The sequence below is a fragment of the Natator depressus genome, chromosome 10 (assembly GCF_965152275.1).
Source record: "Natator depressus isolate rNatDep1 chromosome 10, rNatDep2.hap1, whole genome shotgun sequence".
Classification (NCBI taxonomy): domain Eukaryota; kingdom Metazoa; phylum Chordata; order Testudines; family Cheloniidae; genus Natator; species Natator depressus.
This window is the reverse complement of record NC_134243.1, coordinates 60,978,950-61,038,803: the sequence shown is the minus strand read 5'-3', so window position 1 is coordinate 61,038,803 and position 59,854 is coordinate 60,978,950. Positions and strand designations below refer to the sequence as shown.

General features: G+C 40.2%; 1 protein-coding gene across 4 annotated transcripts; it reads right to left on the bottom strand.

Annotated features, from left to right (window-relative positions):
• Window positions 1-2,696: 2,696 nt before the first annotated feature.
• Window positions 2,697-56,416, bottom strand: ATOSA (atos homolog A). 4 transcript variants are annotated; one of them, XM_074966318.1, is made up of 12 exons: window positions 55,339-56,416; window positions 25,436-25,620; window positions 24,476-24,678; window positions 23,680-23,805; window positions 21,550-23,383; window positions 20,845-20,961; window positions 20,403-20,482; window positions 17,115-17,223; window positions 15,611-15,769; window positions 12,605-12,673; window positions 10,731-10,930; window positions 2,697-3,668 (listed from the first exon to the last, which is right to left on the bottom strand). In XM_074966318.1, the coding sequence occupies exons 1-12, from the start codon at window positions 55,352-55,354 to the stop codon at window positions 3,515-3,517; spliced, it is 3,252 nt and encodes a 1,083-aa protein (XP_074822419.1). In that variant the 5' UTR covers window positions 55,355-56,416; the 3' UTR covers window positions 2,697-3,514. The 4 variants fall into 4 exon arrangements, with proteins under 4 accessions (XP_074822419.1, XP_074822420.1, XP_074822418.1 ...); XM_074966319.1 differs by lacking the exon at window positions 55,339-56,416 and adding an exon at window positions 55,179-55,297; XM_074966317.1 differs by lacking the exon at window positions 55,339-56,416 and adding an exon at window positions 39,148-39,291.
• Window positions 56,417-59,854: the final 3,438 nt, after the last annotated feature.

The following is a 59,854-nucleotide window of genomic DNA, read 5'->3' as shown; positions in this document are numbered from 1 at the left end:
TTGTGTTTTTACCAAATAGCAGCATTCATATGCTGAGTAAAATGATTCCTTTTTACAGAGCATTAGAGTACCCTCAGGCTGAAAGATGCTATATAAGCATGCAGTGTTTATTGTAAATTATGTAAAAGAGGTTGAAGCAGTAGACAGTTCTTCATTTTTGATAAAGGTCCTACTACCTGTGATCTTTTACTTCCAGAGGGTGACAATGGGAAAAAGACATTTAATGACTGATGCTTTGATTACGTTAGCAAACTTTAAGAGCTATAATTCACCATTTCTGAAAATGCAACGATGGAAGCTAATGTGAGTTGGACTCTGGCATTTTTACTATGCTACTGCTACGTGTAGTGAAGCAAGCATAGTTGGTGAATTTCAGTTCTACACTTTACAGCATAAACAAAAAGTTACACAAGTATAAAAAGAATAAAATATTGTATGCACAAGCAGAATTGTTGGACTCTAAACTCTTCAGGGTAGTGGCTGTCTTACTCTGTACATTTCCCAGCACGCTAGAGCAGAGGTGGTCAAACGATGGCCTGTGAGACACATCCAGCCCGCAGGACCCTCCTGCCTGGCCCCTGAGCTCCTGGACCAGGAGGCTAGACCCCGGCCCTCCCCTGCTGTTCCCCCTCTCTCACAGCCTCAGCGCGCCGCACCATGCTCTGGGCAGCCGGGCAGTGCAGTTGCAGAGCCACGGCCTGATCTGGTGCTCTGGGCGGCGTGACTGTAGCGCCGCCAGCCACCGGTGCTCCAGGCAGCGCAGGCAGGGGAGTTCAGGGGTGTGGATAGGTGTCGGGGGGTCAGAGGGCAGGGAACACTCAGGGTTGGGGGCCTGGGGGTGGTCAGGGGACATGGAGCAGGGGGTGGTGGATGGGCAGGAGTCCCGGGGGACCCATCAGGGGGCGAGAAGTGTGGGGGGGGGGTCGGAAAGGAGGCAGGGGCCGGGCCACACCTGGCTGTTTGGGGAGACACAGCCTCCCCTAACCAGCCCTCCATACAATTTTGAAAACCCAATTTTGGAAACCCAACGTGGCCCTCAGGCAAAAAAGTTCGCCCGCCCCTGGACTAGAGCCTGGATCTAATTAGGTCCTGTTTGCACAGCTGTAATATAAATAAACAGTAGTAAACAAGCATGCCAATCATTTCAATATTAAATGGATACGGTAATGATTTCAGTATTAAATGAAAAATTGCTATATCTACATTTAGAATTCTGTGTGAAATTTAGGTCAATTTAAAGCCTACTCTACACGACTAACTTCACAATTTAACCAGCATGGAACAAAGATCCACATCTCTCTGTTCATCTCAAAAAAACCAAAATTTCTCAGGAAAGTGTAAAAGAAAGACAGAACAAAGCCATTTAAACTACTGTAGCATATCAACACTGAGCTGCAAATAACGTATGATAATTGCTAATGGACAACTAAAGATTAATCGACCATAACTAGATTCTTTGGCCTCTTTTCATTAACAAGAAGAGTTCCATCTACGGTGTCCCTTGTTTCAATGCGGAAATTAGATATGAGAGTTTTTCCATCATCTCATTAGGTATGCACAGAATTATTGTGGTGGAATTTATGCTTCATGACATGTCGTACACTAACTCCTCTGAAACATACTCTATACCTGAATAGCAGATGCAGAGAAAATAGGACACATTCTCATTGCTATTCCAGAAAGTAGTTATGTACACAGTACAGCTCCAGCACCTGAAGTTTTTGCTAACAGGGAACTTTTCCACAACTTCCTTTACAAGATTTGCACATGACTGGAAGCTGTAGCTAGAATGTGATTTTGTACAGCTTTTCTCACATCTCTAGAAAGAAGTTTAGTTTTGATCTTCAAGACACTAATATAACAGAAAAAAAAATCCTGCCAAGGTTATAAATTGGATTCTGCAAGCTATGCAACTACAGTAGTGCTAAGACAGCTGAAAATGTGTGAAATATCAGGAAAGTATAGTCTCGCTTGGTTTTACTGGAGGGCTTCTACAGGGTCTCAGGCAAGGTGTATTGAGTTCTTATCCTAATTGAAGGGGCTGAAAATTTAATAAATACTTCCTTTCTCCCAAGTGTTTATTGTGCGTTGGAACTATACTCCTAACAAACACTAAAATGTCCTTTTTATACCAGTAAGAGATACACTGATGTCAAAGAAGCCGTGTGGTCCAGTGGTGATCAGATTCATTGAGGAATGAACATCTGAAAGCTTTTGCCAAATACTGGAAGAATTAGTATTCAACATTAATAAAAACTAGAACATTTAGTTATACAACTTTAAGGTCAAGGCAAGCAAGAGCTTCTCACTAGCTCAGCTACACATCAGTTTAACTAACATTTAGTGTACTTCTGTTAGGTAAATATTATTTTGAGACATTTCATGAAAATAAGCTTTCAAATAAAATGACTACTGTAATCTGGGAAAGTATTTTGTTTCAGGAATATACATGTACTGGAGAGTATTTCATGTGATTGGTTGACTGTTTACCAGTATTTGCTAATGCAGTACAATATACAACTTTATGTAGCCACCTAGTGGCCTAAATGGAAAAATCTATCAAATATACTTTTACAGGTACATGAAAATCCTCATCTAAAAATAAAACCAAACTACAAGTTTAATAGTTTTTGCATATATTTAAGATATAAGTACTAATTTGTTTTCACAGTACATTTTTAAACAATTGAGCAAATCAGGAATAGGATAATCATTTTGTGTGACATTTTTATACTGATAACTAGAACAGAACCAGAAATGTTCTTAGTAGAGCATCCACTCGGGGAAAAAAAAGAAAATTAAAGGTGCAAAATATGAACTGGGTCAATGATTTGAACTAGCGAGTAGCTAAAGAAACACATTCTGCATTATGGCCGCATGTGCTGTAAGAGGACTTGTGTGTGGGAAGCAATGACAATGGGGTGTCACCAAAATTAGAGAGAGAGAAAACGAGGAAAACCACATGCTTGCATAGTATGATAATGTTATGGAAGTTCAAAATTTCATCCTAATTTTCAATAACTTAAATGAATATCACTTAAAAACACATCACACAGAATTAAAGACTTCTGTATATATTTCAGATTTCAATATTATTAATGCAAAAAATACATATGATTTTACATAGGATTTGTGCTACATTAGAACACTAAAGACAAACATCACTTGAGTATTAAATGAAACATTAAATATTAAATAACTGAAAAATAAAATAAAAGGTGTAAACACTAAACTAACTTGGGAATTTGCTATTGCAACACATCCAATGAAGTGGTTTTAAACAGTACAAAAAGATTAGATTTAAGTATTTGTTTCCAGTCTACTTGGAATACACGAAGCTCATTCCAGAAACCTTTTACAAAAACTGGTCCAGGATCACAGAAGAGTATTGACTCTCACTTGAGCACTATTTCCATTTCTTTACATATTTAATTTTACACTGTATTCCATGTCAAAGTTTTGCTTGTAAACAGTAATCTGGTAATTCAGTTAATACTCTGATTTTCACTGCTTGCTAACATCTTGGTGAAAACTGAGGGTTTGTTGGAGATTCAGTGTAAGATTTGAGTTCATACGCAGCACCACTATCAACTTCCATTGATTTCCGGGAGAACAGGAGTCTTACATCTCTGTGGAGGTAGATCTTTCCAGATTTGGAACTCTGGAACCTACAAAGACAATATATATATAGTAAATAGTTTTTAAAATATTTACTATCTGTAACTTCTAAACATCAAAACAGATACACCTTTACATGATAACTATACACACTTTTTAGAAGTAATTAATCAGGGCCATAGTGTTTGAACACATAAAAGTATGCATTAGCTGAGTAATGTGGCAAAATGAAACAGTGCAGGAAATGAAAGTTTCCAGGCCCCACTCTGCTTCATACAGGAAATGCAGAGTTACAATTCTTACAGCAGCTGAATGTAATGCTATTGCCCATACCATACAAACAAAAAAGGTATTACCCAACACACAATTGCAACTACTGTGGGAGCAATAACTGAACTTCTTGCTGCTTGTGCATGTAAAACCCTTAACTATGTGACCACAAAGAAATAAAAGTACTGTGCCCATTTAAATGAGGAATAAAAGACAAAACATATAGACATGCCTTAACCAAGAAAGTGAAATCCTAGAGGTATCAAAAAAGGCTGAAGGCTCTTATTGTAGCAGAATCATCAGCTTAAGTGCGTGGGGGCAGTCGGGATGTAGAAACAGACTCTATCCAATATTTGCATGAGGGGTAGTAGGCATAATATCATTCATCCACACAATTGTACTTAAGAGAATAAATCTGCTCCCCCATCTGAGGCTGCAGAGGGCCTTAACCACAGTGGAGCAGCAGGACATGGCTCTTGGCTGCTGTGAAGTTATGATCCATTATTATCAATGTTGATTTGAACATACAAACATATTGCCATAAGTACACATGACCCTTTCCATGGTGGGTAAAGAATAAGGTAATGAGATTGTCTCAGTAGTTCACTATGCAGTGCAGTATGTCAGTGCCTAATTTGAATTAGGATTTATATTAAAGAGGGAATTGAAGGATCTTCGCTTGAGATATTGTGGCAATGGTGGGTTGACTACATAGATGCATCAGCTGCAAATTATTTATGTCCTGAAGTGTCCCTATGAAGTATTATCCCTTTCTGTTCATAGAATATCAGGGTTGGAAGGGACCTCAGGAGGTCATCTAGTCCAACCCCCTGCTCAAATCAGGACCAATCTCCAATTTTTGCCCAAGATCCCTAAATGGCCCCCTCAAGGATTGAACTCACAACCCTGGGTTTAGCAAGCTAAAGCTCAAACCACTGAGCTATCCCTCCCCCGTTTTACAGGTGGGGAAATGGAAGCACTTTTTCACTCCTCAAGCTTCTTACTCTCCATTAGTGAGACTCTTATTTCTGCTTTTTCTTTGGAGAACATCTATCATAAAGAATAATTTTGAATAGCCTTATCATTTGAACTTTGCTTCCCAAATAAGCAAAGAAGCTGACTGAAACATTTGGAAGGCAGCATTTACACCCCATGCAGGGATAGAGTGTAATGTCCAGGATGGGGCCTAGCTCACACTATGTCCTTAGGTAAAATTCTTGAAGAGCTGTGGAAGTTCCATTATAAGGAATGTGTCATGATAAGTAACCAAGTTAAAGCCAGCAGAAATTCTGGCAAATGGTATCTTTGCAGAGATATCAATATACAGGAAGCTTAACAGCAAAACAGGTGAACTAGAATGTCTGGCAGCAAAAGAGGACCTTAAATGAAAATCATTACTGGACCACAGAGGAATGATACACAGAGGACACTGTATTACTTGCAAAACTCAAAATACAGAAAGATTAGGTTGCAAAAGGGGGGAATATAATGCTGTATCTGTAAGATTATAAAAAATCTAGTGTGTTAAAATTTCTAAGGATTTTACAGTAGAATATAACCACAACTCCCATATCAGAGAAATACAAATATCCTAGTAGGACTGTACTACCAGCCTCCAGATCTGGAAAAATCCCGATAGTGCAATGCTGAAGAAGATCAACAAGACAACTAAGTGTAATAAAGCAGTAATAATTTGTGACTTCAGCTTCCCACCAATAAACATGTCTTATGTCATATCAGGACAATATTTAGAGAAGCAATTTCTCAACACCTTCAACAATTACTTCTTTGAGCAACTAGTTCTTGGGCACACAAGATGAGAGGCTATTCAACTTAGTTTTAATTAACATACAGTTCCAAGAAATAACTACAGCTTAGCCACTAAGTAATATAGTACTCATAACCTAAAGTACGTTCCATTTGCAAAAGGGGAGGGGTGTTCCAATATATAGGTGAGTCGCATCATACGCACATTTAACTTATGCGAATTCAACTATACGCGCTCAGCAAAAAACAAGAAAAATAACAAGATACTTGTAAATAGTGCGGGCGATTCTGCCCACCATTCCACTCAATGAGTGTATGCCCCGAGTGAGCGTGAGATGGGAGATGTGAATCTACTGTTCCCTCAGTCGGTCTCAGTTCCCGCGTGCCTCTCATAGTGTGAGCATCTCACCACGCTGAGCGTGATTCTAGTGTTTAAAGATATGTATTTTTCATACAACATGGCCCCTAAACACAAGCCAACTACTTCATCTGGTGCTCAACCGAAGAAACAGCGATCTGTTCCAACGCTGGAGGAAAAACTGGCTGTGTTGGGCTTATTGAGAGACAGTATGTCGGTCTCCAACGTGGCGCGTAAATATGGCCGCAATGAATCTAGCATCCGTGCCATCAAGATTCGAGAGAGAGAAATTCGTCAAGCCGGGGCATCAGGTATTTCAACAACTGCTATGGTGATGAGCCAGGTGCATGATAAGACTTTAGTGAAGACTGAAAAGGCATTAAACTTATGGCTGGCAGACATGAACCGTAAACATGTGCCTATCGATGGCAACACGTTGCGAGAAAAGGCTCTTAGCCTCTACACGCTGTTCAAACCTCCCGTGCCCTAAAAGGCAAGAACAAAAGTCTCCTGCCTGTGTTCTGGCAATCAAATAAAAAGGCTTGGGTGATGGCAGCATTATTTTTGGATTGGTTCCACAAGTGTTTCATTCCTGAGGTCAAGCAGTACCTCGAAGAGAAAGGACTTGACTTTAAAGTGTTGCTAATCGTAGACAATGCTCCTGGCCACCGTGCAGCACTCCGGTTTGCGCATAACAACGCTGAAGTCGTCTTTCTCCCCCCCAATACCACCTCCATCCTCTCAACCAAGGCGTGATTTGTTGTTTCAAGGCCACATACACGAGGCTTACGTTCTCACAGATACATAGCACTATGGATGCTGATCCCAATCTTAATGTGATGGAGTGTTGGAAGTCCTTCAACATTGCCGATTGCATCACTTATATTGAACAGGCAATGGATGCAATCAAGCCTGAAACAGTCAATGCATGTTGGCGAAACCTATAGAAAGAATGTGTGAATGATTTTAAGGGTTTTCCGACCATTGACAAAGAAGTGAAACGCATTGTTCAGGTGACCAGGGAAGTGGGTGCTGATGGCTTTGTCGACATCCTTGAGGAAGGAACTGAAGAATTAATTGAGAGTCATAGAGAAACATTGACTAATGAAGAGGTAGAGGAACTGATAAAATCGTCTACAGAAGACGAAGATGACAATGACGAACTGGAAGAGCCTGCAAGTTGGAATCTTCATAAATTTGCTGATGTGTTCCAAGCCGCGAAATACTTGGATGATTTAATTTCTGAATACAATCCCTCAATGGAACGAAGCCTCAAAATCACACGTAGTATTACGGACGATTTGAGACCATATCAAGAAATATTTGAGCAGCTCAAGAGACAACAGCGACAGTTGCCAATCACCATGTTTTTCAAGGAAAAACAACCAGCAGCAGATTAGCCTACGCAATCAACTTCTTGAGCTGAACCACAGCCACTTTGTCTATGACTCACTCTCCATCACCCAAGCTCTCCGTCACCTCCATCTCCTAGACTGACATCAAGCCGTGATGACCCCATGTAATTACCCCCATAATTAAAAATACAGTACTGTAAAATGATATTTTGCATATGTACTCTATTATATAGTGTACATTACTGTATACATTATACATTTATACATATTACTGTACAGGGTTGTATACACAAAACCATGTATAGTATACTGTACTTTGTGGGCAATTTAAGGGATTTTCAAGGGTAATTTTGACTATACGCGATTTTCGCCTTACGCGCGGACTTTAGAACCTAACCCAACTCCCGCGGATGATGCGACTCCACTGTATAGCACTGTGGCACCCTTTAGAAAGGATGGATTAAAAATAGTAAATTAAAAAATGAATCAATAAAAGATATGCTGTGGATAGGTTTCTCTTTAATTGACTATTCAGAAGGCTCCGAAGCTTCTGGTACTGGTCACTGTCAAAGACAGGATAATGGATTAGATGGACCCTAGGTCTGATCTGGACTCACAATTCTTACATCCCTGTAAGTCTGAATATAATACAAAATTCTTTCTGGCTTGAGACTTGGCAGGCAAATATTTTCAAAGGCTTCTAAAACTGCAGGTACAACTGAGATTTTGCATAGGAAAGCAGCTTTACTTTTCTCTTCAAACTGCATTTTGGGCCTTCATAGATACTGTATCTTCTAGTACAAATATACTCCGTAAGAGTACCCAAGAGTTTCTGAACACACAAAAACATGGGTGTGAAAAACTGCACAAGCAAAACTAAACATGAAGTTTAAAAGGATGCTTTTAAAAATTTGACTGTGTGTCAAGTTTCAGCCTTGGGCAAATGTTTTTGCTGAGTTACAATCACTTTAAAAGAACCTATTATAATAGAAGTGCTGACATAACCTTAATTAGTGCCTCACAAACAGATGCTGCCACAATGCAGTTTACAGTTCTGTGACTTCATTTCTTTTTGAGCAAAACATATATATAGTTTCAGCAAGTAAAATTAAGTTACTTGTTTTCAACCTACTATTACTATAAAGAAGCCAAACATTTCCAGGCCAACTTCAACTATGAAAACTAAATTAATGTGCTTTCTTTTTTTATATAGATGTTTTTGGTAGAACCAATATAAAGGGAGGCACATTGTTTTAAACAAATGCTTTAAAATAACTTATCTATTTTTATATAAATGATACATTGGTAAAAATGCTTATTCTTGCATCTCTAACAAATCTTTACATATCAGTCAGCATGAAATATGATCTACTGTAAAATTCAGAGTATCCTGTTTTATACCTTCTAATAGTTCAACACTGTTGGAAATTAAAGTTAATATTTTGAGAAACTCCATATATATTTCTCTTATTAGAATTGCTTATTGCTTGGCTCTGAATCTCAAGCAGAAAAGACTGGTGATATAGCTACCAGATGGTCACCAGCAAGGTGAACATCTAACCATTATAGATGAGATCATACAGCCAACTGATTGCTCATTTTAGTGTTTTTTTTTGCAGAACACCAATTGCAAATCCATAACTTCTTTCCTACCATAGATCTAAATGCTGAGCTCAATTACATGCGTATTCTAGGGCCACATGAAGTAGAAATGCTGCCCTTATGATAGGCTAAGTAGTGGGGAAGCCTATGAAGGAAGACTGTATATCTTCATGTATGACACGGGTATAATCTACACAGTAACTACCTGGACAAGACCATGGAGAAGGGAAAAAGGGCATTTTACTTACTGAACTAGCAAAGCACAAATTAAATTGGAAGAGGAACCAAGAAGTGGCTATTCCTCTACCTCTACACCCCAAAAATCACTCGGCCACCATCAATTATGGTACACTTTAGAATTTTATGCCCCAGTTCCTTTGCATCAATTCAGCAATTCATGTAAGCAAAGCCCTTTTACCTGGGCTCAGCTCAGTTTTTCAGGACTGGTTCCACAGGGAAGTTTATTTTTGGGAAAAGGCTAAGTGATGCGCTGTGAGTTAGTGAGCTCTGGTGGACTGAATGCCAATCCAGACTACAATTCAAAATTTGGTGATCTCATTACAATCTCTATTTGTCCACTTCAGGAAACCAACATACAATTTATCAAGTATTTGTCAACTTCTGCTTATGGGAATCCCAGGGCTAGACTTAAGATGCACAAAGCTGTGTAAGAAAACTGGCTTGGGAAAAAGCTGGTGCTACTAAGCAGGGGCATTCATGAGCACTACGTTACTTAATTACAAAATAATGGAAGGATAGCTAAAATAAAAGTTTGCGATATGAGTAAGGGTAACCTTTGTTAAAAATGCAAAGCAATGAAAAAATATTTCTTAATTAGGCCCTAACATTCCTTATTTTTAACTCCTTTGGTGCTTAAACCTGAAATTATAATGGACACTATACCTCCTTTTGACAGTCTTCATTTTGTTATACTAATTAATCTTAAAGTGTCAACTATTATCAAGTTTGAAGAGCTGCAATCAGATCATCATCTTTGCATTTCTAGGTGGTCTTTTTTGCCACAGTGCTGTAGGTACAAGACTGCAAATAGCATAAGGACAAGGTGCATCAGATCTGGCATCCATCTCAATGACAGGTTAGACAAATATTCCTCCCTTTGGCTTTATATAGCAGCCTTCATTACAGCCAGAGTAACAAGAAGATAGTGTTTGGTTTCAAGCAGCCTTTAAGTATTCACACAATCGTCCCAAAGTTCTTCATAAAGTTAAGAATGTATAAGTCATAGTGCAGTAAGTGTGTAAACAAATGAAACAGTTATTTTGTTTTTATCAATAGGTTAGAGAGTGCCTTTCATGTAAGAACCCATTTTACTGAGCAGAAGGCATGGGTCAGGATACTGCGGTTTTATCCCATACTCTATTAAAAAGAGCCACATAGGATTCGTAGCTTCTACTTGGACAACCACCACAGACAGGATCCTACTGTAAGACACCTTAGAGAAAGATATATTTATCCAGCGAAGACGGTGTCTGGATCAGTATGTAGAGGAATTAGTAATATGCAAGACTGCACCACTGGCTGGAATGCCAAGAAACAGTCTTAAATTTAACCAAGCTTCTCCTCAAAGTCCCAATTATCTACTATCATTTTTCCTCACAGTCTCTACTGTTAACTACAAATTCTCACTGAAGACAAAGTTAAAAGCATTCTATTTTTAATAAGGCTCTATTGTTTGCATGGCAGTTATAAATTCAGGACTGAAGTAAGTGAATTATTTTGTTTTACTCTGAGGATCTTACCTCAGATGTATGAGGTAGCGTAGTAGTCTTTCTTCAGTCTGCCGAATGTTTTCTTTATTGATGCTTCTCTTTACTTCTCGTCTCACAGGAACAGAAAAAGTCCTTTGCCGTAGGAATGTTTGATGATTGGCTGGCATCTCTCGTAAGTCATAGATCACCACAAACATTTTCACCACAGTCTTATTAGGGTTAAATAAGGTCTGAAAAAGACAAACAGTTATTTTAGAAAATAAAGCTGATTGACAGAGTCACTGAATAATAAAGGGTGACAAGATATGAGAATTCAGTATGCCAATGAATAATCATGGTTCAGATCCACTGGATGGCTTCTATGTGCTCTGTTCCCTTGTTTTGTATAGGAAGTTAATTTAAAGATTACTGTTTAGCCTGTATTTCTACACTTCAGCTACTGGCAACTGAACTGTCCATTTTTTCCCCTCACATTAACGTAATTAAAGGAGGTCATAAGCACAAACTAGTTCTTCATGTAAGAGACAGACTCTTACTACTTTGGTAATCAACACAAACTTCTGTTTGCTCAAAGTGTCAACTTTCTGTTTAGATTATTTTCTGACCTTAATGCTGTGTTTCCAGTAATTACAATGGTCTGCTACAGATTTAAAGAATCCTGAATTCATACGTTGTGATCCTGCACTGGATTCATCAAGGAGATGTACAGTGTTGGTTTTAGATTATGCTGTTTGGTTTGCTTACCAATTTCTGGAGTATAGTTCTAATTTTCAATTTTTAACATTTATAGAAAACTAGGGCTTGTTGAAATATTGAGATGTGATATTATGCTTAGGCACAAATACGGATTTGATACAAATAATGAAAATCAGAAGTAATTAGAAATATGTTAAAATTCAGATTTTTTGTGCCTTTTTTTATTATTATTAAAGACCACAAAGAAAGCAGTTACAAATTAGGGGCCTGAATCTTGGATAACTTACCTTAGACTCTCTCATGGGATATGTTTAAAATTTATGGTGAATTTGCCATGAGTTACTAGCATGCACACACTTATGCATTGAAAAAAAAATCACAATATGATAGTACCTACACAGCTTCATATTCAGCAACCCAAGTCCCAATCTGGTGGACATCTCTTTAACCAAATAACCTATTTCTTTTTCCACCAGGGAGCTCCTTGGTGCCAGTGGTTTTGATGTGTCCACAGGTGGCATCTGATATTGCTCCAGGAAAATTTAAGTCACAGTGAGAAATGATTAAAATGTATAAAGATTAATCCCACCATCCAAGGCCCTCCATCCCACTAAAAAAAACAAACCCCATAGCAAAAATCCACTGATCTTTCTTGAGATCCTCTTAACAGACCTAAGAGATGTAAAAGCACCAGGTTTTAGCCACGTGACTATATACTGTAGCATCATGCACTGTGTTCTCCTTTCTTGTTTCTATATATGAGTGCATACATACTAGTATGCATCTTATTATGCTGTATGCACACTTGGCATGTATAACACACCCATACAAGTCATACATTTCACACGTGTTTCATGTAACACATATACAAGCTCTCCAGCAAATAAGGTCTCCAAAAATCTCCTTTTGTAATCTGTATTGAGTATTAAGGAAATTCAGAACTTCACAAGAAAATATAAGCATTACTGGTCAACTATGTTTATCTTTAAGTGGCATTTTTCCTGGCAGTAATTAACATATAACCACCAGTCTGATAAATTAACATTAGTGCTTTTTCTCTTTGAGAGCTTAATGTGGAAAAACAGGGAATCTTCTAGCAGAAATGCAGTCTGTTACTTACTGATGCTACAGCAGCAGCACCAGCAAATGCTTAGTTGTGTATGTTTGGGAGAGAACTGTTATGCAATTGTATGCTATAAAATACATACCACTTGTATGGTTCCTGAAGGAGGTACCCGATAACCCCTTTTACCAAGGGTTTCTAAAGTAATCACACCCTTAGGGAAAAAAATAGATGACAAGTTTAGGATATAAACACTTGTAAAATATTAGCATATGAGAACGCTTTATCCATGTAACTACAGGCATTAAATATATTGACAGTTATTTTTTAAACTGAACTAATGAGCGGGGAGGCCACTCCATCCACAAGATGCTATTACAGTCAGTACCATGGATCTTACAACTGTAAACTGGAAAAAGAAAAGGAGTACTTGTGGCACCTTAGAGACTAACCAATTTATTTGAGCATAAGCTTTCGTGAGCTACAGCTCACTTCATCGGATGCATACTGTGGAAACTGACATCTTCTGCAGTTTCCACAGTATGCATCCGATGAAGTGAGCTGTAGCTCACGAAAGCTTATGCTCAAATAAATTGGTTAGTCTCTAAGGTGCCACAAGTACTCCTTTTCTTTTTGCAAATACAGACTAACACGGCTGTTACTCTGAAACCTGTAAACTGGAAGATTATAAACAGTATGACAGGCCCAAATTTTCAGTTTAGGCCAAACTCTGATTTTTCAAATCATACTCATAGACTTCAAGGCCAGAAGAGATCATGATCATCTACTCTGACCTCTTGCACATTGCAGGCCACAGAACCTCACCCACTCACTCCTGTAATAGACCCATAACCTCTGGCTGAGTTACTGAAGTCCTCAAACCTTGATTCAAAGACTTCTAGTTACAGGGAATCCACCATTTACTGTAGTTCAAACCAGCAAGTGACCTGTGCCTCACACTGCAGAGGAAGGCAACCTCCCCACCCCAGGGTATCTGCCAATCCAACTCTGGGAGAAATTCCTTCCTGACCCCAAATATGGCAATCAGTAAGACCCACCAGACAGACACCTGGGAAAGAATTCCCTGTAGTAACTCAGAGCCTTCCCCATCAAGCATCCCATCTCTGGTTGTTGGAGATACTGTATTTGCTAAAAAGAGCCATGGATTGGCCATCTTCTACTAGCAAACAAAAACTATATTTAATGACAGTTTAAGTTATGTATGGTAGGATACAAACTAATGACCCAAAACTTTGATAAAATGGAAATAAGTTAAGGGGAAAGAATTGTGCATTTCTTTCCAGCTTCTTATTGTCTACCACACTATCAATAACAAACTCCAACACTCCATATGACTTTCACTTCCCTCTTTAACACAGATCAAAAACATTCCCCAATTTCATCATAAGAACATAAGAATGGCCATACTGGGTCAGACCAAAGGTCCATCCAGCCCAGTATCCTATCTGCCGATAGTGGCCAATGCCAGGTTTACTCCCTCTGGGGCACCTAACAGGTAATGATCAAGTGATCTCTCTCCTGCCATCCATCTCCACCCTCTCACAAACAGAGGCTAGGGACACCATTCTTTACCCATCCTGGCTAACATCCATTAATGGACTTAACCTCCATGAATTTATCTAGTTCTCTTTTAAACCCTGTTATAGTCCTAGCCTTCACAACCTCCTCAGGCATAGAGTTCCACAGGTTGACTGTGCACAGTGTGAAGAAGAACTTCCTTTTATTTGTTTTAAACCTGCTGCCCATCAAGCTTGCATTCCAATGCAAAACCTTATCAATTATACCAACAGAACAGCACATCTGACCAGCTCTCATTCCATGCATTTGGGAAGTTGTTCTGTTGAGATCACTGTTAAGGTTTTGCATTAAAGTGCAAGTTTGATAGTATGCAATGTTTTATGTGCACAAAAGTGGGCATGCAAAATAGCAGAGCAGGGCAGAAAAACAGAAACAATCTTTTTAATAGTGAAGGCATTAGATAAATGTTGTACTAGTTCTGTGATGCACAACCATAACATTACATGATTTATTTACAGCATGTGGAGAAGAATCAGAACAATGAAGTCCAGCTAATAAAATAAGCGAGGGTGCTTTAGCCAGAATCCAGAATCCACTGCATGACCTGAAAACCGCTATATGAAATAATCCTAGGGAGATGAAAGCAAAGGAAAGGTGTTTGCTTTCAGTGAGATGAGAGGATGAAAAAAAAAAAACAAAACAAAGCAAAAAAAATGTAACTACTCCCCTCAAACTTAAAACAGAAAAACCAAAAGATTCCTCTCTCTCTCATTTTTTAAAGCCTTTTCATATTTTTCACCATCTTGTTCTTGAAAAATACATGTTATCTAACATTTATGCTTGAAAATACACATTTATCTAGGATTTAGTTTAAGAATGGGATTTCAGAAGGGCTCCTAAATTGCTAAATAATTTACATAGGCACTTAAAGATCTTATTTACCATATGCACACTAAAATCTGTAACTCAAAATTGGATCTGTTACCCACATCATTTCAACTTTTCCTACCAAGGAGCCTATAACAAACTGAGGCAGGCTACTATATTTCTCCACAAAACACCCGCATATATTAGGCCCTTTTGCTTTTTAGCATATAGGGTTTTGAAGTATACAAAAATATTGCTGTCACAGTAGAAATGCAGGGCAGAGGCACAGTGGAACTTTGTTGTTCATATCCACTAATTAAACCACAGCTGATAGGGGTTGTTTTAGTTTTCCAGCTTTGGTAGTACAGGTCAATCAACTTTTTGACTCCAAAGGGTGTGCCTGCAACTAGCTAGGAGCATGAGGGCCACATGCATATATTAACACACTTGCCTAATGAAGTGCACAGCCTTAATGTTTGTTTGTAGGTGCATATTTTTACTGGAGAAATTAAGTTATGCAAGTTCACCAAGAACAAAAGCCTATAGTTAATCAGCTTTGTCCTCATCCCAGAGTTATAGGAATAAAGTGGCTATAAAGTGTTATATTTGGCCCTCAAGCCAGACTTCAAGCTGCTTTATACAGAACAGATTCTAAGAAAAAGCTAGTCAGATTCTCTAAAATGTGCAGACATTTCCGTTAGATTTTTGCAGAAGAAAGTAGAAAAAAAATCACACACACGCATACCATATAGGGAGAGGGTGCATTATCATCTGAAACACTGTAGAATGACACTTCGACTGGAAGAGTCATGTGCGTAGGGCAAAAGACTCCACTTGCTCCCACCTCAGCAGTGAAGCCATCAACAATGCCTAGAGGATCTAAACGATAGTTCAAGACAGACTCCTGAAAGACCAAAATGCACACATGCATCTGGTTAAGTATACAGCATAGAAAACAGAGCAAAAAGTTATTGCCAAACTTTTATGTAAAGTTTAATTTGTAATTAAATTATTGCCAGTTATCATACACAGCTGTCACAGTCATCTTCCTCATTCTTTTTAAAATAAAGGGTATCAAGAGTGACTTTCCCCTGAATAGATGTGTAAGTAAAGACAGACACAACATAGTGCATAGATTTCCTTTGTTCCATTCTTCTGCCATGTGCTGGGCTTGGGCACAACAGCAGCCACTTCACTTACAACACTTGAGGACTCCACAAGGCTAGTACTGCTGCCTGCATTAGCCTCTCCCACGAGAGCCCCAACTCTGTCCATGCATGTAGCAAGGAGTAGACACTGTACTGCCAGCAAGGGCAGCGCAGTGACTGTGCTCTCTCTGCATTCCTCAGGGCACAGGGAGGCACTCTACCTGCTTCAGGCACAAGGACACCCAATGTAGGGTTGTACTTTAAAAGACATAATATAGCCCATAATGGGCCAAATCCTGTAATCCTTGCTCAGGCAAAACTTCCAGTAACTTCAAATGGGAAATTTGTGAGCATAAGAACTTCATTGTTTGGGCTACTGTGAGGGGACTTGGCCAAAAATCATAACCAAATCATAAACATACCACCAACTTTTAAACTATAGTGGAGTGGCATTAGTTCAAGAGTAAACAACACATGAACCCCAATCCTGCTCCCATTGAAGTATGGGACAAAGCCCCCTGAAACACACCAATGGGTCTATGCAATAATTTTCTTTGGCATATAAAATCTACAAAAAATAAAAATCAATTTAGCCCTTTTAAGTGAAATAATCCTATATCAAAATTTCACAGCTAGAACTAGCATTCTATAACTAGGACACTATCTGGCCACTGAAGTTAAATTTAGAAACACAAGTTTCCTGAAATGAAAGGCTAGTGCCTTAATATCTGCAGTACACCATTTTCACTCATTCCATTTACATTAGCTTGTATGATGCTTTAAAATGTCAAATTGTGAGAAACTAGTTTTTTTAATTACTTCCACAGGATCTTAGTATAAACATTAACAATTAAAGGGTCTGACCCCTTAAAACCGATATAAAGGATAACAGCATTCCCACCACTTGCTCAATGTTCATGCTTGTGACAGAAGATGGGCTGGGGAGCTTTTGTAAGTAGAAATCAGAACAAAGGGTTTTTTGCTCAGTTTAATAATAAACATAGGGAAATATTTAGGAGGTATTCACACAAGTATAATTAACTCTTTATAACACACTAAATAAGTATTATAAGTATGGGACTTTTGGATCACATACAATACCTCAAAGTTTCCTAGAAGGCTAAGACTTGTTATGGGTGGAGCACTGGAACTCAGAAATGGTTTCCCGTGGCCTTCTGGGTCATTGTCTGTGTTTATATATTGTTGTGGACTATTAAAAAAAAAAAAGGAAATAATAAAGTAATGGCATTAATACTATTCGTTCCTTGTTTTCTGTTATGCATATAGACAGCTGTGGAGAAAATTCATTTTTTTTGATGTATCACAAACTATGGTCCCAAACAAATAATGACTAAAGAATTATACAGACGAAGTCTTAATATACCCATTTTCTAATAACCTGCACTGGACAACGCCTTCATAATTTGTATGCTAAAAATAGATGAAAACACAAGAATTTATGTTGTCCATTCATTCCACCAGTAGTAATTGAACAAAGTGTCAACATTTTTTTCTCTTGTATGTCGGTGTTTTATTTCGACATGTGTCATAAATATAAAGGGAAGGGTAACCACCTTTCTGAATACACTGCTATAAAATCGCTCCTGGCCAGAGGCAACATCCTGTTACCCGTAAAGGGTTAAGAAGCTCAGCTAACCTGGCTGGCACCTGACCCAAAGGACCAATAAGGGGACAAGATACTTTCAAATCTTGGGGGGAGGCGGGAAGGCTTTTGTTTTGTGCTCTTTGTTTACCTGGTTGTTCTGTCTTGGGACTGAGAGAGGCCAGACAGAAATCCATCTTCTCCAACCCATCCTAATCCAAGTCTCCAATATTGCAACCAGTATAGGTAAGCCAGGCAAGGCAGATTAGTTTATCTTTTGTTTTATGTGAATTTTCCCTGTGTTAAGAGGGAGGTTTATTCCTGTTTTCTGTAACTTTAAGGTTTTGCCCAGAGGGGAATCCTCTGTGTTTTGAATCTGAATACCCTATAAAGTATTTTCCATCCTGATTTTACAGAGATGATTTTTATCTTTCTTTTTCTTTAAATAAAATCATTCTTTTAAGAACCTGGCTGATTTTTCCATTGTTCAAAGATCCAGGGGTTTGGGTCTTTGATGATTTTGTAACCAATTGGTTAGGATATTATTCTCAAGCCTCCCCAGGAAACGGGGTGTTTAGGGCTTGGGGGATATTTTGGGGGGGAAGATGTCTCCAAGTGGTCTCTTTCCCTGTTCTTTGTTTAAAATGCTTGGTGGTGGCAGCATAGTGTTCAAGGACAAGACAAAGTTTGTACCTTGGGGAAGTTTTTAAACCTAAGCTGATGAGAATAAGCTTAGGGGGTCTTTCATGCGGGTCCCCACATCTGTACCCTAGAGTTCAGAGTGGGGAAGGAACCCTGAAAACATGTCTTGAAATCTTCATTAACTAGCTTGCACAATAACAGATTTTCAAGTTATGCATACTAGTGTATGAGAAATCATAACTAGCCCCTTAATTTCTACAGAGGCTTTAAAAGGGTAACATCCTGGCCCTGCTAAAGTCAAGGGGGCAAAGAGTTCACCAAAAGAATCCAAATCTGATCCCACATGCCTAAGCAGAAATTTGAAAATCTACAAGACAGAACGCAAGAAAAAAAATGTTTCAGAAAGAAAAGGAGTCAAGCAACTAACTTCCTTTGCTTACGTGAGATATTCTTGGATTATCAATCTAAACCAGGGGTGGGCAAACTACGGCCCGCAGGCCGGATCCGGCCCCTCAAGGCTTTGGATCTGGCCCCCAGGATTGCCACCCCTGCGGCGCGGGGCCAGGGCAGGTAGGAAGCCTGTCTTAGCCCCACTACGCACTGCTGCCACCCCGGAGCTGCTCCAGGTAAGAGGTGCCAGGCTGAAGCCTGCACCCTGAACCCTTCCTGCACCCTAACCCCCTGCCCTGAACCCCCTGCCACACCCCTCTCCTGCACCCCAGCCCTGAGCCCCTTCCCGCACTCCGCACCCCTCCCTGTAACCCAACCCCCTGCCCTGAGCCCCCTCCCGCACTCTGCACCCCAACCGCCTGCCCTGAGCCCCCTCTGCACCACCTCCTGCACCCCAACCCCCTGCCCTGAGCCCCTTCCTGCACACCGCACCCCCTCTCACACCCTGCACTCTCTCCCGCAGTCTAACCCCCTGCCCCAGCCCTACGTTCATGGCCTTGCATGCAATTTCCCCACCCAGATGTGGCCCTCAGGCCGGGGTGAAAGTAAGTTAGAAGACTTACCAGTACGCCGGAGTCCTGAACAGGGGGCGTGGCCTCAACCGGAAAAGGCGTGGCCTCAACCGGAAGAGGCAGGGCCTTAAATCCCTTAAATCTTGATTTAAAGGGCCAGGACTCCAGCTGCGGTAGTGGCGGCTGGGAGCCTGGGGCCCTTTAAATCACACCTGAGCTACCAGCTGCAGAGGCGGCTGGTAGCCCCGGGGCTCGGTGGCGATTTAAAGGGCCCAGGGTTCCAGCAGCCGCTATCGCCCTGGCCCTTTAAATCCCCTCCGGAGCCCCGCCGCCACTACCCTAGGGCTTCGGCAGCAGGGCTCAGGTGGGGATTTAAAGGGCTTGGGGGTCCAGCAGCCGCTACCGCCCTGGCCCTTTAAATCCCCTCCAAAGCCCCGCCGCCACTACGCCAGGGCTAGGGCAGCAGGGCTCAGGCGGGGATTTAAAGGACCCCGGGGGAGGGGTAGTGGGGGCTGGAGCTCTGGGGCACTTTAAATCCCTGCCACAGCCCCGCTGCTGCTACCCCAGGGCTTTAAATTGCCCTCTGGGAAAGCTGGTCCCGGTACGGCACACTGGCTCTTACCAGTACACCGTACCGGGGTGTACCGGCTTACTTTCACCTCTGCCCTCAGGCCAAAGAGTTTGCCCACCCCTGATCTAAACTACTCTGGGATAGATTCGCCAGTTTTCTCTGGCAGCTTTGCATGTCTCCAGCAATGCAACGCAATGCAGCCGTAAACCCATCTGAGCCAGCTGTTACATATATATCTCCAAAATGGCAGTGAACCTCTTTTCTTACTTAAAGTGCCCTCTGTTTTACATTATGAGCTGTGGACTAATTATTTATTGTAAAAGGAAGCATTATGGTCTAAAAATCTCTGATTGATTGATGTACATTTGAAATGTGCTGAAATCTAGTGTTACTGCATAGGAACTCATCCCAATTGTTACAACTATTTAGAAGACAGAGTACTGCTAAAGAAGGGTTCCTATAAATTTTACACCCACGTTTTGGCTAGGTTTAGTTTGCCTCACTCACTTCATGTGTTATTGCTTACATATTCACTTACTTACAGTTTATATATGTAATTATTCCACTGAATACACTCCCACACTTTCTTGTAAGTAGAAAAGGATGAATACCTTCTTGTAGACAAACATTTCAATCGCAGCAAAGATGAGTCCAGATCAAAGCACCCAGATTGTGTTTTTCTCTGAGGAACCTAAGGAAAAATAATATTTTATTACTTTGAAGACTGCAATCACAAATCCTGTAGTCTGTGACAATTCTGATATAACAAATTACAAAAACAATGCAGAAATATATACGATCTTAAATTTTTTACATTCTACATTTAAGAGTGAATTTTTTTAACTAAACATTATTAAACCCTTGGGAAATAAAAACTAAAAATGAAATGAAGGGCCTTGTCTACACTACAAATTGTTGTAAAGTTAACCCTTTATGATTGAGATGGTATATCATCAGCTTTTATCAGATTTTCTAGAACACCTACACATTAAAATACAAAATTATTTCATCCTTCTTCAGAAAAATAGCTAACAAATTCCAATAGTAACTTACAGGACTTGAAAGTAGAGGCAATCCAGTTCGAGGATGGAAAGCCTTGGTTACAGTCCCGTCCAAAGAGTGAAAATTGTGTTTCCGCCATATACTTGAATGCTTGAGTGGTGGTATTCTCTGTAAGTAAAAGACATTTACTCAAGTACTTCAGGTAGCCTAGCAAGTTAAAATTCAGTTCTGAATTTGTTTCTCACTTGTCTTCAAAAATTGAAAAGTTTTTCCAGTTTCCCTGCAGCATATTTTAAGAATATACCTTGGTTCAGAGAAATTAGATCTATGGTATTACTGTTTTAGGAAACAAAGTACAACAGATTCATGCATTCTCTAAAGAAGAGTTTCCTTGTGGCGCCAACTTACAGCCACTATGGACTAGCTCGCTTGTTATTCATCATGTTGCATAATTAGATATTGTTCTATTTATAAAACCAAGAAGTCTGACAAATGAAGTAGGACTGTGGGAATATTCATTAACAGCTCTGTTATGATGTGGGAGGCCTGGCAGTTTCCCTCTAAGTATTAAATATAACAGGAGAGAAAAAAAAGCACAAGACCAATCTTCAGACCTGAAAGCAGAGATTTTAACTACACTGTTTCACATAAGAGCATGATTACATCTATACATTTAGAGATTCTTTCAGAGTTTGATCTAGAATATATTCTAAGTTATTTAGATACCTACTCCCCTCTTGTCAGGTAGGTACTTACCAGCACATCTGCATTCTTCAGTCGTTGACACCTATCCAAATAGTCTTCTACAGATTTCTTCTGAGAATTGCTTTGAAATTCATAGTCCGTTGGGTCTTCATTCTCATCATGTGCAGTTTTCAGTTTGTCTTGCTTATTTTTGCATTTGAAACTGTCATGGTCTTTATTTAAATAATTTTCAATACTAACAAGTTGGGTATTTTGCTCACATATATTTGGTTTTTTTGGATCTTTATCTAAACACTTAAGCTCATTTTTGTGCAAAATATCAGATGCCTGCATTAGTGTCGCTTTTTTTGTACCTTCAAGTATTTTGGATTTATCTAACTGTGGATTGATTAAACAGCCTCCATTGCTATTCTCACTCATGATTGTTCTTTCTTTAAGTTTATTTTTGCAAATCTGTTCATCGGTTGTGTTGAAATTTGGACACTGTTTACCAATGCCTTTGTTGGTCATTTGGTCTTTATGTGGACAACCAGAAACTGTGTCCAGTTTATCTGGCAGTTCAGATTTATTTTCTTTGCTATATGATATATTTATGCTAGTAAACGAATTGGTAGTTTTATTTGGAGTCTGCTGAAATGTGTTTTGGACAACCTCACTGGGTTTTGCTAGAATCAGTTTTCTTCTTGCTTGGAGTTTTGGAGAAACCTTCAATTCACCATCAAGTCTATAAGATGTAAGAGGTGTATCAGGTGTTCTAGTCTTTACTTTACTGCTGTCTTTTATGGTAACGGCAGACTTAGAGAAAGAAACAGAGGATGTTTCCTTGCCTTTCTTCAACAAGTTTTCATCTTCATATGAACTTTGAAAAACTTTTGAAGTGATTGAACTGCTTTCATGTATATTGAATGGACGCCCAGTAATGTGTGAAGTAGCTGGATCACAGTGAATCAAATGTTGGGCAATCCTTGCTATAACTTCCTGTCGCTCCAGAAGTAAAGAACCTATTAAAGGATTAGTCTCTCCTATGGACTGACGAGAACAGTGGTTCATAAGAACATGGGAATCAACCAATGGGTTCTCTGATATTACTCTTGTCTTGTCTTCACTGCAGTCTTCTGATAACATAATATCTATGTTAGCAGTAGAAACAGAGGATGTTTCCTTGCCTTTTTTCAGCAAGCTTTCATCTTCATAAGTATTCCAAAAAACTTTTGAACTGGTTTCATGCATGTTGAATGGACATCCAGTAACACGTGAAGTAGATGGATCACAGTGAATCAAGTGCTGAGCAATTCTTGCTATAACTTCCTGTCGCTCCAGAAGTAAAGAACCTATCAAAGGATTAGTCTCTCCTATGGGCTGACGGGAACACTGACTATTTGGAACTTGGGGATCAACCAAAGAAAAGGATTTAAAAGTTCTGACTGATGTTTCATGTGGCTGTTTCTTATTGTCCCCCATAGCATTATAGCACTGAACTTTAGACTGTGATGTCCCATAGGCAGACCCAAAACCAGTTGCTGGATAAAGTTTTACATTTCTCACTGATGTAGTAAATTCAGGGGATATTTTTGCATTAAGCAAGCCTTCAGGAATCAATGTCCATGTTTGTTTTCCACATGAACGCTGTGAACTGGACATGCTGCGCTGCTCTCCCTCAATGGAATCACAGTGCTGATGTACATTATGTTCTTGTATTCCCTTTTCATAAAAGCCCAGGCTGGTGTGAATACTACAGGTCAAAACTGGATAGTTAGATTGTCTAGGCAAGGACTGGACACTGACTTTCAAGGCCACAGTGTGAGAAACATTAGGAACAGGAAACACATGTTCAGTTGGTGTCTGTGAGAAAGTCCATTGCAGGTCCACATCTGCAGCACTTACTCTGAAACAATACAGAAATGCCTCTGGATAAATTTACATTATATGCAGATTTTTCTAAAGAAATAATTATATTAAAAAAAAAAGACAAATAAAATTCATTAAGGAAACTGGCAACTGTCATACTTTGCAAAATCCACAAACCAAATGCTAGAACGAACAACAAGCAAAGCCAATCCATATATCCCTCCTGAAAGTAAATAGCAAAGGGGGAGGGGAATCAATTGTTTTAAGGCTACTTTCTATTCAGCAATTACCCACTAAGAACAAACAAATGGCTCTTTTCTACCTCAGACCTACCTGTACAGAATATTACGAGGAACAGCACCATGTGAAACACTCAGCCAAGCGCTCAACTGAGAAAAGAAAACAAAAGATCGGACAGCCAATAAGAGCGTCTTCTCTTCAATAAAGCGATCTCCACTTCTAAAATGCATTAAAAGAAATAAGCAGGTATTGGTAAGAGCTATTACAAAAAACAGCAAAATAATTAAATAATTAGAGCAGCTTTGCTTTAATCTTGTTAAAGATCTTAGAAACCAATGATATTTTTTCAGAACAAGATCCGTTGCTGCAAAATTTCCTTCCACTACTCTTGAACTTTTAAGTCACACATTTTCTAAACATCCTGCAGGAAATTATGGTTCAATGCACAATTTATAAAAAGATACACAAAGACACTATGCATTATCAAAACAACCTGCATTAAAATGACTGAAAATAAATTTGCTTTCAAAGTGCCAGAAACAAAACAATATTATTTCTGGTGAACTTTGTGACGAAAGGAGACTTATGTCCTAATGAAGTATATCTAGCATCCTAAAAAAGTCATGGGTCCTGGAGAATATCTATATGTCTTCAAAGTGAGTGCAAAATGATACCATTCTTAGTTAAACTTTACACCCACATTACTCAGGTGATTACACAAAGTGCTAGGCTGTGGAAAATCAAGCCCAAATTTTGTACTAGAATACAATTATTTTCTAAGAACAGCAATAATAATCTGGGATTCAAATCCAAGTTACTAAACCAGTCAGTTGCCCTGCAAGAATCCAGTCACCTTATATTATTAACTAACCTCCACACCCAAACTTACTGTCGGGGAACTGGCTCCAAAATCCACCTTTCTAACAGCAATGCATCTTGTTTGATTGCAGGATCATTTAAATCACTCCCTTCTGTGGTGGGCCCTTCATCACTATAGCAACAGTCTGGAAGTAGCATCACTTCTATCATGATAGGAATATTATTTTTCCACAGTAGCATAACCTCAGACCTGGTTCGTCTGGCTTGACGACACTTAAAAAAAAAAAAAAAAAAAAAGAAAGAAAAAAAAAGAAAAAGCACCACAATACTAGTTAGATTTAAAATCAGCTTTAAGAGCACATTCAAAAAAATGTGAAAGCATTAAGGGCCCAATCCAGGAAAACACATCTGAGTTTTTCAAATCACAAAGAAGGCTGCAGAGCCATTACCAAGGCAAGATATAATAAAGCACTAATGTGGCAATTCAGAGAATTTGTGGGGAAAAGCGAGATCATATAGAGGAGCTTCCCACCAACTGTACTCTGCTACTTGTTCTTCTTTCAATCTCTATAAGTCCCCCCTTCTGCGGTCTAATATCCTGTTAGAGTTGTTAGAATCTTTGGGCCGGAGCAATTCTCCTGCATGGCCAGGGGTGCAAGTTTACAGAGTTCTGGATCAACATCTCTTATTTAGGAATTGAAGAGCCCCAACCTTTCTGTACCAACTCCCCCTAACCACACACCAATGAGCAAAACAGAAAAATAAATGTCCAAGATTATCTAGAAATGCAACAAAAATTAGGGAAAAGTCTACATTTTCTCAAAAATCCCATTAATGCAAATTATGGTTCTATACAATAAAAAACTTGATACCATTCTACTACAAAGAAGAAGAACGGTATAAGAACACAAGTACATGTTATGTTCATTTGCAAATGACTTCTATAGCATGACAATTCACACAAGTTGAAGATTCCATGGATTCCCCATAAATACCCCATGGTATTTATCGTGTACTGATATTGTCATACCTGGGCCAATTTGTCGGTGCATTCATGCTTAGATGTTAGTGGTTGACTTGACTGTGCTGGAGGGCAATGGAAACCCTCTGTTCTACCCTTTACAGAAAATTCTGGTGTTCGACCTTCAGTAATCAACAAGGCCAGGGAAACCAGGAATTCCTCAGCTTCATATTCAAAGTATTCATCTAAAGTATCTGTCATTCCACAAAGAGACAAAAAAATCCTCATTAGTAGAAGTTAAAGACAGATTTGTAAAACAAAAAAAAATAAAAAAACCATCACAGGTGAAGAGTGTTACACCTCTAACTTGTTTAAATGAAAGAACCACCCCGTTTCAGCTACAATATTCAGTATGAAGTTACATGGTAAATATTTTGTTGCCTCTAATCTGCTGGATTCCTACATGCTGCTCATTTAGTCCATTCCCCTCACCAATCCATCCATCACAAAGTAATGTAGAAATGTTTAAAATTTGTCGAGGAGTATATGGGCAATCTTAAACCTTAAAAGTACCCTATGCTCAGTGCCAAGGGATTTTATGGGACTAAAAGAAAAGGAGTACTAGTGGTACTAGTCTCAGGTGCCACTAGTACTCCTTTTCTTTTTGCGAATACAGACTAACACGGCTGCTACTCTGAAACCAGTCATTATGGGACTAAAGTATCTCTAGTACAGGTGAGAGAAATCCTGAGAATCCAAACATCTTACTTCATGTGTATTACAAAGATCAAAACATTCTCTTTCCAAAAAAACACTGGTTTCAAATGTGTCTTTACTGTTCTGTTAAAGCATTTACAGCTCTAGTATTTTGCGAGATATGATTGCAACTGATACTGGTCCCTTGTTCCAGAAAGGACGAGACAGCTGCAAATGCGTATGTAGAACTAGCATGTAAAAGTTAGTATCTTACAACAGCAAGTAAAAATTGTACTGTATCAAACAGAGCAGACAATGCCTGGTCTGCCTACTCTAAGCAACCTTCATTGCTTCAATCAAGCAGTAGTCCAAGATTGACTATACCAATGCCTAGACCCAGTGTCATTTTCTGTCTTTGATTTGAAGTATGTAAGAACATTTCTGGGTGGTGTGCCCCAAACTAAAAAAGGCACCCAATATATCAAAAATTTTATTTCAGAAACAAGAGCTCTGCAAGAGTATAAATATAGTTTCTGTTTTCGGCTTACGAAGGCTCCATGGAGGACATGATTAAAAAAAACTTATGATGGAAAGCCAAGGCTGTACCCCATCAGGTGGGGAGAAGAATACAGAAAATATGGGGATTGTCACAAATGTACAAAACTGAAACAATCTATTTCTTATTGTCTAGCCTCTAAATCATGGGTGCTGACCCAATCGTGGCAGGCTATAAGACCCTGTTGTGGGTGCAGAAGAGGAACTAAATCCAAGTAGCTATTTTAGAGAATTAGCAAGGGCTCTCAGTGGCTGGAAATAAAAAGGTATGCTACTTATGATGAAAAATGGAAACACAAACTCAACTACTTATGAGGATTTTTGCAGGGTAAATCATGTAGACTCTTGTGACAGATTTCCCAGAAAATAATTATGTATAAAATAACATTTCCAAATGTTTATACATTTGAGATCCCTACCCCATAGCTTTTTATTTTGTTTCAATGTCTTTCATTTATATATATATATATAAGCTATATAAAAAAGTAATGTCAATTAAATGGATTGTCCTCCCTATCATACCCAAATCATTGTACACCAGAAGACTTTTATATATTACATTTTCCCTCTTCCCCTAACTTTGTTGCTACAAATGTAAAGTGAGCATGAAGTACTGTAGTTCAAATGCATAAAGTGTCAGTCACAATAAACAACTGTAGTTATCACTCAATTTGCCAGATTGTCACGGGTGCTCTGAAATTATCGTCTTCAAACAGAGGCCTGAGAGTTCCAGACAAACACTCATGCTTACGTGTGCAATTACTACAAACAGCATGTGCAGACTGGGTAAATATATATAACTAGCTCCTTGTAAGTGCGCTTTTGTCCAAACTATTATGCCACTACACTTTTTGCACATGCATTTTTTGCCTATGAATGAAAGGAACAGAGCATGGTATGCATACCATCAGCAAGTGGTCTTTTATCTGTCAGAAGATATCAGCAATTTTTAACAACATCTGTAAATGAAAATGATTAGTGGAGTAGTAAATATTGATAACAGGTTACTTACACCAAGTGACCTGGATTGTTTAGTAAACTGGGGACATTCAACAACATGCATTTGATTCAATCAAATACAAGGTCATACATACATAAACAAAGAATGTAAGTCATACTTACAGGATAGGGGATTATGAACTTGAAAACAGAGACTCTGTCACAGATGTCATGATAGGTAAATAAAAAACGATTCCCCAGTACAATGCTGTGGCTAAAAGGGCCATCACAAACCTTGCATGCACAAAGAGGGGTGAGGTAATATCACCAACGTATATGGCACTGGTGAAGTCACTACTGGAATACTGGTTTCCAATTTTGGCATCCACACTTCAAAAAAAAAGTTGACAACTTGGAGAGGGCTCAGAAAAACACTGCAAGAATGATTCGAAGTCTGGAAAACCTACCTTAAAATGAGAGACCAAAGGATCTACAGTACATCGACTCTTGAAGAGAAGGTTAAGAGGTGCCTTGATAATGATCTACAAGTACCTACACAGGAAGAACATATCTGATACCACAGGCAATTTATTACAGCAGAAAAAATAACAAGATCCAATGGCTGAAAACTGAGGCTAGAAACATTCAGACTGGAAATTACTCTCACTGTTAAAACTGTGTGCCTTATTAATCACTATAACAGCTTATTGGAGGAGATAGTAGACTCCCTCACTTGAACTTTTAAGACCGGATGTCTTTCTAAACACACATGCTCTAGTCTAGTTCAACCACAGATGATCAGGCTTAATGCACTAATTACTGAGTGAATTCTAGGGCCTGTGTTACACAGGACATCACACTATGGGATCATACGGGTCCCTGTTCTGGCATTAAAAGCTGAGTGCTTAGAAAGTATTTTACAATTTGTAATATTAGTGTGGTTTCATGCTATAGTAAAAACTGATCTAATGAACCACATATAGTGTGAACACATTCAAGTGTGAGACCAAAACAGTGAGTAAAAAAAGAAACTAGGTCTGAAATAAGTACTTGGAAATCAAAATCCAGAATCCCTAAGTGATATTATCAGAGGTTTCCTTAAAATATGTATTGATCTTAACAGAATAAGTCTAAGATATTTAAGAACATTACTGGCAATGAAGAGCATAAGCATTCAACTATTCCTAACATCTACCTATAGTATGTTTTATTTTAAAAGGCAAATAAACTGAAGTTTAATACTTAGTGGAGAAGTGGAAGGGGAAAGAAAGATCTCCTATGCATACAGAGGAGGTTACCGTACCTTTCTGAAAATGTAACTGAAGTTCCATATAATTACTGTATGCAAAGTTTTATAAAGATCTGGTTAAGGAACCCTTTATGTTCAAATCCTGTTTAACACTATTTGAGTTCTTAAAATAAATCTAGAACTCTCAGGACTTTTCCAATACAGACGATTAAAACAAAAAAAGTTGCCAAATTTTGCCTCACTTTCTACTCCACCAATTTAAGATTTCCACTCCCATCACAGTTAAGTAGGAGGTGAGGAGGAGTAGGGAAACGCAAATGGCCAGATACATAGTATTTGCATTAATGTAATTACAACAAACACTGTGCCACTTCAGTATTAAAACTGCATAAAATCAAAAGACAACCATTATATTCTTTGAATACCAGTACCAACACTAAAGTAGCTGCATTAAATACTACCCTTTTAATGAAAAAAGCATAAAAAGACAGGGCAAATTGTTATATTGTACTATTAATGTTACGTGACAGACTGCAGACATATTTGATCTTATGTTTTACAGACATGCTTTTTTTTTTAAAAAAAAGTAATTTGTGATAAATATCTTAATTTTATATTAGAATGGGTTTGGCACATTGATTTCTTTAGTGCCATTTGATTTCCTTAGTACATAAGAACTTTTAATGGCTTTATACAGAAGAAAAAAGCCAAGACTATAGACACTGAAGAGTGTGGTAATTGTTCCTACGCACAGACCAGCCAGCTGATGCAAGCTGATGTAATTGAGGACAAGGGTGGAAAGACACACTTATAAACACAACACGTTAGTGTTTAGCTAGAAAAACTGTTGAAATGTCTTCTGTATGAATCAGTCCTGAAAGAAACAAAGCCTGGTTGCAAGAACTAAGAAGGAAAGAAATTGCTTCCCCTATCCTCAGGTAATCTGAGGCGGTTTCACTTTCCAGCATAGTTCAGCACAGCCCTAAGCCTGCCTTAACTTGCACCCAGATGCTCCTTGCCCCACAGATCTTGCACATTCAGGAAATAGCTCAAGCACAGTATCATTCTAGCCACACATATTCCTATCCTTTTGACATCTCCTGCCTATCCCAAGAAGCCCCATGCACTGGTAGCTTTTGCAGGAAGGACCCAAAGCCATCTCAGCACCAGTAAGGGGGGCCCCTGTGCCTGGGATATTATTGCAGGGCCTTGCAGTGACTTTGTTGCCCCTCTGAGCTGTGTAAATAGCACAAAGAAGCTGTAGAGCACCAATGAATTCTCCTGCATTGACCAGTACCTCTAAGGATCAAACTCTTAGGCCATGTCCACCTCCATCTTACAGAATTTGCAACTGATTACTAGCATAAATGGCTTTAAGTTGTGTTTGTACCTGCACACTCCACGATTAAGATTCTGACAGTAACTAGGTCAGCTAATTTCAGCCCGTGCCAGGTCTACACTGGCACATAGTTATCTTCCTGTATCCAGTTTGGCATATATTTTTTTTAAAAAGTGTAGACAAAACACACTATGTTTATACCTGTTTGTGTAACCACCGTCAGTCCTTCTTTCTCCTCCTGCTACGTGTGTGGTAGGATATTCTCAGAGAGCACTTCCCCATATGCTGCAGTACTGATCCATATCCTTTGGATACTCCATCCCCTACAGATACACCATTGACTACCCATCCATGTTTCCCCTCAAACAGCAATGATATCAATATAGTTAAGCAACATAGTAGGTGCAGGCATACACAGAACTGTGAAAGCAGAAAGCTGTTGTATACCCATAAAGTGAACAATATCTTTTGTAATCAGTTGAAATGTCTCTACCTGGTTATAAATTCATGACTGATTTGAACTGGGTTACAATTAGAACAGTCTTCCAAGATTTCATGGTGCCAATTGTTTGTTGTCAAGAGAGTGTACATTGTCAAAGTGTAGAAACCTGGATTGGTGTAAAAAGATTACTTCACTTCAAGAGAAATAGAATTACAAGTATATTCACAGCAGACCCACACTCTAGGTCCATACTCCATTAACATGACCAGAGAGAGTAAAGTCTTTGGCTAACAGACAATATGATGTTACGTGCCTGCTCTATAAGAAGCTCTGGTGACCACAGCATTTCCAATGGTTCATTCCAATATCAGAGTGTGAAACAGAAGTAGAATAAAAGATTATACCTCTTCAACTTTGTGGGGAAGGTAGACAAGGATCTGCTGTAACTGCACACCATCTGATAACAAGAATTCTAGGAAATTCCTTCCCCCTCTTCTGCCCCATAAGGCTTGAGTTCACAGCAGAACCTTATTCTTGGAGGTTCGTGAAATCTCCATAGACCATCATATATTTGATGTATTCTGCACCTGGACCCTGAGGATACCTTTAGTTTCAGGCTCCTCAGAAGGAGAAACCACCTTGACAATATATGAGTGGCATAATTAGATAACCAAAACAAGAGCAAAGGGTGTAAAAGAGCATAAAAATATCCTTAAAAATACCAGATGTAAAAAGAATTTCCTCTTCCAATTTGGAAACATTGATAAGACAAGCTAGAATCACAACAGATACTGAACTCAATCACTTCTAATAAAATTTAGTCAGTCCACATGGCTGCCCTTCAAATCTCTTCCTGGGAGCTAATCTGAACTCAGCTACACAAGCAGACATTCCTCCAAATAAATGTTCCTTAACATAACCTTGCAGTTGCAGACCTCATAAGGAACAACAAACAATGCCATCAGACAGCTATTTAGACATGGTTCTCTTGCATACAAGAACTAGTAACACAGGGGCAAAAAGAGGGGAGGAAGAGCAAGATAGACATTAAAGGCTTTGCTCCCTTTCAAATAACAGCTCTGGGACCTTTTCATTTTAAAGCTTACAGAGAACAGCCTTTCTGGACAGGCATGTGGAAAGAACACTTGCAGAGTGGCTACTTAAGTTAGATTAAACCACCACCTTTGGAAGGAATTTAGGATCAAGTGTACTACACTACCTTATTCTTATGAAAAAGCATAAAGGTAAATCAGTAACTAAGACCTGACTCTTACTAACTCTGCAAACTGAACACACTATCACTACGAGCATTAGTTTTCATTTTAGAAACTCACATTTTTGGGTGGTAAAGTGGCTTAGTACGGATGGCATTACTACCCCACAAGAAAAAGGGATTTTAATGGGTTTTCTTCAAATTCCCATCTGATCATTACACTAGAGGCTATAGAGGAACTTTAATATACTCATACAGTGTCAAAAATAGTTGCCAGATAAATCTTAAGGGAGAATTCCTTTTACCTAGACTGACAAAGAGAAATGATAAGCAAGTAGTTTTCATTTGGGGTAGGTAATATGAATTCCTATGGGCCTTCTCATTACGTTTTACAAACCTTTGCCACTGAAATTGGTAGTTATCTTCTGGTAAGATAAAGGTCTTTCTCCAGTAAAGTCCTAAGGAAAGAAAACTTATAAGGGCTTTAGAAACCCATATCCATGCCCTCTTGAAGTTTCTTTACCGTTTTCTCTTCTAGCTGTTTCCTTTGCCTTTAAACACACACACTCAATTCAACAGACTTCACTGAAACGATGCATGCTTTCAGTTGTGCCATTCTGATAGGGAAAGGGGATCCTAGGTCAGCATGCAGAGAGGCTACCTGGTTCTGTTTGATCATACATAAGATTTCAGCCTGATGGAACTGGATACCGCCAATACCGGCATGAGCGGGACCCACATTTGCCTCTGCCATTAAAGAGCTATTAATATTGTAGAACTTGTCTCTCCAACTTGGTTAGGACCTTGGCTGTTAGAGGGAAAGACAAGTGTGAAAATGCATTTCTGTGGGCAGATAGTCATTCTACTCAAAAGAAACTGGGCTATTATTGTGTCCAATAGCATTTTCCTTTCCCACCAAGCAAACTGAACTCAAGTTTCAGTACACACAAACTTAACCAGTTGTCATCTTTTCAAAGAAGCAGAGTTGTTCACAAAGACATCATTTTGAATATTATGGCAGTTGAGATAGCTGAAGTCCATAACAGACCTCAGCCCTTCTGTGTTTCTAGATATGAGGAAGTACCTGAAACAAAACATCTGAGTTTTATGACATTTACTGATTTTTTGCAGTCTCTTCTGGATAACGCAGATATGGAAAGCATCTTCATATGGGCAATTTGGAGATACTTCTCTGATGGAAATTTTGTAGCCTTGCTTGACAACACAAAAGCCCCAGACCTATATATGATATAACCAGGGATGTTAACCCTTTACATTCCTCCTACAAGATCCAAGGTATATGCTGGCCTATTGGCTGTATGCACATAAAAACTGAGGTTTTCAAAGCTTAGAATTTTGGAGCTGAAACCCTTCTGTCTCAGTTGATACTCAATGCCAATGTCCCAAGTCTTTAAGTACCAAGTGTCCTTTAGTCTGGTCCTGGAAGGGTGGGCCAAGTTCTGTTTTTCCCTCTCTCCTCACCATGATAGGACAGATAATGGAACAAAGATAACAGAATGTTATTTATTCTTTATTCTTTTTAGTCTTCATAAGATTAGCCTTCACTTACTCCACAAAACAAGTTTATTTTGTCATAACAAGCTTTTAAAGTAGCTCCTGTTGAAGGCCAGACACTTGCAATAAATCGCCTATTTTGGAGGCAGCTACATCACGTCAAAGGCATCCTCTTGCTAGGCCATCACCAAAAGGCTTTTATAATTTATCACTTTATAGTTTTGGGGAAGAAGATAAATCCAAGCATGAACAAGCCACCCTCTAAAGGGTGGTCTGGTACCTATTCACTTGAACTGGTAACTCCTTATGTGGGAAGCAAGAATGGAGGGTTAATACATTTTCCATTCCAGAGTACGGGATCACAGTGCAGGGATGCTCAGCTGTGAGTCTTGACTGCCTATAGCTATCTCACGCACCAGACTCAAGGGGCGTTAGGTTTCCCCACTAATCTCCTGCAGCAGAGGTGCAACTCAATGTAAACTAGGATTTCAATGCAGGACATTTGGGGGTCTACAAAGTAAACAAGTGCTCAGTCATCACAATGATAAATCAAGCTCAGATTCCACAGAGAGAATTTAGTTTATTGCTGACCACACTTCCCAAAAAGTTCACAAGTGTCAGAAGACTTGTGACTCATACATACATGTGACTAGAAGTTCTTACCCCCATCATCCCTTTTGTTTCAGGTGGGAATCAGGATGACAAGTATGCTAACTCCAACTGCACTGAGATGACCAATGTGGATGGCATCATTAGTTAAGGCATTATTAGTGTTCCAAGAACTGGTGTAAAGTACATTGAGGCACCAGTAACTAGGATGCTAGGACTGATGCCGTATACTTGGACACATGATACCTGTGACCTTGAGCTGGTTCTGCTGAGATAATGCCTCAATCAGTAAGATGCAACATGTACATATGAATATCTAGGATGCAGCTGAGGTAATGTGATGGTCCAGAGGGGAAAGCACCACAACATCACAATAAGACTAGATAGCTTGATGCTTTCCATTGGTTCCAACAAGGAGGATACTGTACAGCTAAATGCTTTAAAGATGTCCAAGCACACTATTCAGATTTTTCTTGACACATATGCAGCAAGGCATCCACCACAGGAATCATATCTTGGTACATTTGAAGACTTGCTCTTTAATGTCCTTCAAGTCAACTGTGTATTGACCACCCCCTAGTCAACAGACACCTTCAGAGTTTCTTGACGTTCACTTTAAAAAAAAGTGATGTTGGCACTGATGCAGTACCAAGCCCACAGTTCTTTCCCAGCATTGTTATATTTGTCTGTTAGGGGCATTGTGTTACTTCACCAGGCACTTACTAAAGCTGCTGAGCTGCTTTCTCTCAACATACTTACAAGATAAAAATAGGGGGAGGGAAACAAGATGACAGTGCAGTAGCACTGTTTATAAAAACCTTTAAAAAAAACTGTTAAAAGGAAGTTCTTGAAAGGAGAAGAAAAGAGGACATTTGTGCTTCAGAGTGTCTGTCACCAAAAAAGGCAAGTTTTTTTTCTCCAATAGACCATTCATTAGAGAAAGGACACTAAGCAGACAGATAGTATTCAGGTTAAGTATGAGATAAGAGACTCAAATCCCTTGAGCAATACTGAGGCAGCCTTTGTGGCACAGTCAGAGGTAACAGTTTCTCAGAGAGTTCCTTCACTGAGAAGTTGTTAGAAAAGAACTAGCGACAAGAGGTACTGAAGTCACCAGGAGGAATGAATACAGAGAATTAACTAGGTCATAGGGAATTAGCTAGGTAGACCATGGACCCCATTGTTTGCTGCAATACCCATTTTCAGAGAAGAGAGCTACTTTCATCTTTCTGAATTCAACTTCCCTTCATCCAGGCTCCCCATCATCCCCCCACCACCAAAACCTTCTCTAGTGTTTCAACCTATTCCTAACTTGTTTCAGTCTGTAATTGATCTTGTGACATCCTTCTGGACAGGAGTCTTCTCAGAACAGACTTCACCCCAAAAAAATCCTCTCACTAGACACTCAGGTTATGTCTAGAATACAATTAAACACCCGCAGTTGACCCATGCCAACTTGGGCTCACAGAGCTCAGGCTAAGGGACTGTTTAACTGCGTTGTTGACATTTGTGCTTGGGCTGGAGTCTGGGTTCTAGGATCCTGCAAGTGGGGAAGGTCCCAGAGCCCAGGCTCCAGCCTGAATGTCTACACCCCAATTAAACAGCCCCTTAGCCCAAGTCCAAGTCAGCTGACACAGGCTAGCTGTGGATGTTTAACTGCACTGTAGACATACCTTCAGGCTACATTCAGCTTCAGTAAGTTTTATTTAAATATTTGTAGTTTACTCCATCCTGGGAAAACCACAGGCCAAGGATGTTGTAGGACATATTATTAGCCCATCAGGAATTGAGAAACCCATGAAAGAATAGATAGTGCGGTATCATGAAGCTCCTCAGGTAAATAATTTTTCCACTTCCCAAGGTTCCTTTCAAGCAGGCACCTACAAGGCCTGCTTTCAGTTTTGGTGGAGTAGAATTATGAATGATTCAGGACAAAATATACCAAATCTTTCTACTTTCGACAAATTGGCAAGGCCATGATTTTTTATTTGCCTTGGAAGCTTTAGTTATGAGAATGAAGGAAAAAGTGTCACACATCCCTAAAAATTGGGGGTGGGGGGGTGGAGCTTATTTTAAAATAAGCACGAGCGCCTGTTATAGAAGTATGAGTACACAGAACATGTCTTTTAACGGCTACAGAATAATAGAACTGTGTGTGTCACAGGGCATAATATAACTATTTTACAAGCTTCTATGATATACTGATTACATTTTAATTGGCATTTAAAATATTTTAGTATTCAAGAGGACTAAAATTACATAGGACCAAAAATTTCTACTGCTTAAACCAAATATGGGTTTTAAAGATTCTATTTTACCATATTTTCCTTATCCTAAGTTGTTATATATGTGCAAAACAGTGGATATTAGGTTAATAGGTGCCATTTTTAAATGCAGCGCATTTACAGAATGATTTTGAGTAGTTTTATATAATATAATAACTCTTACATGACAACATGATTTATGTATTATTGGGAAAAATTAAATTAAATTGGCTCTGCTTACCTGAGGGGTAGCCATTGTTTCCTGCCTTGGTTAAATTCATTTTTATTACATCTCAATAACCTGTCTAAGCCAAGTACTAACATTCCACTTGTAGTCGGTTTCCCAGTACTTTATCTTCCGTCCTCTTTTTCACTGTCAGCCACCCTCAATGGATAATGAGTTTTTGAAGTCAGGAAAATCTCATTTGAGTTTCTTTTTCTATGTACCGATGTCCCCTCCCCTAAATCCTCACTCAATTTAATCTATAATTTTATTTTTTTGTACATATATGATTTAATTTAAAAATGGTCAGGAGACAGAATTTTAAGGATATTAACAGCAAGCAGTATCTTTTTATATAGGGTTCTGTTATGCTACACACAGAATAAATTTGTGCAGTACTGTATTCACAAGATACAATAATAGTGTCTTGGGTAAATATTTGTAAAGAAAGATATTAGTCAGGTAAATTAAAAGGATGGCAAGGTTCACTGAGGCTTCTCTAATTTTCTCTACTACTCTTTCTTAGAACAATACTCCTCAGTGAATCACAATAGATATCCTTACACAAGCCACAAGATTACACCAGTGGGACTATTCCTTCTCATTCCTAAGCAGATGATAAACATTTAACTCAAAAAACTTGCTTAAAATCAGAGTTCTGGCCCTTTCTACATCATCATCAAGTCTGACATACAGAACAAGAATATATGTAATTAGGTAATCTTTATGCCATTGGCAATATTTTGGAGAATGTTTTACTACAGTGTTTTCATACTGTGGGTCGTGACCCAGTACTGAGTCATGGAATGTATGGCACTGGGTCGCAGCACCTCTGGTCAGCACTGCCGACCGCGCCGTTAAAAGTCCCGTCGGGGGTGCTGCCCCGCTAAGGCAGGCTAGTCCCTATCCGTTCAAACACCGTGCTGTGCCCCAGAAGTGGCCGGCAGCAGGTCCAGCTCCTAGGCGGGGTGGGGAGGGGGGTCCACGGGGCTCCATGTGCTGCCTCCGCTCTGAGCACCAGCTCCGCACTCCCATTGGCCAGGAAGCAGCCCATGGAAGCTGGGGGGTGCGGGGGGACAGTGCTTGCGCGCCTCCGCCTAGGAACCGGACCTGCTGCTGGCCGCTTCCAGGCGCAGCGCAGTCTGCGGTGCCAGGACAGAGAGGAAGCCTGACTTAGTACCCCCGCTACACCACTGACTGGGAGCCGCCCGAGGTAAGACCGTACCCCAACCCCACGCACCAATCCTCTACCCCAGCCATGGGCCCCCCCAAACCCGGATCCCCTTCCTGCACCTCAAACCCCTCATCCCCGGTCCCACCCCAGAGCCTGCACCTCCAACCCAGCCATGACCCCCTCCTGCACACCAACCCCCTGATCCAACCCAGAGCTCCCTCCCACAACCTGAACCCCTCATTCCCAGCCCCACCCTGCAGCCCTTACCTCACACCCCAACCTTCTGCCCCAGCCCTGAGCCCTTCCTACGCTCCAAAGTCTTCATCCCCAGCTCCACTGAGTCACGGGCATCAACAATTTTCTTCAACTGGCTCCCCAGAAAATTTTTTTTGAAAACCACTGTTTTACTACATACAGTGAAAGACACCAACATCCTCTATTCAGCACTTGAGCTAGATCAGTTATATTATTAAACAGTAGTTTAAACACATAGCATAGCTATAGCTGAACAGCCAATGATGACAAGCTATTACTTTGCCAAATATTAAAGTCTGCTTCTCTAATTGCCCACGTGGAGACTTATTTGCATAAACTTTATTTGCCTAGGGTAAGCAAATAATGACAAAAGACTGACAATACTGTGATGCACTCAACTAGTAGCACAAATGAAAGTACTGTAATCATTTCCCTGTGTTGTTAAAGGAACTTGACCTACATAAAAAAAACAGGACACAAAAGAAACACATTCTGCTAAGTCTTGTATTTTCACTCCAACTTAAAAAAACAGAGCAGTTACATATGGCTATAATAACTATACCAGGGCTATTAGTAGACATGGCATTATATCAGATGTCCACTTTAAAATGCCACAAGTAGTAATTTCCCCTTACTGCTCCTCAGAGATATATACGGTAAATTAATTTAAAAAAAACCCTCTCACCTTCATTTCTCTGGATGGATGTATCATTGGATCCATGTATAAAGTGAAAGGAGAACATATCTTCAGTAAAGTATATATTTAATATTTTTAAAAACAATATTTTGAAACTTTTAAGTTCAAAATTTAATTCTCGAGCTCATAACTTGGGAAGCAAAAATTTTAGTAAGCTAACTTTTGTCATCTTGTCAAATTTAGTACCAATGGAGTCTCTGAAAAAAGTTTAAACTCACTGAGAAACAAGTTTGAGCTAGAATAGGGAAAAATTTATTTGTTCCAGTCCCTCTCCTCAGCCCCATCTCACCATCTTTAAAACCTTATTGCATTAAAGGAGCACCACGGTGTCTGACAGGCCTTTCTTTCCTTTCTTGCATCCTGCCTGTCCCCAACCCTTTTTTTGTTCAGATCAACAATATAACCAAAATTGTATTTCTAGTATGATTTGAAGAAAAAGAACTACAAAAATGTTGAATGTAAATCATGTGAGTTTAATATTGTCAAGCTGACACTTAATCACAAGTGTATAAAAATTCTATGTCCCTTTGAAAGGAGAACCCACCTTCAAAAACATTTAGTCAAACTGGAAAAAAATTAAGCATTTAAAATTACTTCCTTCAATTACACACCTTCTCTGTGCAGCCCTTTGTTTCCACTGTAAACCATACTGGAATCCTTGTGTAAAGGAAGTTGCCTCCTAGGTGCAAATGGGCTACACTGGCAGTATCTGAGAGATCCAGATGTCTGCAGTGGTTAAAACAAAATGTTCAGCTCTGGGTGCATATTTAGCCTCTCTGTGGAAGACATTTTTTCACAAAGAAGGCAGAGTAAGAGTGCACATAGCAACAGCACTCACAGCTGATTGGGTGGAAGGCGTGCCTAAACCCTTTACTGCTCGTAAGGTCTACTACAGTTTCCTGTCTGCTTGGCAGCAGTATCATGTTTTCTTTTCTCCTCTTGTGAACTCAGCTGTGTTTGGCAAATGGAGAGGAAAGAACAGCAGAAAGACCAGTATGAAGTATTAGGAGTTACTAAAAATGGTACTAAAGTGCTATTAAAAATAAAAATACACAAACTGACCTATTTACACAGAGAGAGAGATGTCAGGGAATTCATTTGTTACACTGTATAAAGATTTCACAGTATAATAATTACATTTACACAGAGGAACACTTAGTGCAAGGAAATCATTCACAATTAAAAATAACCCTACCAAATAAGAATATCAATTGACAATAAGGACACATACTATATCACAGGTTTCAGAGTAGCAGCCGTGTTAGTCTGTATCCGCCAAAAGAAAAGGAGTACTTGTGGCACCTTAGAGACTAACAAATTTATTACTAACAGTAAACTAAATACTAGATAGGCAAATTTACAAAACCCTGGGAAAAAATGGGAAAAAAATATATACACACTGTACATAGAAAACCCCTGTGGTTTAGCCAAGTATATAGATGGACATTTTACCATGTGTATCAATTAACTATGTATTCAGAGTGTGTGTAAGAAAAGTTACCCATTTTCACATATTAACAGACCTTTGAGCCATTAGTGATGATGGAGGACAGAAACAATCCCAGAGTACTGGAAAATGGCAAATATAGCACTTATCTATAAAAAGAGGAATAAGGACAGCCCAGGGAATTATAGACCAGTCAGCTTAATTTCAGTACCCAGAAAGAAAATGGAGCAAATAATCAACAAATTGTGACCACAAGATAATAAAGTGATAAGTAACAGTCAACATGGATTTTTCAAAACAAAACAAACTAACATCCTCCTTTGATCGGGTAAAAAAGACTTACAGATAGGGGAGAAGCAGTATATGTGATACATCTCAACTTTAGTAAAGCTTTTGATACTAGCTCACGTGAGCTTCTCATAAACAAACTAGGGAAACATAGCCTAGACTAACCTCCTTTAAGGTGGGTGCACAACTGATTGGAAAAAACACACTCAGAGAGTAGTTATCAATGGTTCACAGTCTAGCTAGAATGGCATATCGAGTGATGTCCCTCAGGAATCTGTCTTGGGTCCAGTTCTATTCAATGTCTTTGTAAATAATGACATAGAGAGTACATTTATAAAGTGTGTTGATGATACCAAGCTGGGAGGGGCTGTAAGCACTCTGGAGGACAGGACTAGAATTCAACATGAGCTTGACAAACTGAAGAAATAGTCTGAAATCAATAGGATGAAATTCAGTAAGGACAAATGCAATGTACTACACTTACGAAGGAATAATCAACTGCACAAATACAAAATGGGAAATGACTGTTCAGGAAGGAGCACTGCAGAAAAGAATCTGGCATTTATAGTGGATCACAAACTAAATATGAGTCAACAATGGAATATTGTTGCTAAAAGAGTGAACATCATTCTGAGATGTATTAGCAGGAGTTTTGTGAGCAAGACGTGAGAAGTAATTCTTCCACTCTACTCAGCACTGATAATGCCTCAACCAGAGTACAGTGTCCAGTTCTGGGCACCACACTTTGGGAAAGATTGGATTTTCTCCAATTTGTCCATGAGGAGAACAACAAAAATGATTAAAAGTCTAGAAAACATGACCTATGAGAAAAGATTGTAAAAACTGGGTTTGTTTAGTTTAGAGAAGAGAAGACTGAGGGGGGACATGACAACAGTTTCAAGTAGGTAAAAGGTTGTTATAAAGAGCTGGGTGATAAACTGTTCTCCTTATCCACTGAGGACAGGACAAAGAGTAATGGGCTTGAATTGCAGCAAGGGAAATTTAGTTTAGACATTAGGAAAAACTTCCAAACTGTAAGGGTAGTTAAGCACTGGAACAAATTACCTAGGACAGTTGTAGATTCTCAGTCATTGGAGGTTTTTAGGAACAGGTTAGACAGACACCTGTCAGGGATGGTCTCTAGACACTGCTTAGTCCTCTCAGTGCATTGTACTACAGGGGATTGTACTAGTCCTTCATTTCTATGATCTATCTATCTACATAGTTACACATGCAAACAAGAGCATTTACCCACCTAATATATCCATGCACATGGCACAAAAGTTTTCTGTTTTTTTTTTTTGTTTTTTTTTTAATAACCAAGAGCATCTGTGTAAAATTCATAGTCTTACTGAAATTTGAAATGGAAAAGACTTGTAAAGTCTTCTAGGGCACATCCACATTGCAAAGGAAAACCTGGGGAACCAAGTGTCAGAGCCCAGATTAACTGACTCAGCCTCACTGATTTGGGGCTGTAAAGCTAAAAATAGCAGCATAGACTTCTCGGCGTGGACTGGAACCCAGGTTCTGAGACCCTCCCTGGATTTCAGAGCCTGGGCTCCAGCCCAAGCGTCTACACTGCTATTTTTAGCCCAGGAGCCCAGGCTCAGAGAACCCAAGTCAATTCACCCAGACTTGTTTTTCTTTGCAGTATAGACATCCCAAGTCTACATCCCAGCCAATGAAAACTTACTTCCTAAAACAGATTCTAGTTCTTTGTCTAGTCCAGTTTTAAAATGACTCAAGTGGAAGACAATTACAGTCTAACAGTTCTCACCATTAGAACACACACTGGGTGAGGAAATTTTTCATCCCATTATTCATTCTCATACCTCTTTGCGCTACTATAATTCTTAGATCTACTTGGTATTTACTTTCTTTAAAGACTTGCTGTCTTAGTAGCGATCTGGCCATACTATACATATTTTGATTTTTATCTTTCCTCACAGGTCAGTCTATTCAGCCCTTTAATCATTTGTTGCTCTTCTTATGAATCCAATTTGTTAAGATATTTCTAATGTTGCAGAGCTCAATAATGCATGCGGTAGTCTAGATGCAGTCTCAATAGCAACTTTGCTATGCTACTAAATTTTACCGTGTTGCAAAACAATTATGAAAAACTAAAATTAGCTGACATGATACTTGCCATGACTTAGTAGTCAATGTAGACCAGGCCACATTGTATGCATCATGTCTGCAACTGCACATCAGGCAACATACTTTAAAATGTGCCTTCTAACGCATCCAAAATATATCATCTCATAACAACACAACTACTGACACGTCTCAATGCCTGAACAGTATACCCAAACAAAAGAAGTACAATGATAGGAAGCCATGCTGAGCTTAGTGAATTTTAACCACTCAGCACAAGCATTTTCCAAAAAAAGAAAAAGACACACAAAAACTGAACATTATGGAACAATAATTGACGAATACCAACACAAGGCTATTAAAATGAAACTGAAACATTTAACCTTGAAGCGTTAGATTAATATTAGACTGCATTCAGTTTCCTCTTCCCTATTCTTTCCTTCATCAAGCTCCTTGCCCTCTACCTTTAATGACGAGGGGTTTGGGGTGCAGGACGGGGCTCCGGGCTGAGGCCAAGGGGTTTGGAGTGCAGGAGGGGGTGCAGGCTCTGGGGTGGGGCTGGAGTACAGAAGAGGGCTCCGGGCTGGGACAGGGGGTTGGGGTACTGGCGGGTGAGGACTCCGGCTGGGGGTGTGGGCTCTGGGGTGGAGCCAGGAATGAGGGTTTTGGGGTTCAGGAGAGGGGGTTGGGGTGAGCAGTGCAGGGTCTTCGTGGCACTTACCGTGGCTCCCAGGAAGTGGTCAGCACGTCCAGTCCCTAGGTGTATGGGCAGCCAGGGAGGCTCCATGTGCTGTCCTTGCGCTTGCAGGTGCCGGCCCACTGGTCACGGTTCCTAGCCAATGGGAGCTGCGGAGCTGGCACTTGGGGTGGGGGCAGCACACGTAGACTCCCAGGCCGCCCATGCACCTAGGGGTCGCAGGGACCTGGCAACCACTTCCGGGACCTGCAGGGAGCCTGCCTTAGCCCCGGGCCCCCACTGCACTGCGAACCAGACTTTTAATGGCCCACTCGGCACCACCAGGGTCCGTTTTTGACCAGGCGTTCCAGTCAAAAACCGGACACTTGGCAACCCTGGTGCTATTATAGTTCTTTAAGTGTAGACAAGCCCTTATTCTATTCTTGAATTATTGTAATCTGTCTTACCTCTACACTTCGGCAAAACCTCTCTCTACAAAGGTCATTAATGACCACTTCTTAGTCAGACTTCTCGGCCGCTGGCCTCCTTCAATTACTATATCGTATTTTGTTGACAGAAAATAAGTTTTATTAAATTATTTCCAGGTGAAATAAGTATGGTTTAATGCTGTACAAAAGATACATATGACGTAACAAGGCCTCATGAATAGAGTGTGTGTAAGCTTCTAAACAAAGCTCATTTCATGGCACAGCATGAGTCTTCAACAATTATACATTTTTTGCAGCGTTAGAACATAACAGTGGTTTTCAGATTACATTTTTAAAAACTCCAAACACCCCTAAAGGAATTAGAATTAAAGTTTCCTTTGAAACTACAGTCTTCGATATTCTTCCTACCTCTATGGTCCATCTGCAGTTGTTATATCTGAACATTCCAAGTACTGCATGAAAATAGTTATTACTGTAGTTATGGCAGCAACTGTTGTTTTTCACCCCTCTTTTCATACTCCTAACTTTCCAGATGTATTCCTTCTGGGCTTCAATTTTCCATGTTTGGTCTCTGTTCAATGATGAAATTTGAACAGAATCCCTTTGACCCTTTTTGAGCTATAAGTACTGAAATGGAGAGGCGAGGGAGAAACATTTTTCCTCTCAATGTAAAAAAAAAAAAAAAAAAAAAAAAAAACCCAAAAAACCAACCCAATCATGTTTTTATTGAAAAGTAACATCTGAAGTTTGAAACCTGGCATAATAATATCCTTAATAAAATCTGTGTACTTTATTAGGTTTGGGGGAAGAAAAGTGCAAATTAAAGTTAAAATCATTGCAGGGGCGGACAGGAAATTCACTCCTGAGCAGGCTCAGTAGGTCTCTGCTATTATTTTAGCAGAACAGTAATTAATCTTATCATCCTTTGTGATCTCACTACCCATTCTCTTTTCAGGCTGATCGGGATAGTCTAGTCCCTACTCAGTAACTACTGGTGTGAAATTCCCTTCCCCACAGTAAAATTCCTTTGGGGGGGGGAGGGAAGCCTTGCCATCAGACAACCCCATCAGAAAGACAAAGCAGAGACTTCGGGATGGGGTCGGGAAGTTCTCTTCAGTTGCGGCTGCATTTTGAAGTAAACGTACTGCTGCCCAGTTTACCCGACTTACAAAAAATGCTGAGACAAAACAACCAGGAGTTGACGTGGTGAAAACTAACCCTTTCCCCCTTGCCCACACATTTCACGTCTTCACTGGAAAAGTAACTCAAGTGTTTTCCCTAACATCCCTTCCATTCACACACAAAACCCTCTTGCCTGAGTTTAGTGGTGCTTTCAACCCAGGAGAACTGGCACAGTTGGTGGTCTGAGCTACAGCCTGGGTTCTACTTTCACTTGATCTGCCAGCATCTCCATTTTGCAGCAAGGATGCAAGCTAAACCACTCAAGTGCAAATAGTCCTCCAATGCCTTCCCACAATTCCCCTGTGTGTTTAAAATGACAGACAAGTTTTCCCACAATTCATTGGGAAAAATCAGAGTGTCTCAGCATAAAGAGCCACAGGATATGCCCCCAGAAGTCTAGCAACACACACAAGTGAGTGCAGTGCCAGTAAGGACCCAGTATCTTGGGTACGGCTTTGAAGTGTGGATGCTCACACCCAGGCCAAGCTGAGTGCCAATCACCCAAGTGAACTCTGCAGTGAAGATATATTCTGAGATGTGAACTTCAAAGCCTAAATGGGATCACTATGGTCCTAATCCTACTGCCACTGAACATAATGGCAAAATCCACTGACCTCAGTGGAAGCACATTAGGGCCTTAAATGACATTAAGTACAAACTATTAAAGAGATTATTTTTTAAAATACTATTGTAATATTAAAGCAGAATGGTTAATGCAATATTTCATGGAAGAATTTAAATATTTAAAAATCATTCTAAGGTCTAAAACATGCATGCCCCTTGCCGATCAAGTATTTACAGTAGGACTTCCGAAAGCATAGTAATAGAAATATAGATCTGTTGATGCCTCCAATCCACCATTAGATTTATCATTTGTATTATGATAGCCCCAAGAAGCTCCATCTGAGATTGGGACTCCATGAATGAAGTTTTGTACAAACAAACAGGCACATATAGTCCTTGCTATGAAGACCTTACAGTGAATTTATCAAACAGACAAAGGGTAGGAAGAAAAAATAGAGGCAGAGAGGGGTGAAGGAACTTGTTCAAGGCCACACAGCAAGTCAGTGGCAAAGCCAGGAACAGAAACCCAGGTCTCTTGATTCACAGCGTTATGCCCTATCCACTAGACCATGTTTCTATAGCTTTTTGATTTTCTAATATGAGTGAGTAAATCGTCTATGCTTTTCCTCACCAACCAACACATTCCAACTTTTCCTTATTCTTACCAGAAATTAGCAATCTTTGACTTTGATTTAAGGTGACTATAAATCTGAATCTTTTTTGCTATACTAATGGTATTAACTAGCGAGTCAAATTATATTTCTATAACTAGAAATATACCTAAATATCTTACCTCTTCCTCCTGTTCAAGTGTAACCCTAAGGTTTTCCCACCCCTCCTCTTGGACATTCTCACTGAAACTTAAAAAAAAAAATTGCACTATTAAATAGACAGTTACCAACAAATTAGTTAACATTGCTGTTAGGTCCCTAGCTTTTGTATGTCCTGATTTTAACAGTGCAGCATTAACTTTGCATTAATGCAGTTTTTCGCAGCTAGTATCACAAGCATATTAGGTTTAGGATGTTAGAACTCTAGAGAAATAACAAATTAGGAAACAGAGCACTGATTAGTAGTGCATACTATTTCTTCTTCATCCATGAGAGATTTCTTATGTGGCACAGAAAATCTTGAAAGAGTGCATGCTAGTAAAATATTCCAGAGCATGTGACCAAAAATATTATGCACCCAGTGGTACAGTTAAATAGTTCAGATGGAAACAGTGTTATGGAAACAAGCTCCATTATTTTGAATTTGTTCTTTTCAGAATCATTGCAGATAAAACTATACACACAATGATTTTGTATTTATTTGCAATGAGACTGTGATCATGTTCAGAACACAAATTAGGTTTCCCCCCAGTTTTGCTACCTGAAGTGCTTTACTCACCTCCCTGACTCCATACGTAGTTATTCTCTCTACATTCCCCAAGCCCTTCTTAGAAACAGCCCCTCTATTCACCATTATTACGGTTTCATTTTTTAGGTCTACATAATTTTAGAAGGCTCTCTGGCACAGTGCCCGACAGTTTTTGTTCTAAAATTGTTTAAAGCTGCTAACATTAAAAGTTAGGCCAATATTCATTGCTACAAAATCTACCATAACAAATTAAAACAAAAATCTATACATATAAACTATATGATGAGCAAAATTATAAGTGTCAGAATTTTGATTTGGTCAAAATAACTCGTATAATTAAATGAAAGTGGTTGGAGAACATTTGAGATGGTCATATCATTTAATTAAATTACTGTTTGTTTACAGGAAGCCTTTTAAAAAGTCTCTTTTAGAATTTTAGTACCAGCAAATTGTGTATATAATCCAAGTATGAGTGTACATTGTTTACTGTGTATAACTGCAGATATACCAAAGGAAGAATGAAAAGGCCAAAGGGGCGGGGGTGTGGATGTTATGAATGGAGAATTTTCAGTAACTAGAAATGAGATTGTACACACACACACAAAGCCCCATATTGCTTCATTTGCATTCACACAAATTGTTTATGTGCTTAATAGCCTATTTATGCATGAAGTCCGATTTACTTGAGAAATTACAAGTGCAAAAGTGACCATGAAACTGTATATGCACTTCTGAGACCACTACACTACATGTTTGAAGACTTAAGTTGGCCTTAATATATAAAAGCCCTTAAACACAAACAGTAAGTTATGTGAACAATGTAAAGCTAAGAAAGAACACTTTCTATCATACCTTAAAAGCTATTTCAAGTCATTGTTTTTCAAAATTTGAAAGACTTTAGCTAGTAGTTACTGCATCAGGATGGAGGAGATAGTTACTAAAAAGTTAATTGTAATGAAAGTATATTTTTCTATTGACTAATTATTGCACTGATAGATAGATGTGCAATGTGTGTTGATGGTGCAATTAGAGAATAAATCCATTTTCAGAACCCTTCTAACAGAGGTACTGAGGTAGTCCTTTCTCAAAACTACCAGAGAAACACAGTTGCCAGCGTGAAGTGCTGAAGGGACAAAGTCTTTCAACAAAGGTACTGTAGTAAAAAGTGACAACACAAAGTGACAATCAGGTGACACTATTCCTATTCCAGAGAATACTGCTGATTTTAGGAAGTGGAATTTTATTCTATAGTCTACTTTAAACTGAAGTCAATCAGCAAAAGTTGTAAGGCAAGTAATTTGCGCCTGGCAGTCACTCAGCTCGCGTAATGACTTAAATGTGACCTCTAAAATCAAGGACAGGATAGCAATGACTAAGATTCAATACATGTTGAACCCTAAGGATCTGACCTGGTGAAAAGTCCTACTTGACTTCAGTGAGTGCTGGATCAAGTCATAAGGGTCAAATCCACAGACCAGTGTACAGCTCAGTCCACATGACGGGGTTTCTGTAAGATCAAGTCTATACGAGAAACTTTTGCCAGGATAGTTAAATCATTTAGGGGTGACATTTTTTATATTGTCAAAAGCCCTAGCGTAGACACAGTTATACCAGAAAAAATATACATTTGCCAGCCTATTTTATAAGCTAGACTGGCAAAAGAACTCTTATACTGCAAAAGCTGCATCTACACTAGATTGGTCTGCAGGCATACCTAGTGTAGACTAGGCCAAACAGTGCAGGGGAAGACACTTTGATGTGGAGACTTATTGCCTTTACACCAGTCACTACACTTCCTCCAAAATGGGGGATGGGTTGGATAGCCAGAACCCATGTAGTTGCAGTTCCATCAGCCCCACCATCCCCATTACGGTGACCAGATGTCCCGATTTTATAGAGACAGTCCCGATTTTTGGGTCTTTTTCTTATATAGGCTCCTATTACCCCCCACCCCCGTCCCGATTTTTCACACTTGCTGTCTGGTCACCCTAATCTCCATGCTCTCTTCCAAGATAGCATGAGCTCAACTCCACCCCCCTAGACATATAAAGTGAAACCACACCAGAGCAGCTCTCTCCAGGGCTCTGGTGAAGGGGAAAATTCTAAATTCTTAAAAATTTCCACCTCACAGATGAAGTTATCAATTGCCTTTAGCAGTTTGCCTTTCAATACTATTAAAATTATTCAATTTTAGGCAATAAATGTTTTTATCTGTATTTCAACTATGAAAGTTTTCACAATAGGAAACATTTTAATTAAGTCCATTTATAAATCAATGTTTATAAATCAATGTTTTCCTCTTAAAAGTCTCATCATTAATACAAAGAAAACCATCATCTCATGGTTAAAATTTTACTTAAACCAAACTTTTGTAGTAATCTTTTACTACTAGAGTATACAGTCTTGTTTTGGCAGGAAGGGGGTGGATATTAAAGAGAAAAATCAAAGAAACCAGAACCCAACTCCTCAACAAAAAGGAAAAAGACCTTGATATCTAACACCACGTATGCATATGTATACTGCATACTACAAGAACAAATCTGTTTCCCCCACAGATTAAGGCTAGATGGCTTCATGCCTTATAAATGGAATTTCAGTTTAATATTCTGACTGCCCATCAATATGTTTTTCATCCGAATCATTTGGTTTTTAAGATTATTCTATAATAGTAATGTTAAGATTAGAAAAAGCACACCCATGCCTCCTCTCTCCAATCATCTTATCCCCATCCTCCCTGCATTCAACCATGGCACCAGAGCCACAACTGATCATTATCAGAATAATTTCTCCACTAAACAGGAATCAGCACCACCTTCAGTTCAATCTCCCCTTCCCTGCATTTACCTGTGGCACCTATAGCCAGAAGCATAATTGAAAGATATTTAGAATGATAGTTTCCTTATTAAACAGGAAGTAGCATCACCTCCACTTTTTGTTTATGTTGTCTACATAACTTGTATTATTCATTTTAAACTGAAAAATTTTAATCGGTCAGCTTCCAAAATGTAACAATATCAAAAATAAGTATTTAAGACACCATTTTATTGGGGGAGTAGATATTATAAAATTATGGGGTCTGTATTACAATGTTGTACGGGTAGGGCTCTTCGTTTTCAGTTTTTATTTTATTTAATTTTTCCCAGGAATTTATCAGTGTTTATTACCACAACAATAAAAACAGGTGAAAAATCAGTGCAAAAAACTATTAATTTTTTTCTGGGTAAATATCGGGGTTTATTTTGGTGGGTGGAAAGACAGGAGAAAAAAGTATTCAGTAGATTAATGCTTTGAATTCCATTTATCAATGTGGTTTGCTGCAGAACTAAAACAGAACTCAAAATATAATGCCACTTCTCAGTTTAAGAAAACAATATATCTCTAATCTCCAAATAAATGTTTTTATTTGAATAAACAGTTTACTTCTGTAGACTTAGAACTATTATCCTCTAAATATTTAGATTTAATAATTGGACAACACCAGTTTCAGCGCAAACACTCAACTTCATCCTTTTCTCCTGTTTTTGTTTGTTTAAAACTTTTGAATACTTCCTTGTGTTCTGAAATGTATTCTAATGCAGATTTCTGTTTTCTTCCCATTTTAGTGTGTCAAATCTTTAAACAGTTATCTGCTAACAGCTTGAAATGTGTATGTGGTGGGCATGAGATTTATCAGTACATTAAGATGTATACGCACTTCAGAGCTTGCATGCATGCCTGTTTTTTTGTTGTGTGTATCTTTTAGACTAATACATAGCCTTACTTCAACAGGCAGCTTTGCATATACACACAAATATATTATTGTAATACATATATCTCATGCAATGTATTGTATTTTCCTAATAAAACATACATATACACACACATCTGAATGATACAAAAGTAGGGTGAAAATCAGAAACAACTGAATAATACTTTGTAAAGCCCAGGAATTTTTCAGTAAAAAATCGCTTTAAACTGAAAATGAAGGGTCATATGTATGGGACACTAAAATGCAATTAATTACACATCTCTTTTTTTAAAAGGTCTGTTCATTACTTGATCTATTTGCTGTACTATTCACCGCTTGTTAAAATACTTGCAAGGAACCCTCTGTGAAGTTAGAAAAAAAGAAAAAAAAAGCCAAATTATGCCTGAAACAAAAGTATCCCCCTTAACAATGTCCCCTTAAAAAAAAAAATGCACTCAGTATCAGTTGGCCAGGGGAAGAAGTGCTCATGCAAACAGGCTCCCAAATGGAATTGGTTGGGAATTTTTCAGCGAAACTTTTCTCTTCAGAAAATGTCAATTAATTAAAACCGAAATAAATCTGTTTCAACAAAACTTTCTTCTGGAAAGGTTTCTCAGGTGCAGGATGGGATATCTGCTGTTCTGTTTTGTTTCTCCCCCTCACCTCCACAAATTTTTTTTCAAAAGGTCTCAGTTTCATTCTAATGTAAAATGAAAAATTCTAAAAGCTCAACATTTTTCACAACACTAAATTCTTGTTTTGTGGCCAGCACTACTCCCAACTTCCTGTAAATCCCGGTCTTCAACCCCTCTTCCTACAGCCCACTGGAAAATCTTTCATGTACAGCCTCAATGTGACAAGGCTGGCCAAATTTCTATGAAGGCTGAAGAAGTGGCTTTCCCCTCACTGATCACTGGAAAGAGACATAAGGGAGTCTCTCAACCCAACTGCTAGGAACAGACCACTCAGCACCTCCAATCTTGATTTCTCTGGAAAGGAGGAAGGAGAGAGGAGCATAATCTTCAGCCTGATGGTCTCCTCTTTTTTCGCTTCGATGACAGGACAGAAGCGAGTCAGCCAGGAAACCTTCCCCTTTCCCCTGAAGTAGGATGGTGTGGGAGGGAATTAACACTTAAAGGTGCAGATGATTCCTACCTAGAGAACTGACAGTCTAATTTGAGATGGTTCACAAATGAGCCACAAAAGAGTAACAAACACTGGAGAAGAAAGGGGTAAGGAAAGAGAAGGGTTAATACATTAATAAGACCAAACAGCAACTCAGTGTATATGTGCACATCTTGTTGGTACTTCGTTCCATGAAATTATATATAAAATAACTAGTTTATGGAATGCACTAGGCAGGTACCTATTGAGAGCAAAGAGGCCAAGCACCATCACTGCAAGAGAACAGTATATCTGTGCAAGCAAATTTCTGTACATAAGTCAGGACATTACACAGACAGTTTTGTCAACACTAGAATTTGTTTTCTCTTAAAATTGCACACTGTAGCTTCTGTGACTGGTAATGAAATCTGAGATTCTTACTTAATTACATGACTCCAGGAAAAACACCAAATATTGCAAGACTTGTGATAGAGATTTGGCAACAACATACCAAGTAATAATGCTAGTGCAGACATGGTACAGACACGTGGCTATCAATGCTTTAACTACCATGTCATCTAGACCTGCTGTAGGCAGGGTTAGGTGACAGGAGCTAAGGAGTCAGCTGCCTCCCTACATTAATGCTCCCAGTGGTGGAGCTCCAGTGAAGTTTAAGTGAAAAAGTCTAGTGAAGACCCAGCCAATGAGGGCTCACATTTAACTGTGATGAGGCTACATCCTTCCTTGCACTTCCAGATCTACAAACTGTTTCCCTAGCTTCCAAGATTGCTCCATGAGCTTGTCTTTTGGAGCTCTATACTCATGTTTTCCCAGCCACTTCCCTTGAAACTTTTCTTGTCTTTATCCTTTGCAATTTTCAAACTTCTCTCATTATAAGGCACACTGTGTATTTTAGATCTTCTATCCCATATAAACCTCTATCCCACATAAACCTTCCCCCTCAGAGTTACTGTCCTATAAAAACCCCACTGTTAGTAAGAGTGTGACATCAGAATTAGTTCCCCTCTTCTTACCTTCCCTGTCTGCCATTCCTCTCTACTGGTGACTCTGTAACTTGTCTATACTACAAATGCTTTGCCAGTATAGCTACAGCAGTACAGCTACACTGGCAAAGCCACCACGTAGGCACAGCATAAACCAACAGTCTTTCAGTCAGTATACCACCTCCCTGAATCACATTCATTATGCTGATACAAGCAGTCTTCTGTTGACATAGTTGTGTCTACTCTGGGGCATTTGCCAGCATAGCTATGTTGGCTAGGGGGTGTGGTTTTTTCACACCCTTGATGACATAGCTATGCTGACAAAACTTTGTCGTGTAGACCTGGTCTCTGTGAAAAGCTCATAATTAGGTACTGTGATAAAGGTATGTCAGACAATCATCCTCCTTCTTTCCCCCTCAAACATTTGTATCTTTCAATCCTTTTGGGTAAGTCTTAGTTAAGCATTACCTTAATTAAAAAAAAACCAAATCTTTTCTCCACTTGATTTTTGAAGGCATGTACATCTACAGAAAAAAATATCCAATTCAAATGACACCCCCCCACACACAAATTATCCAATTCAGAAATGCAGAAGTACAGTACATTTCTGTGCACAGATATGAAGGCTCAAACATACACTTTGAAAATACAGATTTCAAAATTTCTCAACAGTTAAACTGGAGTTATCAAAAATTATGCTAAATAAGTTTATTCCACATCTTTTAAATTTCCTTCTTTCCAATTAGCTATTGTGTGCTCATTATGGGTCTTTGTCCAACATGTTGGAGGTCTGTACCACAATTTAGGCCTTGGCAAACTGACAGCAATGCTTGTCTTGTGTCCTTCACGATTAATTTGCAACAAATGGAAGCAGGTGATTGCACACTTGACTGCTTGCTCTACTGTGGTGCAGCTGCTATGCAGAAGGCAGCACATGTAAACATTTGCATTATTCGTGCCTCTGTAAGAGCGTCTGTGGGCTGCATGTGGCATTTAGGCAGCACTTTCATAACCCCCTTTGTATATGGTATTACTCAAGTACATTAACAAACAGCACACAGTTAAGCTAGAGACATTCGTTTACTAAAATGGCTATTCACATTCTCTATTTGTTGTGAAAACAGCTATGACTGTTTTAAAAACCCCAACTTACCTTCATTTGCTGTTGATCTAAAAGCAGTTTAAACACATTACTGAACATTCTATACTGTCTGAAGATTCTCAGAGATAATTAAATGTAATCTCAATATACTAAATGCCAGTTTCCATGAAAAAAATCTTACCACTCTTGTTTCTCTACAAATCCACTCATCTCCACATCATACTGATTAAAAGACATTAACCATTCCACAAACATCTTAAAATACGAACTAGACAACTGCATTTTCCTATCTGTTATGAGTTACGAAAGCATAAACAAAGGTCAATTAGAGCTTTTAGAATAGTTTAAAACTGCAAATATTGACTCTCTGGTTTTATCTGATTATTTATTTTGAAGTTTTGAGTTCACCTTGGTGGTAGACAGCTTTCAAACTTCAGTCATGTGATCTGGAGTCTAAAGAGGCACACTACAAACAGCTTGCTTTGCAGCAGTCAGCTTTCAAAAAAAAAAAAATAATGCTCCTTTGCTTCTTAATAGCACCTACCTGTTTTAAAGTATAAACGTCTGTTTTTAAAAGCAATTGTTTTTAAACTTAATTTACACACAACTAATCAACCTGTGCTGTGCATTTTTAATATACAATTGCAGAATATGATGTCTACAAAGGATGTAACAGAGTGTGAGAAATAATAATAGGCATCTATGCAAGGTCCATATTAGCAATTGTATCATAAAAAGCTTAAGGGAAAGTAGTTATTGCACATGCATATTAATGTTTAACACCTCAATATCTAGACTATTTTAAAACACTTCTCAAATACCAAAAAAGTTATTCATATTACAGGCAAATAGAGATATATGGTTTTTAAAAACTAAAAAGCAGTTAGGTTAAACAAAAAACAGCAGCAGGAAAAACAGAAAAAAAGGAAAAGAAATGTATACAATCAGCTATGCAAGATTTTTTGAAAATTCTTTAGTATGACAAATAACAAAATTTGCTCCCAGACTGCTTATTGACTAAGTGAGGCAATTTTTTACAGCAATATACCCCTGATAATATGGTTCAGAAGAGAAGCCATGACATATTTTTAACTCTAGGGGCATCAGCAGCTGTTGTTCTACTGTATACAAGAGCTGAAGTGGTAGAAACAGATACATTGTCAGTGCACCTTATTTTGCCTATGGATTAGTCATAGAAAAATATGATCAATACCAGCAACAACCATTACACAGTAAGACTATTTCAACCTGCTGCTGTTTACCTGACTTCTTTACTAAAAAGAATCCCTTGTATCAAACCTAAATAAAAAGTCTTTAACAGTTATAGTTGTTTTAGATGTGTTTCTGGGCCGCACTTACCTGCATTTACATATACCTGACTTATGCCAGGATTGCCCTGACTGTATCTGTGACTGATTTCTTTGTTTAAAATGTTGCAATTGTATGATAATAGTCTGAATACAACTCTATTTGATGTTTAACTGATACTATCTCCCAGGGCAAAAGGCGTTTACCACAGTGAGTTTCTGCTTCCTTTCCCTGAGCTCTACTGGTAAAATTAATTAATCCATTCAAACAGAAGATTTTTTTTAAAAAACCCACTACAATATCCAATTCTGACTAATCAATTTCAGACTACACCTTACCTTATATTATACCCTTCTCAGTATTTCCTGGACTGAACCAAAGCAGCAGCTGTATTCTCTCCTTCCCCCTCAACCAGAATCAGTGATAATATAGGAAGGCCTTAAAAAACAGGCTGTTTCTAAAATTAGAAAAAAAATAAACTCTTAATAAATCATTTACCTCGTTCAGGCTTCATTTTCACTCCCAGTCTGTTTCTTCCCAGATCTCTGAAATGAGAAGACTAAGGTTTTTTGTCCTTCTTCTTTGGAAGACTCTCTGATGCTCTCTCTGGCTACTTGTATTTATTTTTGTGTAAAACAATAAAATAAGATAAAACCCAGCACTCCACTCCTTAGGGCTTACAAGATCCTGCTAATAGCAGCTAGGCCTCCTCCTTGCATTCATTGTGGTGGCAGCAGCTGTCTGCAGGGAAAAGCTAAACACAGCCCAGTCTCTCTCTCTCTGGAACTTGCCAATGTGTCCTTCCTTGACACAGCAGCGACTGAGCAGGTCTATTTATAACCTGCCGGGGTAAAATCCCACACCACTGCCACCTAAACTCACCCCCGCAGCAGAAAGAGCCTCTGAGTCACTGCGGCCACAGCCAATGTCAGCACAGGCTGCCTGGAGTCCACTCCTTTTTACCTGCTCCAGGAGGGGGAAGAAGCCAGACCCCTCCAACTGCCCTCCCCCTCCTCTACACAAACGCTCCTGGCGAGCAGCAACCCCTCAAACCATCGATCGCAGAAGGGGCAGAAAGAGGGGGCAGCCCCATCCCCGCGCCCTCTAGCGCAGTCACTGCCCCCTCACACAGCCAGGGCTGACCTGGATTTCAGACTCGTCTCTCACCCCCTCCGCTCATGAGTGACCCCGCTACGCCTGGCCCCTCTCCTGGCATACCGGGATGGGGGGCGGAGGGGAACTGTACCAGACCGCACAGCCGCGGTCCGCCCTACCAGCTCCCTGTCAGTGCCCCCCACCTGCCCGCGTCTGACAGGACTTGCGCAGCCCGCTCCGCCTGTCACACAGACACCCCCTCCCTCCAATCAACGCCCCCTGCGGGGCGGGCTAGCCCTGCACCGGCACCTGGCTAGCGCCGGGAGGGGCCGCATGCCCCACTCATCTCCCCCTCCGCGCCCGGCCACAGCCGCTGCTCGCCCGCCGTGCCCCGTGCCCCGCTCCCTCCCGGGTCCGAGCGGGATGTCACAGGGTCATCTCCCTGGCCGAGGGCGGGGAAGTGTGGGGCGGCGGCTGAGGGGAGCGGATACCTGACCCCCGCCCCAGTAGTGCCACGACACCCCCCCCCCCCCAGACACGGCACCGCCTCTGCCCTCCGCTCGCCCGCCTCACTTCTGCCTCCCCCCCGCCACGGCCCCCTCCTCTCCCTCTGGCTGCTGCCGCAGAGGGCTGTTTTCCATGGCTCTGCCTCCTGCCCGCCCTCCTGTGCGCGCTACTGACTAACTCTCCTCCTCGCCGCCTGGCACCGCTCTGCCTCCGGCCAAACGGGCCGCACGCAGCACATCCACCCCAGGCGTTGCCAAGCGCTGGAGCAGGGCTGGGGGCGTGGGCTCAGCTCAGCGGCTTCACCTAAGGCCAGAAGGGGGAAGAGAGGAGGGCCCCGGCGGGGACAAGCGTGTCCCCGTGGCCGGGCAGCGCTAGGACCCCTCTAAACCCCTCCCCGAATCCCCTCTGCCCGCTCATCCCCCTGCCTGCCTCACGCCCCCGGCTCTGTTTGCCCTGTCAAAACACTGCCAGGGTCACGTGTCCCAACAACAGCCAATCCCGTCTCGTCACTTCCTCTTTGGCCCCGAGCCCTGGAAGGAACTCAGTTGTTATAGCAACAAAGCCCAAGAACAACTGAGGCCTGATTGCTGCCTAAGGGTGACTCCTCTCCCCTCCCCCAAATCCCACCACCACAGGTGGGGAAGGGAGCTGTAGCTGGCTTGACTGACAGGCTGCCCAGCTTAGTGTAAATATAGTTAGCATAGACCAGGACAACAACAAAACCCCTATGATCAGGGTTTCTGCAGACACCCCCTGCCACCATGAACAGCAGTTATGCGGACACCCACTCCTACTACAGTAATCAGCACTAATGCAGATGTCATTTCCTCATTAGCACCAGGATTTAGGCAGATTATACCACGTCCCCACTCTAGTTACAGTTTGTAGGGATAGTCCTTCCCCACTGTGGGCAGGATTTATGCAGGAAACCATCTCCCCTTCTTCCCCTGTCCCAGATCAGACTTTATACAGACACACCCTTCCGAGTATGAGCAGGATTTAAATGTACACACACACACACAGGCCAGGATTTGGTCTATGGTCAATGTTTCATTAGCAAGATCATGACACAGTCAAGACATATGCCTGATCCTCTCCCCACTAGGGCAGGATATATGCAACCATTACCCTGACCCTCTAACTCAAGTACACTCTTTATAGTCAGGATTTATACACAGATGCCCTCCCACCCATAGTCAGGCAAGGACAGACTAAGGTATAGGACTTGCCTAGGATTCCAGCTCATGGAGACACATGATGATGTCAAACTCTAAGGCTAGGTCTACACTACAGAATTCTGCTGGTATATCTGTGTCAGTCATCAGGGATATGAACAGGTGTGATCTCGATCGACATAAACTTTGCCGGAAGATGCCCCTAGTGTGGAGGCAGCTATACTGGAAAATCTTCACTTTTATTAGTCAGTATAGTTTTTTACATTCACTGGTGTGGCTTTATTGTACCAGTGCAAAGCTTGCAGAGCTGCGTAAACACTAGGAGTGTTTTGCTAGTATAATATACCAGTATTCCTACACTAGTAAAGTGTTTCTAGTATATATATATATAGCCTAAGCTTTCATTTAAAATATATATTATGTTTGAAGTTTCTAGCTCTCATGATCGGTGACGCTTGCCTTAGTTTGCAAGCTGCCTGAAACAATATCTCTAGGAGATGTGAATTTCCCCTCCCCTGTTGACATCACCACAGGAGAGGACTTTGTGAGAGGGTGAAGGGGAACCTTGCTTACTGCTACCATCCTTCCAATCATGACTATGGTGGAGTGTTAGCAGCTGGTACACTCAGGGTATGTCTACAGTGCAATAAAAGACCTGCAGCTGGCCCAGGTCAGCTGACTCAGGCTCACTGGGCTATAAAATTGCAGTGTAGACTTCAGGGTCTGGGACCTGTGAGTCCCAGAGCCTGGGCTCCAGCCCAGGCCTGAACATCTACTCTACAATTTTATAGCCCTGCAGCCTGAGCCCAGGAGTCCAAGTCAGCTGATCCAGGCCAGCCACAGCTGTGCTGCAGGTCTTTTATTGCAGGAGTAGACATACCCACACATACACACATCCTGATTTTCCCTTGTCCTGCACCTAGTGAAGCTATTTACATCAGGGCAAAGTGAATGTTAAAGGCTATCCCATCAGAATGGTAGCATTTGGTGCCTACTTTGCATTTACTTTGCACTGGTGTAAATAATTACAAGGCAAGGAAACACTGAATTGCAATCAAAGTCCTCTGCTAAGGTAGGAGAAACTGAATCTTCCCTCCTCTGGGACAGACCCTGAAGACAGGGAGCAGTGATCAGGTGAAGAGAGAAGTTCCAGCCTGTCCCAGTGAGGGGATTGCATGCATCAGTTCAGCAGACAGTTCTTGTGTAGGTGGCCTCTGCCTCTAATACCTTTTACAAAACTTGGCCACTGCATGGAGGCAGGGCCACTGGGGACCTCATGTGAGCATGTACCTTGGTCCCCAAATTGCCTTAATTTGGCCCTGCAGGTGCAGCTAGGATTTATAGACAACTCCCTCCTTCATGATGAGCACAGATCCTTGCACAGATACAAAAATGTGGATCTGCATCCACCAGAATCAACATGCATTGGACCCACAATCTGCTAGTTGTCTTTTATGTGTATCCGCATCCGCACCACACCCACAGAGCAAGCCATCTCACAAGTCTAGCATGGGAGGGAGCAGGTGAGATGAGCGAGCGGGGGGGGGGAGTCTTGCAGAGAAGAGGTGGTGCGAGGGCAGGGACTGGGGTTAATGGGCAGCGCGGGGGCAAGTTCTCGAGGAGAAGGGGAGGTGTGGGGGCATGGGCTGGGGGGGAAGGGGAGTCGCATTGTGTGCTGCTACCGGGGGCTCATGAGTGACAGCAGCAGCAGTGTGTGTTGCATCACAGTGGGACTCAGGAGTGGGGTGCCAGGGCCCCGCCCACCTCAATTGCCGTGGGTGGGCTCCACTGTCCAGGAGCTGGCGGGCCGGGACACGGTGGGGCACTGGCGCTGCCCAAGGGGCCCAAGCTGCTGGACAGAAAGCGGCGTGGCGAATGGGTGCTGGACAGCCCCAACTCCAGCCTGCCACCCAGCCCCAGTCACTGGCCGCCGGCCCCGAGTGCGCTGTGCCCCCCAGCCTGCCTGAGCCGGACGTCGTGGGCCAGGTGCAGAGGGGTGAGTAGAGCCCTGCGCGGTTGTAGCCACATCCAATCCGCTATCCGCGAAAATGGTCTGTGGATATCCGCATCTGCATGGATGTGGATATCCGTGGATTTGCAAGGCTCTACTTATGGAGATCACCTCCTCCCACTATGGTTAGAACTTATATAGACATTCCTGTCCCCTCTAGGACTCAGTCTTGTGTGGACACCCCATCCCTACTATGGATTTACACACACAGGATTTATGGAAGACA

Bases quoted from the DNA above. Each gene is read 5' to 3' on its own strand.
- ATOSA (XM_074966317.1), bottom strand. From the start codon at position 39,184: ATGGTTTACAGTGGAAACAAAGGGCTGCACAGAGAAG. The intron at 20,962-21,549 runs GTAAGTACCTAC...TTTTACTTACAG, and splicing joins TGAAGAATGCAGATGTGCTG to AGAATACCACCACTCAAGCA. The intron at 12,674-15,610 runs GTATGCGTGTGT...TTTTTCCCTAAG, and splicing joins ATGCACCCTCTCCCTATATG to GGTGTGATTACTTTAGAAAC.